Source organism: Engystomops pustulosus, chromosome 7 (assembly GCF_040894005.1).
Source record: "Engystomops pustulosus chromosome 7, aEngPut4.maternal, whole genome shotgun sequence".
In the NCBI taxonomy this organism is placed as follows: domain Eukaryota; kingdom Metazoa; phylum Chordata; class Amphibia; order Anura; family Leptodactylidae; genus Engystomops; species Engystomops pustulosus.
In genome coordinates this window covers 99,235,760-99,307,848 of record NC_092417.1, presented here as the reverse complement: position 1 = coordinate 99,307,848, position 72,089 = coordinate 99,235,760, and the positions used below count along the sequence as shown (strand labels likewise).

General features: G+C 41.8%; 1 protein-coding gene across 1 annotated transcript; it reads left to right on the top strand.

The window, feature by feature from the left end:
- Positions 1-13,711: 13,711 nt before the first annotated feature.
- LOC140070650 (cadherin-1-like) lies at positions 13,712-68,121 on the top strand. Its single transcript, XM_072117386.1, has 16 exons — positions 13,712-13,900; positions 14,545-14,653; positions 53,358-53,569; positions 53,658-53,783; positions 53,911-54,066; positions 54,148-54,292; positions 55,447-55,622; positions 56,738-56,866; positions 57,062-57,244; positions 57,401-57,645; positions 58,047-58,189; positions 58,499-58,723; positions 64,452-64,664; positions 64,981-65,111; positions 65,190-65,333; positions 66,014-68,121. Exons 1-16 carry the CDS (start codon positions 13,844-13,846, stop codon positions 66,218-66,220), a joined length of 2,601 nt encoding a protein of 866 aa, XP_071973487.1. The 5' UTR covers positions 13,712-13,843; the 3' UTR covers positions 66,221-68,121.
- The last annotated feature ends 3,968 nt before the right edge of the window (positions 68,122-72,089 follow it).

The following is a 72,089-nucleotide window of genomic DNA, read 5'->3' as shown; positions in this document are numbered from 1 at the left end:
AGACTGTTAGTTTTTCAGCCAAACAAGTTTTTGCATATACCTCTGTAATGTCCCCTCTAAATGCTACGGTAAGCACACCAAGTCTCAATGCACTTTTCCAGATATTGGGAGGAAGGAAGGCTTGTGTGTAATCCCTCCCTGTCACATTATCCTATGTGAGCTGATGAGAAAATATCGGTGAGATGTTAAACAATGTTTCCTTTCATCACCTTCTTACATATTTTGTTAAGATGTCACATGATAAAGAACTGGTTTTGGTGCAATATAATATTATCTTCAGTATGTCCTCTATGACATTCCTAGAACCTGATTATTGGTCAAAACTGAAGGCAGAAATGTTTATTTTTATAAGGGCTAGTGCACAGAACCTTTCCTTTATTTTTTTTTAATGAATCAGTGTCCATATTATACTTCTGCATTGCATCCACTCTGTGAGAGGTGTACATTATTTTCTCAGACCCTTAGAATGTGACACTGCTTTTTTAGTGCAAACCAGATTGAGACATACCCCAAAATTGGGAAGGGTGCAACAACTGTGGAAAACATCTTGTGTGATGACATTTCCAACATTTCACCCATCGGATCTTAACAGCTACAGACTGGTAGCATTAACATCCCATTTGATGAAGGCCTTGGGGAGGCCTCTAGTGAGCTCTTCTATGGATGCCCTACAGTTTGCTTATCGGCCAGGCATTGGTGTGATGCCATCATCCACCTTCTACATCAAACTTTCTCACCTGGAAAAAACGGGCAACAATGTGAGAATAATGTTCTTTGATTTTTCCAGTGCTTTCAATACTGGCTGGCTGGAGTGGACCACCATTGGAACGACAGGGAGTACAAAGAATTGATTCGGGGATTTGTGTTTAGGATTAATGCTGGGAAGACCAAGGAGATGGTGGTGGACTTCCGTAAGTACAGTCCTTCTTCTTAACCAGTGGTCATCCAGGGGATGGACATTGAGGCAGTGAAGTCCTATAAGTACTTGGGTGTCCTCCTCAACAATAAACTGGAGTGGGCAGAGAACATAAATGCAATTTACAGGAAGTCTCAGAGCAGGCCATACCTGCTGAGAAGACTGAAGGCATTTGGATTGGAAACTCTGTGCACTTCGTAAGACCTTCTTCATATCTATAGTGGCATCAGCCATCTTCTTTGGGGAACCAGCTAGGGAGAGGAGCAGACTGGACAAACTGTTCCGGGGGGCCCTCTTGACACAGTGCAGGTGGTAGCTGAGAGGAGGATACTGTGCAAGTTGAAATCTATTCTGGAGAATAGCTCCAATCCCATGCATGAGGCTGTGGTGGCATTGGGGAGCACCTTCAGTGATCAACTGCTTCACCACAAGTATGAAAGGTGTCAGGATTCAAGATCAGTGGATCCTCTTGACCACCGCGGGAGATGGTACTAGCCGACACCCGGGACGGAATCAAAGGGGCACCTGGTCTTCACCAAAGCCTGCCGCAAAGCGGGATGGTCAACCTGCTATGGGCTTCAATCAGGTCGTTCCACTGGTGCGACTAGCCCGTGGTGGCAGCCGAGGTCAAGGTACCTTAGCAGGAGATAGTCTCGTGGTCAGGTTCAGGCACAGGGTCATGGCAGGAGGCAGAGATGCAAGGTCAAATCCAATCTGGTGTCAACAACGGGAGGTCCAGGCAGATGGGAATGGCAATACAGGAACACAGGACACAGGAATGCAGGAATACTCCCGAATATTGCAGAGGAGCTTTCTCTAAGGCGTAGGCACAAAGATCCGTCAGGGTGTGATGGAAGAGGCGGGCTAAAATAGCCTCCTGGCAAAATGGCCAGCACCAATTAATGGAACACCTGTGACAAAAGGGAGCACTATCAGAAGTCATTCCTCCGAGCTGTGATCAGGCTGTTCAAAAAACAAGGCCCAAACAGAAGTAAGCTGTGCCCACCACCAAACCAGTCCCTGCAGGTCCCATCCACAGACTGATATCAAAACTGCTGATCACTGCTTGTCTTTTTATGTCTTTTTATCCCTTTTTTCTTTTTGTTCATTTGTTCCTAATATTATTGTTCTGTAATTGTTTGTACTGTACTCTATGTACTTTCTGCTGCTGTAACGCTGTGAATTTTCCTACTGTAGGACTAATAAAGGATTATCTTATCTTATATTAAATTTATCACAACAGATGCAAGGATTTTTTTTTTAATTAAGAGATGTGTGCTGTTAAATAGCTGGCACCAATGGATAATTAAAGGTGCATCTGATTGCAGGGGAAGTAGAGGCAGTAGAGGGATCAAAAAATACTGGGCTTTTTCTGACAGCTGTCCTACTTGTTTTCCTTTTCCCCATTGGGTGTTGGCATAATGGCTAAGTAAAAGTTGGCTATTGGGGGAAAGGTTCATTCATAATTGTTTTTGCATTTTTAAAGCTACACCTGAAACCTGCTCATTTAATATTATAAAATATACAGTTTCAACTTACATACAAATTGAACTTGAGAACAAACCTATGGAACCTATTTTGTGCGTAACCCCGGGACTGCAGGAACTTATAAATTAAATAAACCAGCTCACCGTCCTTGTTTTCTCCTGGGGCATGGAAAGCTCTGTTGGCGGATCTAGCTGCATAAATCCCAAAAGAAGTTTAATCCAGCCCGAAGATGTTTGTTGTAAATAGCCTTTATTAGAACATCACACGGATAAAGACTATTTCCACCAAACATCTCCGGGCTAGATTAAACTTCTTTTGGGATTAGCTAATACATCCATGTGGTCACAGGCAGCACACTAAAGATAAAAACAGTTGTATTCATGAATTCTAAGGGTTACATTGAAACTCAACTTAACAAACTTTACAAATTTTGCATTAATCAGTGGTTCACTTTGTATATGACAAAATGAACATTATATTATATTTTATGTTTGATTTTCTCTTCCCTGGGCTGCATAGAGATCTAGCTGCTGTGACTCAGCTCATCATCCCCCCTCCCTTCTCCATAGAGCTTTTATATAGTCACAGCATCTTAGAAAAGGTTTCATAGAAAGAGCCTGTTTACATCACCATTTTAGCTATTCTTGTTCTGCTCCATGGAAAAATTAGACCCCTGATGTGTGAAATAATGATTACTAGCAATGCAAAAATGGGGTCCAATGTGCTTCCTTTGGTTTGTCTTTTATTTCAGTGGACACTGACTTCTGATGGAGCCTCCAAAATAAAAGTGAACTAAGATAAAGTACTTTATCACAAATGAAAGCAGCATTTTGTATTACATCTAATATACTAATATTAAAATAAGAAGGTATGCTAACCGTTCTTTCAGCATCTAGAAGTTGTCCCTTCTATGGGCTCATGCCTACAAGTGACTGTCCGAGTCTTTTTCTATTGTCATCTGCACATGAGCGGCAGTCACTTGCATATGACAGGTAGGCCACAAATAACAGTGCATGGGACTGTTGTGTGCTAGCTCGAGCGACTGCACATATTGGGGCAGATTTATCTTAAGTGTTGTAAGGTAAGACAGTGCAGAATGAGACTAGACAGTTTTATGCTGCTCAAGGTTTATCACAGTGATAAATATGGAATACTGTAAGACTGTCTAGTTGCACCTCATATAAGTTCTCCTCTTGGTCTGTAAAGCATAATATAATGCTATATAAAGATTTATTCTAATAATTAGATGTTATTTGATAAGTTTGTATGACTTTAATAAAAACTTTACTGGTTGGCTGGGGAAGGGACATCTGTGAAATAAAATAAACGTATACTTGCCTCCCTCGGTGTTCCCAGTGTCCCGTGCCGCTGTCTGTCACTGCTGTGCCCCTGTTTATTTACAGTAAACAAACAGGGGCACAGCATCGGTGGACTGCAGCGCCGGCTGTGCCACACCTTGAGTCATCCCTCCGGACACTGAATTCAATCTCCAAGGGTTCCATTCTCCTGGGTTGCTTTCTTCCATAAGACATACGCTTGGGATGAAAAAAACAGCACTAGTGCACCACCATTTGTATATGGGTCAGTAAAAAAGTATTTATTATACTCACTAAATGTATAAAACTGTTTGAGAGAGTGAAAAAGAAGTTTTACATGTTTTAAAGTTTTATACGTTTTGTGAGTATAGTAAATACTTTTTTACTGACCCATATACAAATGGTGGTGTACTAGTGTTGTTTTTTTTTATCCTGAGCATGCATCTTAGGAGAGAGGAACCTTTTGGAGAATGAATTTAGTTTCCAATGGGTGGTGTGGCACAGCCGGCATGGGATACACTTGCTCTAGACAGAAAACACCAGTGTTTGATGCGGGAACTCGTACCTACTGTACTCCAACTTTCATTGTGGTAATAGGTACTGTTGTACATCATTGAATCATTTACTACCTACTAAGGATTTTATATTGATTTTGGAAACTGATATTTGGGACTTTCCTCATATTCAAACATTCCATCCACCTATCCGTAGATGTTTTGAGCAGGGATAATGAGTATGTTTAACTCTAAGGGATGATGGATGACCTCACTAAAAGCCATAGGCAGTTTTTGCTGCCTCCAGTAAAGATTCATTTGCATGATGTCATGCTCTCAGTAGCATTCACACTGGTATGTGTTTGTTGCATATTTACGACCCACATTATAAAAAATGCGTAGATAACTAGCAGTAGTTAAATGAGAGTCGTTGTCTTGTTCAAAACCAGGCCCAGCGGAATCTCTTATATTGGGAGGAGAAAGGAGACCTCCAACATAATAAATTTCAGCAATCCTCTATATTCTCCAGTTTTCTGAAGTAGAAGTAAGTAGGAAATCCCAAGCCATGGCAGTCACTGGAACAAAGTTCTGGTAAGCGACTGATATCTGTGTGTGTAACAGAGTGTACTACCTGTCCTCACATTTGACTTATTATTGAAATCCTAATATAATTGTATAGTCAGACCAATATGAGTACATGGTGCTACTTTTCCATCAGTCCCATGGATTGACTGTATTCAAGGAGGTCCTTTTTGAAACTGTTATTCTGATAACCAAATATACATTGACTCTCCTTACTCCTTTTAATTTTCACTGCAAAATAAGAAGCTGATAACACTTTTAGTAATAGGCTTTCACATAGCTGAAGGTTTCTTACACTGCATTAGCTCAGACTTCTGTATGCCAAACACACAGGTCAAATCTCCATCCTACATATGTTATACTCTAAGCTGATGGATAATGGTAACCTGCTGTTGTTTGAATAAAGCCAGGATAATTCTTGAAGATAATGAACTTTTCATATAATATTTTTTTATTTTATAATATTTTGATGCATCAAAGGAGAGAGGGAACACGCAAATATAATGAAATATGGTTATCACTACTGTCTGGGCATCTGTGCCCCTGGGCAAAACAACCAGGACACATGTCCATGGTGCCAAGTGCTGACAATGGAGTGTAAAGTAATATCGGATGTCTGTAGTAAGATGGAGCTAAATAGTAATCCATCACTGTGCACCAGTTAGACAATTTCATCTATGCTACCGCCAGCCCTAAAATCCTTGTTCCTCCTCCATGCACACAGCACTGGCTTAGAATATCTCCTGTTCCAGAAACAGTCTCTTATCAAACTATAGAGCAAAGTCCACTCCACAAACAGCAAGCAGTGTACACTAGAAGTGACTGCCAAGCGCAAACTAATAAAGTTTCCAGTTTAACTTTGGTTTCTCTGTCACATAGTATGAATGTTTATGGGGCTGGGTTTGGTACACAGTACCTGGTTATATTAGTAGAAGTACAATGGAGGAGTGGGTTAAATTGTCGGAAATTGTGTATTGCCAATATCAATTTATTGAAAGATTTGGTGATTGTAACTGCCCATTTGATCTGCATAGCTAACTATCAATACATACCTTCTGCTATCCAGTAATCTAAGGATTACTATGAAACTAGAGGGTTATCATTACAGATACATTCCAGCACATTATAGGGATGAACCCCTGCCCCTGGTGCTGGGTGGCAACAAGTAACTCTGTCCTGACCAAGGTGTCCAGAAGAAAACTAGGACAGTGAAAAGAATCCTTGCCTCAGGGGAAGGAAAGTCTAATTAGTAAGAGAGGGCCATGTGGTTTCCATTGAAAGTGCAATTCATGGATTAAAGTTCTCTTCTACTCAGTCATGCCCCTTGCGATAAGTTCACTAAAGTAAGCAGCTCCTAGCCCATTTTTAGCAGTGATAAACTGCTAGCTTTATCGTAACCCTCTGATAAAGCTAGCAGACACTGCCGTGTGGTAAAATAGGAACACCAGACCATGCTCAAAGCAGTCCAGTGTATTCATGAGGGGGCGGTCTGAGGTGCTGCTTCTTCCTCGGACTGCCCCTCCTACTCCATAGGCCGGCAGTGACTGTCGAGTTGGATGTGTCAATCACCACCTCCTCATGAATAAGCCCGACCGCTTTGAGCGCGGCCCAGCGTTCCTATTGCACTTCGCCGCAGAGTCTGCTAGCTTTATCAGAGAATTCCAATATAGCTACCAGTTTATCACTGTTAAAAATGGGCTAGCGCTAGGAGCTGCTTACTTTAGCAAGCAGCTCCTAGTGCCTTTATTATGGGTGACAGGTCCTCTTTAAGTCAGTGTTTTGCCTCAAAATTTGCACTAAAATATACCTCAAATCTACCTTCCATTGTTTTCAACAGGAGACAGAGATGGACAGTTTACTTATAGGTGCACTCAAAGAAAGAAGCACCATGCCCTACCATGCCACAATTTCTGTGGGGCAATTATCACTGAGACAGCAGTGGATGGCTGCACATCGGTAAGCCAAGGAGTGGGATTCAAATTTTTAACAACCGGCTCTGTACTTTGGGAACAAGAAGTCTGCCCAGTTATGCCGCACAAGAAAAATTGATACCTATTCTAATCAACAATTCCATTATTTAAAATGCACTTCATATTGATTTACTAATTAAATCTATATTTTTGTATCTAAAAGGAGTTAATTAATGCATTTACTCAAGAAAGCCCCTTTACAAACCATAAATACAAAAATGTTGCGTTAACTCCATAGATCTAGAAGGTAGAACGCATACAACACCAGAAACATGATAAATACAGCACCAGAGCCAAGATCATACTATAAATAAAGTTCTATACATAAATGCAGTACCATAACCAAGCCCAGGGCTTACAGCAAATACTGCACTAAAACCAAGTTTAGTAAAAAAAAAAAAAAAGCACAAAAACTGAGATTAGAAGAAAAAGTATCGGAATCCAAATAAAGATAGAACAAAGCACATTGTAAAATATATTGAGTACTGAGTATAGATTTGTGAGCTCATGTGGAATACCAGCACTTTCTGTAGATCCAATGTTGTCTGATTGGGGAAGACTCATCTTCTTCTTCTATCTTGACGCCATTTCAGATTCTTCTAGCCACGACTCAACTCAGATTTAGCAAAAATTATAGGTGACATTATAGTAACATTCCCCTCTCAGTAGCCATGATAGTAACAGTGTCCTGACACTCACCAAAATAGTAATGGTGCCTACACACAGTAGGCAATATAGTTAAAGGGCCCACCCACAATAGCTAAACTAGTCACAGTGGATGCAAATGATTCACAGTGCCCCCATACATAAGCCAGTAGTCACAGCATCAGCTCCACATTAGCCAATAGTAACACCAACAGCACCCGGCAGCCATTAGAGCAGTGGTTCCCAACCTGAGGGTCGAACGACCAAAACCGGGGGTCGCCTAAAGCCATCGGAGCCAAAATTTTACTGTGTGTTTACTGCGAGTTGCATGGTTTGGGGTCACCACAGCATGAGGAACTGTATTGCGGGGTCACAGCATTAGAAAGGTTGAGAACCACTGCATTAGAGTATCTGCCCCACAGTAGCCACTGTATTCACATTAGCCAATAGTCACAGGGATGCTCTCAGTAGCCATAAAAATGTCCCCAGTAGTCACAGTGATGCCCCACAGTACCTTGTTTCACTGCTTGGACTTTTATCTTCTCAATATCATACATTTGCCAGCAATAGGTCATAGGCCAAAGGACTTTTGACTTGGCGCAGGTGGACACGTCATCACATGGTGCCTGCACAGCATTCACGTTTACATGGGCTGCTCGGTGGCGGCCTGTGTGATGGAGAGCAGCGACAAAAGGGAGATGAAAGCTTTAGTACTCCGTTGCAGCAAGCAAAGCAGGCTCTCTGACCTGTATCACTCTTGCATGGTTAGGCGGTCATGAACTGGGACAAACTGGCGGGATGACACCCTTGGGTAAGCCCCATTTTTTTAAAGCTAATCTAATGTGCCCCAGAATTCATATCTTCATCTTTTGAAGCAGAATTTGAGGAGGAAGAACACTTGCAATTTATGCCCATAAAACTCTCTGGGGCACATTTACTTACACAGACCAGTCGTGATAACACGGCACATTGTCCGACGAGGATTCGGGTCTGCTGACATTCACTAAGATCATGCGCCCAATATCCAGCAGGTGTCACTGCTGCGCCGAGGTCCGTCGGAGTTCACCTTCTTCTTCCTGGTGCATATAAGTGCTTGATCTTGCGACACATTTCGTTTTTAAATTCCGCAGTTTTTCCAAAACCGTTGGGTTGTCCGACGGCCACGCCCCCGATTTCTGTCGCATGAAAGCCAGCGCCGATGCACCACAATCCGGTGGGAAATCTTTGGGAAATCCGATGAAAGTGTGGCTTTCGGACCCCTAGTAAATGAGCCTCTCTGTGTTAAATAGGTCCTATCAGCCCCAACTGTATACCCTTTCATAGTATTTTCTTTGACTGGTTCTGGTGGAGTTGGAATTATTATTCTAGTCCTCACATTTGTGAGTAATTTGTGTATATATTTTTATCTTTCTACTGTCAGCTGTCTACACCAACCCAGGGTCTCTCATCCAACAGTAGAGATTAATATAGTTTCAGGTTACAGTACCCAGTAAGACTCAGATGGGTGGTCCTATGGTAAAAAAATATGTCAGGATCAGAGGTGGTGGACCCAATGAGCCACTGTGAGCGATGATGTAAGTGTCACCCGGTGTTCACTGGTATTCGCAGGTGCCTTTGGACGCTCAAGGTAACAGGATCGACAAGTCGTCTTGTCAAGGGGAAATAAAGTGCCCTAGATAGCAGCCCAGAGTCTGATTGACTCTCTCCAAGCCAGAATCTGGAAATAAACTGGATCCCTCGGTCTTAGACAATGTGCACAGGAAGTGTAAGAAGCCGGAAGATGTGGAGAAAGAAGAAGGTGGCAAGACGAGGAGCTGATGGCAGACCAGACAGAGGAATAAAGTGGGGCATTTTAGAAAGCGGCCTGTGAGATTTTCTCCGCTGGACAAAAATGGATCAGGGAGTTGAAGAGAGAGAAAAAGAGGGACCAACAAGCATGTCATCGATTGAGGCATTGAGCGGGCTGGAGATACAGAGTCCATATAAGAAGCAGGAAGACCTACCAAGGGCTTGTAAGACACTGGAGAAAACAAGGTGGACACAGGATGAAGTGCCGCCAAACAGCATGACTGGCCTTCAGGTCCCCAATGAAGAACTTCCCCGATCTGCTAGATGAGCACAGGAGCGTGATGTCGCAACCACTGAAGACCCAGTAGAACAGAAGATGTAGATGCGGGTAGCACATAAAACGACAGTCTTTCTTTATGCAATACCCCATCTTGCAGCCTGCATGGCAATCTGCTGTGACTGCTGAGACACGATGGTGGTGAGGTCAGCTAGCTCAGGTAGAGGAACCTTGGCTGAACCACCGCGGGCGATGATGTAAGCCGACACCTGGGAGCAGAGTCTAAGTGGCACCAAGCGTCGCTGGGGTGCCACTATATGGGGCATATGGGTGCGCCTGCAACCCGAGACAGAATACAGTTTATCACTGCCCAACTGACTGCATAGATCCAAAAATAATGATAATGATTGCTTCCTGTTTACCGGCAGTAAAGGGAATTTTTTAATGTACTTTGGATGAGCATCAGCTAATGTTAGAGCAGTTGTAGCGGCACAAGAGCATTATAGGCTCCCTACTAACATGACAAATACATGACAAACATGAGGGAGCTACAACATGAGGGAACCAACTTCAGAAATAAGGGGGCAGCATCATCGGAACAAGCAAGACCTGACACAAAACAGTTAAAAAACTGTTGGAAATGATGTACAGTATTTATATGCACCTTGCATTTCCAGCTATGTCTTTAACTACCTCTTATCTTTAATCTGACACCAAAAGCATTTCTCTTGGTATTAAATAACTGAAGATAGCGTCATCTGAAGTGACACTCCCTTTGCAGCCTCTAAACTCCACTCGCAAAATATGACTCTTCTCAGGTTGTTTTCACATGAACTCGAAAGCAATTTTTATAGGTAAACAGGCAAGAGTACACATTAATTATGGTATTGCAGTTTGAACAGTTAGACATAATAACATGTACTAACTGCATTACAAGAAGGACTGGACACTTAACACTGCACATTTACCATTCCTTTTTTTTTTTTTTAACTCTGTTAACACAAAATATCGCTGCTTACCATTAGACTATGAGATCCAAATTGCTGTGTATTCCATTTTAAAAGCTTGTGTTCTTGTTTCTTCATTCCCACACCACCCTCCAGTAAACCATGACAGAAATGTGGTCTCTTCAGACCACATGACATAGGGGTCTTGGGAGACACTTATTCCTCAATAGACACTTTCTACTCAAATATTTTTGCTCCCCATAAAACAGACACATTTGAAGCTAGTGTGGTGGGAGACATCATGCAGAATTAGACAGGCAATTGGTGGTAAATAGGTCCCACTCTAAACCTGATATCCAGGGCAAAATGAGCCCCCTGTCCTAAAGGGGCCCCCAGCATGTGGACTTTTGTGGCAGTGGATGTATTGCTTAAATACCCCGCCTAGTTATCTATCTCCTATAATTTGTCTATTTCATATCTACACTCACCATCCACTTTATTAGGTACACCATGCTAGTAACGGGTTGGACCCCCTTTTGCCTTCAGAACTGCCTCAATTCTTCGTGGCATAGATTCAACAAGGTGCTGGAAGCATTCCTCAGAGATTTTGGTCCATATTGACATGATGGCATCACACAGTTACCGCAGATTTGTCGGCTGCACATCCATGATGCGAATCTCCCGTTCCACCACATCCCAAAGATGCTCTATTGGATTGAGATCTAGTGACTGTGGAGGCCATTTGAGTACAGTGAACTCATTGTCATGTTCAAGAAACCAGTGTGAGATGATTCCAGCTTTATGACATGGCGCATTATCCTGCTGAAAGTAGCCATCAGATGTTGGGTACATTGTGGTCATAAAGGGATGGACATGGTCAGCAACAATACTCTAGGCTGTGGCATTGCAACGATGCTCAATTGGTACCAAGGGGCCCAAAGAGTGCCAAGAAAATATTCCCCACACCATGACACCACCACCACCAGCCTGAACCGTTGATACAAGGCAGGATGGATCCATGCTTTCATGTTGTTGACGTCAAATTCTGACCCTACCATCCGAATGTCGCAGCAGAAATCGAGACTCATCAGACCAGGCAGCGTTTTTCCAATCTTCTACTGTCCAATTTTGAAGAGCTTGTGCAAATTGTAGCCTCAGTTTCCTGTTCTTAGCAGAAAGGAGTTATACCCGGTGTAGTCTTCTGCTGCTGTAGCCCATCTGCCTCAAAGTTCGACGTACTGTGCGTTCAGAGATGCTCTTCTGCCTACCTTGGTTGTAACGGGTGGCGATTTGAGTCACTGTTGCCTTTCTATCAGCTCGAACCAGTCTGCCCATTCTCCTCTGACCTCTGGCATCAACAAGGCATTTCCGCCCACAGAACTGACGCTCACTGGATGTTTTTTCTTTTTCAGACCATTCTCTGTAAACCCTAGAGATGGTTGTGCGTGAAAATCCCAGTAGATCAGCATTTTCTGAAATACTCAGACCAGCCCTTCTGACACCAACAACCATGCCACGTTCAAAGGCACTCAAATCACCTTTCTTCCCCATACTGATGCTCGGTTTGAACTGCAGGAGATTGTCTTGACCATGTCTACATGCCTAAATGCACTGAGTTGCCGCCATGTGATTGGCTGATTAGAAATTAAGTGTTAACGAGCAGTTGGACAGGTGTACCTAATAAAGTGGCCGGTGAGTGTATATATCTGTCTATCTAACCATTTATCTATCTAGCTTTTTGTCTATTTATATATGTATCTTCTATCTTCATGCTATCTCCTATCTATTATCTATCATATCTAGCTATCTATCTATCCATCCATCCATCTATCAATCAATCTTCTAAGTCTCTTCTACTGTATCTATCTATCATCTATCCAGCTATCTATACATAATCTACTTCATATTTATACATATATAATCTATCTATCAACTATCTATGAATCTATCATCTTTCATATATATCTTCTATCATCAATCATCCTACTAAATTCCCATATAACAGATGGTCCTACCAGACAACTGTTTGTAAACTACAAACTATAATTGTGCAGAGCTAAAGGAGCCTCTTACTGAATGTGACTGTAAATAAAATAGTTTGGTTTTTATTTGTATTTAGTATTGCCCACTTTTTCTAAACCCAGCCCTGCTGCCATCTTGAGCTAGTGGGAGAAATTGCATTGTAGCAGGAAATCCAAAATCTCCAATGACAATCCAGCAATGAGTTTAAGTCTCTTTATAATACCTGTGCTCTAAATGACCCCTGGCCACATCTGGCCCTCTAACTATCTCTGAGCGTCCAGCTTGAGATCATTTAAAAATTTGAGCTCCCATGCCTGACTACCCACCCTTGCACCCGAACACTGACCCGCTGAGGTATCGCTAGTTTAATGCAAGATAATTGTGATACCTGCCCAATGGTTTTTGTGTCCTAATCGTCCGGTCTTGGTCCACTCGTGCTGCATGTGGCGATGGAACTGATGTGCTGTGTTGATGCCTCAATGTGCTTTGTTCTTTATTAAGTAAAGGGATGCTAGTCTTTGAAAAATGTGCTTTTTTATGTCCGGGTGTGATGATAGTCTTTTAAACACTGCTAAAGTTTCAGAATCACAAGTTCATTTTGACCCATGGGAAAATGAATTGCCCACCCCTGCTCTACAGTGATGTGCATAAGTCTTTGGGGCAATTATTTGGTCTGCATTACATACCAAGTACAAAACATAGGTGTCTGCCCGTAAATTTACTTCATCTAGAATCCTAAAAGACCCTAGCCAAGACAGAGTTTCTTGATGTCACTTTCCACACCCCTAGCCTATCAAATTCTAAATGAGCTGCTCATACAAAGGAGTAAATAATACTTAGCGGGATGTCTGTCTGAGTGCATCCAAATGAGAGGACACAAAGAATATGTTCCTTCTGTGCAATATTCCGGCTTGTTTACAAATAGATGTCCTGTCATCAGAAACCTTCCTCGGTTACATTCATTAGTACTTAGACACTCCCTGCTTTTACCACTAATGGAGAAGTGAGAGGAGTAAGATAAGAAGCTCTTTAGACACTGTTCCTGCTCTAGAGACAAGATTTCCACCATTTCCCTGCAAATTATCATTACAACTCCTTTAGTTTCTAATACCTCCTCCATCTATGTGACTGAGACTTAACCATGACTAACCTGCAGTCACTGTCACTGATACTACGTTGTACCCTCCCTGAAACAAACTGGTGAAGTCACCACCCACTGAGTACTCTACCTGGCCACCCCCCAGGTGACCACACCTGAAGAAGCCCTGCCCAGCCCGGGAGAGCAGTGAGTAAGCACCAGGAGCAGTCAGACTGTAAGCAGAACTCCACAGGGGATACATTACCATCTGAGGACATCTGAGACACCTACTTGAAACTTTCTCTCAACCGGGGTCCCCAATGGGGATTAACAAGCGAAGCAACTGTGGACTTGTGCTGCTGTGTTTTCTCCTGCAGGTGAGTTATTCTCTCTCATGCATGAAAGTTATCACAAATAAGTCCTTCAATGACTGTTTATTACAGAGCAGGTTTGACTGCTCTGTTCACACAGAATGTTTGATGTTTATTGTCAATTAGAGTTGGTTTTCTAAGTATATTTTCTGAAAGTTATTTCCATGTATCCACAGCTCATAATGTTGGCTACTAATTTCTCCAACTCCCTTTTCCTCAGCTATCTAGGACCCCTTATTGTTACATTCAGTGTTTTAGATGATATTTACCAACATGTTAAGGATATTTGTTAAGGACATTCTTCTACAGTGCTTAGGTGACTCAGATCCGTATAGACCATATGCTGTACAGATTTATTATATAAATCTCTGTGTAGATTCGGACATATGTTAAACCATAAAAAAGATATCTCTCCTAACCAAAGCCACCTTAGAAGCCCAACCTCATCTACTAGGGCCTGAAATGTGACAACGGTTATGTAAGTTGTGTATCTATACTTAACTAAGGATTTCAAATTGCATTTCCTAGTGAACCACCAGGTTCATTCATTATCCATATACTGCATACATCTTTATTCTTACATCTTTATTTGTAAAAATAATAACACTTTCAGTACTAGATACTCATACCCATTTTGGATTCTGTGGCAGATTGCTGTAGGATTGGCAGAATGGGAGATATGTATATTTGGCTTCACGGATGAAGATTATCATTTCAATGTGAAAAGGACCTTGGAGGAAGGAACAGTAGTGGGCCAAGGTAAGAATGACCTTTCAGTGGTTGAATATTTGTTAAATTAACCAGTTGGTGTCCTAAAAAATTAATGATCCCATCTTGTATACTGAATTAGGGCATGCTTCATTAGCTTGTGATCCATTTTATCTAAATGTTCAGTTACATGAAAAGATAATATTCCTGTAACATGCTCTTTGTAGGTTTGGTATGATTTATGGGGTTCCAAGATTGATAAAGAAAACTTGGGCAAACAGTAACAAATTAAAACTCTAAAAGGGCACATGAAATATGTTGATGTAATGCATTCAAATGTATTCACATATATTCTTGACAGAGAAACAATTCTTGAAGCAGTCATTAGGCACCACCACATGGATACATTTGATTGACTGTGTACAGTAGTAACTAGCTAGAGACAGTTATCACCCGATCAGCAGGTTTGGAGGTCTTAGGACGCTTTTGAGATAAATACTGTCCCTTTTTACAAAACAAAAGTGTGTTTGTGTCTCATGTGTATGTTATCTGTCAACTGCCAGGTTCTTTTCACCTATGAGTCACTTAAAAATAGCTAAATACTCTCTAGAATCAAATTTATTGAACACTGAATATTCATGAGGAGATAAAGGCTGACATATGCACAGTGCTCTACCTTACAATCTGATTTACCTTTAGTAAATTTTGGGAGTTATCTATGGATATTAAAGCTTTCCTTAGCACAAGTACTCACTGCCACTCCTTCACTCCATCATTCCCTAGCCAGCATTCTCTAGCAATATCCACCACATCCAGCTTCCCTAATTCAGTTTGGGACAAAGGAAGAAAGCATTGCCGCTGTTCTACAGGTTTTCTCCAAGAGCCACTTTGATAGGAAAATGGCATGTAACAGTAGATTCTTCAAAAATAATATTGAAAAATTCTTGGTTGACATTTTTACTACATTCATCATTTTTAATGCTACTACCCAACAATAATACCAAACATGAACATGTTAATTTAGCCATACAGAGTTAGTAATGGCTTATAAAGTGCACCCAGGTCATTGCTATGGAATATTCTATTCATTGCTATGGAATATTCTATTCGCGGGCTGAGGCTGAATGACTGATTATCTATGGGCTTTTAGCAACTCTTATCTCTTTGGAGACAGTAACAATTATATTTCATTCAGTGTTTAAGACTGGTTACGGCTGGATGGACAGTATTGTAGAATGCCCCTGAATTCCTTCTGCCAACAGACATAACTGAGCATATTATTAATTTTGTACTGTTCTCTCAAAAGAACATTATTATAACTTCCTAGCATCACCCTACCCTGTACCTGGGAGGAGCTGTGCAATTGAACATAATTATATCATCCGGACATTGATGACACAGAGTGCAGCTGTAAAAAGCTTCATCACGTGGTTAACATGTATAATTCACGCAGACATTTTGTACCTTAGATACATTGTGTCTGTTTCTATTTCTATCATTAACCATTGCCAGAACTGATGTATGGAATACTCTATTATGTACAACCCTTGATGGTTGTGTTTAATGGTTTCGTTTCTCATCTCTTAGGGAGGGCAGCTAGAATAGATTCTATATTTTGGGTGCTGATACCAAGCTAATAGGCCACCTCAGCCTATAAGTAAATGTCAGGTTTGTATTAGTTTCTATCATTCTTTTCAAATCTCAAAATTAGACTTTCAGAGCAGAGTGCCATAAACATCCTATTTGCAATAATGGCTCAAGTAGGGTCCAGGTTTTCGAGATGTGATGAAGACACCATCAAGTATTTAGTGCTTAATTCACCCATGATACTAAATTTTGGAGTAGACACATACAGTTCCTAAAGAACCAGTCCACCTGTTCTGTATATAGACATGTTTATAGACAATCCATACGTAAATCCAGTGGCCATACCAGGTCCTTTATTCTACTGAAAACCTACCAGACAAACATATAGCATGTCTGTGTGGGACCCAACGGTCCTCCTTGCCCAGCAAGCCACATTATTTTCTAAAGCTTTAAAGGACATCTACCACCAGGATAAAGGATTGTAAACTGAGAAAACTGACATACTGGTGTGTTCCCCCTATGGCGGGATCTGCTCTTTTCTTAGCTTCTTATGGCCTGGTTTTTACAAAAAAGTGGGTTTTGAGATTATGCAAATGAGCTCCAGGCTTCATAGGTGTTAATGGAGGCAGGACCCCCACAGACTCATTTGCATAATTTGTAAAGCCTTTTCTAAAAACCAGGGCATAGAAAGCTTAAATAAGAGCAGATCCTGCCAGAGGGGGGCACACACCAGTATGTCAGTGTGCTTGCTTCACTATCCTTCATCCTGGTTAAGGAAATAGTTTCTATGTGATGATATCATTTCATGAAACTGGTGTCTTTTATAGTAAAACAGAATGATAGAAGGGGACTTTCCATGGAAACTTCTGTCTGATAGAAACAGAATTAATGATTTTATGTTCATTTTAGTTTCTTTCCTGTAAGTAATGTTGGGACATAGCTACCTGCCTCTCCACACCTTTTATTTCTCTAGACCTTTGTTTCTTGGTGTGCACAGTGACTTGTTATCACAAGCCCGCTGTGGTCATGGGTGTGTATTATGGGCTGTGCTACAACAATTGTAGAAAACCAGTTGTGTGACATTCTGTTTCCTGGGTGTCTGGAAATTAGGAGCGGATTCATTGCCTTGCCTTAATCCGTAGGCTACAGTTTCAGCAGAAAAAATAAGATTTTACAGATGTGTTTTTATTTTCATATTATCAACTTATTACAATTAACACAAGTTTATATTTTGTATTTTTATTTAGTATTTGTAACTCATCTTTTCTTTTCTTTAACCCTGAACAACAAAAAAGCCAGAGATGTTTACAGAATCCTAGAAAATTATTATCATTTTATAATTATCAAACCCTTTGGAAGATATTCGAGATGCCTCTGCAAATTTGTAATATGATATTTCTAAAGAGCTGGAACGCCATTATTATTTGCCTCTTTTGGGGTTTTTTTTGCCTCTTCTTTTTGGCATTTACATAGTTGCTTGTTTTCAGCGTCAGGAGGAGACACATTGTCAGTTTGTGAAGCTTAAAACTACAGACCTAAGCAAAATTTCTGTTCCACAAGCTTAATTTGGAATCATATAGAACTGGAAAGTGTTATTAAATTTCCATTAAATTTCCATTTGTGGGATCTAATCCAGAACAGACATGAAAGCAAGAACTGAAAAGCATATAACGTATATACTGGAGTAATCCTATTGACTCGAGTATAAGCCTAGGGTGGGAAATGCATTGGTCACAGCCTCCCCAGTATATAGCCAGCCCCCAGTGGTATAGAGCCAGCCAGTCCCCAGTAGTATATCACCAGCCAGCCCCCTTAAACATATAGCCAGCCAGTCCCCAGTAGTATACGGCCAGCCAGCCCCTAGTAGTATATAGCCAGCTAGACCCCAGTAGTATATAGCCAGCTCCCAGGAGAATATAGCCTGCCAGCCCCCAGTATGGCCAGCACATAAAAAATAAACTGAGTACTCACCATTACAACGCCCTGGGCAGCTCCTCTTCTTTCTTCATGTGCGCCGGTGGCTGACGTCATAGTTTGTATTCCCTGGCCGGGCCATGCGCGCAGACCTGTCGCTGACCTGGAGCCGACACACATGAAGTATAAGCTGAGTGGGGAATTTTCAGCACCAAAATTGTCCTGAAAAACTCGACTTATACTCGAGTATAAGCAGTATGTTCTTTTTAATGTTCCCTCAAACCCAATAAACAAATGAACCAGCAATAACTCACTCTTCCCAAAAATGCAATGCAAACATGACCAGTGAGAAATCCCATATAACAAAAATCAGTTTTTCATATGCAAAACAGAGGAACCACCATGAGGAATTAGATATTTAGCATCAGAGGTTTTTTTCATCTGAGAAATTTCTACAATAGACTAATATCCAACCATACTACACAGTTATTTGTAAAACTAGATCTATTATTGCAGCTAGAACCTTTAGTAAAACATACCATTATTATTTCTGTAGGAGAAAGAACTGTCACTGGGGCAATACATGCTTTAGGGTATCTCAATGATGATGTTACTGTGGTATAATCGAGGTCAAGTCACAGCCTTTGGGAGGATAAGCACAGGCTTGTTTCATTCAGGTATTTCTTGTAAATGGGAAATATCACTGTTCTTCCTGTTCGTAAAAAATTACCTAACTTTCTACATGAGCACCAAGAGGATGATACATGTTCTTACGAAATCAGTTCTTAAGTTTCACTTTTTCTTAGATTTAGCACTAGATTATTTTTGGGTGAAATATATAGACATGTACATAACTTTGGTGATCATGATGTAAAACAGTATAGTTTTCAGTCATGAACATAAGGATGACCATGGTTAGAGTAATTTGAGAAACCTGACAGCTATACAATGTGTATACAGTGTCGGACTGGCCCACCAGAGTACCAGAGGATCCTCCGGTGGGCCCTGGCTCAACCCAATATTGAACCCCAGAGGTCCATCAGAAAACACCACAATTTGGAGACAGCTAGAGTATATTTCCTGGGAAATAATGAAGAGTGGGCCCCCAAATTGATTTTCTCTGGTGGGCCTAAGGAACCCCAGTCCGACACTGTGTGTATATAGGTAGCTTTTGTACAATTCTAGGCTGTGACAATAGAGGTCTGGTCCCGGTAGCATGAAGCCAAAGTAAGTCTAAATGAGTCAAAGTGACCAATAGCCATGAATCACAAGTTAAATATTTCACACCTGCATTTCACTGTGTAAACAATGGATCACCTTTCTTCCAGTCCTGTGTTTCCTGTCACTCCAGTTACTGCAAGGCAGGGAATATCTAGCTGGTTCATCCTGACTGGTAACATGCAGGGACTTGAGATAGGTTTGCAGTATCCTGTCTAAGTTGGTATTGCAGAGGGTCAGGAAGTAAGAGTTCTCATTATGGATAGTTTGCCAATTAAGGCTCCTTGGTGTTGGAGTTATTTAAACCTGAATGCATATATTGACATTTTGGAATGTGTCTCCAAAAGGATCTTACTTTACAATTACAATTCAGGATTATGATTCTGTTCAATATGGACAGATTGTGCATAGCACAAGAAAGCTGCCAGCCATAAACACAGGATACCAACGTGCCTTCATTCAGTCATGCTTATTCTTTTCTAGTTTCCATTATTTTAATGGTGCTGTACATTCAATAAGGGGATCACATAAATTACATTAAGACGAGAACAACACAAAAAGACAATGGAAGTACAAAAAATAGAAAACCATTTTGAACTCGAAAAGGTGGAAAGGAAAATGAATGTGCTTATGAGGGCTCACAGTCTATATTGGATGGTAGGTGGTGACACTTGGTAAGAGTAAGGTGATCCTCAATCAGTAGGTTTTCAAGCTACATATGAAGGCTTTTGAAGGTGGAGGACAATATGACACATTTTGGTAGAAAATATTAGGGATGTATGTTAGAAGTCCTGGAGACGGTTGTGAGAAGAGTGTATAATAGGAGAGCAAATCACAAGGGTTTGTGAGGATGCAGGACAGTATTGTTCTTATGTAAAGGCAAGAAGTTTGGATAACCCATTCTCATTTTAATGTCATTTTGAACTTCTATTCTCATTGATGTTCAGAAAGGTATAGTTGAACCCATGAACCTTAAAAATTAAAAAAAGAAGATGATCTAAATGTACACTTTTGGTAAAATTCAATTTCTTTAGACAAACTATTATCACATTTGTGAGGCACATCCTCTGCGGAAGGAGAGAACGGGGGATTCTAACAGCATCACAAATTCCTGCTTAGAAAACAACATGTCTGTTCTTGCCATCTTCCTGCTCCTTCTTTGCTGGATAAATAACTTTAATATTGACATATAATGAACACAAAACATGTATATGTTGACAACCTTTATGGAGATATAGAATATGTGCTTAATCAGATGCCAATAATCTGCATGTGTGGAGTAAAATAATATCCATAAATTCTGAAAAAATGTCCATAATTTTTGCTTATTGAAAAGCAATTCAATATTCTGGCCTTACAAATAGAACCACCTCTAAGCCCCTAAGGCACTAGAAACTAGTTTCAATTTCAAATTCTGCCCCCTTCCTTACAGTTCCAGGTGGTATGGTTAAAGTTTTTTGTATTATCTTTTGTACTAAAAATCTAGTACAGATAAGGTGTAGCAGGGACTAAGAAACAACCAAAGATGTCCTAGGGCTGGAAATATGTCTCATTTCCTCTCTATGCAAAAAATGCATTTACTTTCTGATATTATACTCATTAGATTTTCTAAAAAAAAATCAAGTTACTCAAACTAGCCACAGGGTGCATGAAAAAATGTGGGAAAACACAGAATTGGCTTCTGTAGATATGATTGCACAATTTTCAAGTGAAAGCAGCAAATTTTTCAAAGCATTTTTTTTTTCAAAATTCTTGCAAAATGTTTTTTTTTCTGTTGCATAGCCTTGAACTATTGGGAATGTATTAAGAAAAATAATTCACAAACATAATTGATTCTAGTATTTGAGACTGTAAATTTTTTCCCTGGTATTAATTGAGGTATATTGAAAAAGAAAAGGAACGCGGTATGCAGCGGAATAACTCAACAGTGAGAATAATAAGCAAAATCCTTTTTATTACTCCTACATCAATGAGTCTAATCTTTGCAATGGGTCTTCAAATTTTCTATGTTACCAAACTGGTGAGAGGCTTATTCTGCAATGTTCCCAACCTTTTATGTGTTGAAACTAATGGGGTGCAACATTGGATGTGACCCCCTGCATTTTTTCAACTGTTAACTTACTTTGCTTACCTCTGTCTTGTTTTCCTCCACCTTCCTGTCCAGCCCATACCACCACACTACTGTAATTTTCAGGAACAGTGTACTTGTATATTATGACCCCAGCCAATCCTAGAAAACCCTTACTTATAAAATGCAATTCCTTCTGTAGGAAGGTTTCTAAGATACCTTGTTAGCTAGTTTCTGCAAATGTGTCCTGATTCTGCAAATGTATCCTGTTGGCTTTTTCCTTTATCTCTGACCCCAGCTTGTTGTGCAACTTTGTTTTTCGTACCCCACCCCGGAACTGCTTTCGTCCATTTATAACCTTCTTAGTGGTCATGGCTATGAATGTGTGCTGCCAGCCTTGCTCTGACCTAGTTTGACTCTTGACTTGTTATAAATCTGTCCTAAGCTTGTTCCCGATTACTGTACATCTGATTCTTTGTTCTTTGCATGGGCCAGCGGCCACATGTCCACGGAGCAAGCAACCCTGTCCTAGCAATGGCGATGGCGAACCTTTTAGAGACCGAGTGCCCAAACTACAACAAAGACCCGCTTATTTATCGCAAAGTGCCAGCACAGAAATTTAATTTGTGATTCATACTCCCTGCTCTGTCACAGTTTTCATTGATACCAGCACCCTGAGGACACCAATAAAGCAGAAAATAGTCCCAGGTATTCCTGTCACTTTAAAATAGCTCTGTGCACAGCAAGTCCTGGGCTGCCTGGGACTTCAGGAAGATACCTGGAGTCATCTCTGGTGATGGCCTGAGTTCCCATAGAAAGGGCTCTGAGTGCCACCTCTGGCACCCGTGCCATAGGTTAGCCATCACTGGCCTATAACATGGGTTACTATAACCATTGAATACAACATGATAACAATAGCACTTTTCAGTAGCATTAGACCACATACATGAGACGTATGGAGCAGAAGCCTCACAATGCCTTTTGATAAGATCAGATCATAAAGATACCTGCTTCACAGCAGCAACAAATTTTATTAGAATTAATTTACTTTTTCCGCTGCCAAGCTGATGCCAGCAAAGAATTCAATAGTGTAGTTAGCCTCTCTTCTTCTCTCATGTCTTCCACTCCAACATTCATGCGCTTACAACCCCCTGGCCTCCCAAACCAGTCAGTGGGCCACCAGCAACCTGCACATCGCTACATAAGCTTGCATTGTTTTCTGAAACTAGATGCATTTTCCCCCTTGTCACGGCGAGGACGCCGCCGCCTCGTCACGTGACGTGGGATGCAACTGTACGGGTTAATTTAGCCTACTCAAACTTGCGCTCACCTTTCACTCAGGACACAAATTGAGCATAAATAACACCTCATACAGATCCAGCACCAGAACCGCTGCCACCACTTATTGCATTTATACTGGGACCAATAAGTATCCCACTCTACATCAATTCTTGCTCTCAAGCAGTCACTTTGTCACACCACTAGACATGCACACTCAGCACTCCAGCAGTCACACAGTTAAACACACTTCACAAGGCTATGAGTTCGCAGAGCATACAGGGACCAAAATTAAAGTGAAAAGCTTTAATTACAAAAAGTTGATCAGTGCATAAAAAGATATTAAAAACAAAAGAATTATAAAATGACACACAACACGGCAAAACAGTTATAAAATAAAAAGGGAGAAAAATAACAGAAACTTACAACTTAAAGTAAATCCTGATCCCTGGAGGTGGGAGAAATGAGGGACACACTCAGCTTGTCAAGCAGCCCCCAAAATGTGAACGCCAATTCCTGGATTTCATATTGTTTTATATCTTTACAGTTTGGTTCAGATTTCAGAACCTCCCATTCATTAGTTAGTCCAGAGGGTCATTCACAATTGGGCAAAGTGTTAATGAGGGGGGAGAGTCCAGGAATATTTAAACAGTTCTTTGTTTCCAAATTCCTAGATGCAGGGGTGGGGGTAGGTGCAGAGGAGAGGTGACCAAATGGCTTTTGAGGTCACCAGAGAACATTCTGCAGGTCAGAGTTTATCAGGTTGTAAGGATCTCCAGGATGTTGTAAATGAGGCCTGGACGCTTCAATGGATGCCATATATTTCTACAAAGTTTGTAATTGCCCAATAGTTCAACAGATCTTACACATTCAAGAATAATATTTCCTTGACACCTCCCCTTTTTTGATTGTGCCTAGGAGGTTGGCTCACTTGCCATCTTCTTGGCGCACTTCTACCTCTGGCTCCCCCTGGCGAGAGAGGCCGTCTGCATTCCCATGCTCACTACCTTTCTTGTGTTGAATTGTGAAATCATATTGCTGCAAGACCAGGCTCCATCTGAGCAGTTTCCCATTGTCCCCAGCCACCCTATTAAGCCAGCTAAGTGGATTATGATCTGTGATCACAGTAAAGTTACGCCCATACAGATATGGCTGCAGTTTTTGCAGAGCCCACACAATTGCCAGACACTCTTTTTCAATTGTGGCATATGCAACCTCCCGGGGCAACAGTTTCCTACTTAGGTAAAGTATTGGGTGCTCTTCTCCTTTCGGGTTTACCTGACTAAGGACTGCACCTAGTCCGTATGTGCTGGCGTCAGTTTGTACCAAAAATCTGCGGGTGAAATCTGGGGCCTGGAGAACAGGTGAACTGGCCAATACAGTTTTCAAGGCTGAAAATGATTCCTCACACTGATTGGTCCATGCAACAATTTGGGGGAGTTTTTTCTTGGTTAAGTCTGTCAAGGGTTTAGCCAGCGCACTGTAGTTTGGCACAAATTTCCTATAATAGCCGGCTGTCCCTAGGAAAGACATGACTTGTTTCTTAGTTCTAGGGGTGGGCCATGTGGTTATGGCATCTACTTTCCCCGGTTCAGGCCGTAGCACCCCACCTCCGACACAGTGTCCCAGATATTGCACTTCTGACATTGCTATCTGACATTTCTCCGGTTTTACAGTCAAACCTGCCCTTTTGAGTCTTTCCAGCACCTGTGTCAGATGTTGCAGGTGTTCCCCCCATGAGTTGCTGAAAATGGCTATGTCATCAAGGTATGCAACTGCAAAGCTATCCAGTCCCTCCAGGAGTTGGTTGACCAACCTTTGGAAGGTGGCAGGGGCATTTTTCATACCAAATGGCATGACCAAAAATTCGTACAGCCCAAAGGGAGTTATGAAGGCAGACCTTTCCTGAGCGGCCTTTGTCATAGGGATTTGCCAGTACCCCCTACTTAGATCCATAATGGTAAGGTAGGAAGCACTAGCCAGCTGATCTAATAACTCATCTATTCTTGGCATGGGGTAAGCATCAAATGTGGTAATTAGGTTTAGCTTCCTGTAATCCACACAGAACCGTGTGGTTCTGTCCTTCTTTGGCACAAGGACTACAGGGGAGGCCCATGCACTCTGAGATTTTTGTATCACGCCCAGGGCCAACATCTCTTCTATTTGATCCTTCATATTAGATTTGACCTCAGTTGAAACCCGATAAGCAGATTGCCTTATTGGCAGGTGATTGCCAGTGTCCACCCCGTGAATAGCTAGATGAGTTCTCCCAGGCTTCTGGGTGAAGGTATCTGTGAAGGCATTGAGTACCTCCCTGAGCTCACACTTCTGAGTATGGGAGAGTTGGGGGTTGAATTGTGCAGTCTCAAGGGACCATTTGCTTTGTGGCTCAGACACAAGGTCTAATAGGGGATCCCCCTCCCCCTCCTCTGGCAAACTGCAAACAGGCATCACACAAGCTCCCCTGTCATGATGTGCTTTTAACATGTTAACATGAAATACCTTTTGGCGTTTGTTTGCCTCATCGAGGGCCACAACATAGTTAACATCATTTAATCGTTTGCATATAGTATAGGGGCCCTCCCATGCAGCCTGTAGTTTGTTTTGCAACATGGGAACCAGCACCCAGACCTTCTGACCTTCTTCATATATCCTCTGTCTGGCATTTCGGTCATACCAAAGTTTCTGATTGGTCTGGGTTATGGACATATTCTCATGCACTAAGTTACTCAAGGTCTGCATCTTCTCCCTGAGTCTCAGTACATATTCTACAACAGAGACTCCTTGTGTCCCTACGTTACCTTCCCAAGTGTCCTTAATCAGATCAAGAGGCCCCCTTACTCTTCTCCCATAAATAAGCTCAAATGGGGAGAAACCAGTGGATGCTTGTGGTACTTCCCGGTAAGCAAACAAGAGATGGGGGAGGTACCGCTCCCAGTCTCTCCCTACAGTCTCAATGAGCATTTTAAGCATTTGTTTCAGGGTCCCATTAAAACGTTCACACAAACCATTAGTCTGAGGGTGATAGGGGGTGGCTACCAAATGTTCTACCTGCATTTTCTTACAGAGGCTTTGCATCAAATTAGACATGAACTGTGTACCTTGATCCGTCAACATTTCCCTGGGAAACCCAACACGAGAGAAAACAGTCAATAATGCATCTGCTACCTTATCTGCACGTATGGAAGACAGGGCTACAGCTTCTGGGTATCTAGTGGCATAGTCCACTACTGTAAGAATAAATTTCTTTCCTGAGCTGCTAGGTATTTTAAGGGGTCCAATGATATCTACAGCCACCCGCTGGAAAGGCTCATCGATTACTGGTAAAGGAATCAGTGGAGCCTTATGAATATTCCCAGTTTTTCCCACCCTTTGGCAAACTGTGCAAGACCGACAATAATTGGCAATGTCAGTGCCCATCTTGGGCCAATAAAAATTGTGCGTCAAGCGAGCTTTGGTTTTTTGTATCCCTAGGTGCCCAGCTAGAGGGATTTCATGGGCAACCTTCAGCAATCTTTCTCTGAACTGATAGGGAACAACTAGGCGTTTCTCACAATCCCAGAAGTTTTGTTTATCAGTGGGAACACCCTCCATATAGAGCTTTCCTTCTTCCCAGAACACCCGTTCTTTGTCAGACTCAGTAGGAGGTTTACCTGCAAGAAGTTTTAACTTCTCCAATGTAGTATCTGTCTGCAGTGCCTGCATAAAGCTCTGACTATCAGTATGTAAGTCAAGGCCTGATGCAAGCGCTGGACCAGAGCTAGAGGCTTGATTCTCAGGGTATACTGGCTGAACCCCAGGTAGAAGGTTACACGATTCAACTTCCACTCCTGTGGACACCACAGTTTGGGAATTAAATTCACTTTGACTGCGAGTCACAGCTGCAACATATGAAGTTTCCCCAGCATCCTCTACAGGCAAGTCTAGTATATCAGTTTGAGGGGGATCTGATCTTAGCCCTCCCTTCACATCATTACATTTCTCAAATTCATTACGATCTACTTGAGGAGAGCAGTGCTCCTCAATTGTTATCAAGGGGTTAGTAGGAACATATTGAGATACCATTCTGCCAAGGTCAGTGCCTAATAACACATTAGTTGGAATAGTGTTGGATACGCCCACAGTCCTCAAACCCCTTCCTGCCCCCCAGTCTAGATACACATGGGCCATTGGTACAGCAGGGCTAGCTCCCCCAACCCCTGTTACAGACAATGTTTTTCCTGGAATAATGTCATTTGAGTCCACCATTTCTGGACGTACAAGGGTCACTTCTGCTCCAGTGTCTCTTAATCCAACGGTGACCCTATTGCCCACAGTAACAGACTGAAGATTATCATTGTTTTTCCCCACTTTCCCAGCCACAAATAAAACAGATGGTGATGATCCAGACAGTGTTCTGGGAGTATTCTTCCTGTTGGGACATGCAACACTAAGATGTCCCACTTGGTTACAGGTAAAACATTTGCGATTGTCAATAACAGTTTTAGTCCCTGGAGCACCAGAAAAAGGTCGCCCTGGTGGTTGGTTTGCAGAAAAAGGGGAATTCCCCACCGGCTTACCTCCATTCCAGCTGTTTGCAACAGCCTTTCGGGGTTCTGACATCCTGTTGGCGGCATAGGTGTCCGCAATCTGCGCAGCTTCATCCGCAGTTTTAGGCTCCCTGTCACAAACAAACTGTCGTACATCCACAGGACAAATGTGCAGAAATTGATCTTTTATCATGAGATCCTCCAGGTCCTCACGGCTGTTGACAGAAAGTCCTCGGGTCCACTGTAGAAAGGTAGTCCGTAAGTTGCTTACTGTATCAGCGTAGCTGTCAGTTGGTCCTCGCTTTACGCTCCGGAATTTCTTGCGGTACACCTCTGGAGTTAGGTTGTACTTTTTAATCAAAGCAGCTTTTATAGCATCATAGTCCTCATCAAGCTCAAGAGGAAGGTCAGCAAATACTTCCAGGGCTTTGCCTCTTAGCCCTGGGCTCAAATACTGTGCCCACTGCTCACGGGGCAGATGGTATTGTCTGCAGGTCTTCTCAAAAGATCGCAGAAAAATGTCCAAGTCCCCATCCTTGTCCAGTACTGGAAAACGTTCTTGACGAGGTCTTTTGGGGTCTACATCCTGGGATTGGGGTTGCACAGAATTGATACCCCTGTCAATACGCGCCATTTCCAGCCTGAATTCTCTATCAGCCTGGCGCTCACGCTCTGCAGCTGCTCTCTCCTCTCTCTCTGCGGCCGCTCTCTCCTTCTCTCTCTCTGCGGCCGCTCTCTCCTTCTCTCTCTCTGCGGCCGCTCTCTCCTTCTCTCTCTCTGCGGCCGCCTGATTAAATTGAAGGATAAGCTGCAGTCGCAGGCTAGGATCACATTCACCTAGCTGCTGTAGGGCCATTTGTAGAGACACATCCATGCCTTCCTGAGGGCTCCTGCTGTGGGTAGCCTCAGGGGAAACTCTTCCAGGATTAATGTCCATATCTTGGCTCCCTTGAGCCATGCCAGATCCTTGCTCTGCATCTTGCTCCATCAGAGCACAAACCAGCAGCTCTTTGGACTTGTCAGCCGGGTCGATACCTCTCTGCTCACAGAGGTGGACTAGAGCTTCCTTGCTCTGTCTCTTGTAGATGGTTGCCATCACTGAGTGCAACCTTTGCCAAATAAAAGATAGAAAAGAAAAACGGGGAAGGGAAACTGTTTGCACGTGTGTCTTAGAACAGCACTGATTTGGTCCGTGTAAAACTAGGGTACTCCTCGTAAGGATTCCACTAGTCCTTAAGTGCAGGGGTTAGTTGCTTAATCCCAACACTTAATGCTCTGACAAAAAATGAATTTATCCCACCGCTGCCACCAATTTGTCACGGCGAGGACGCCGCCGCCTCGTCACGTGACGTGGGATGCAACTGTACGGGTTAATTTAGCCTACTCAAACTTGCGCTCACCTTTCACTCAGGACACAAATTGAGCATAAATAACACCTCATACAGATCCAGCACCAGAACCGCTGCCACCACTTATTGCATTTATACTGGGACCAATAAGTATCCCACTCTACATCAATTCTTGCTCTCAAGCAGTCACTTTGTCACACCACTAGACATGCACACTCAGCACTCCAGCAGTCACACAGTTAAACACACTTCACAAGGCTATGAGTTCGCAGAGCATACAGGGACCAAAATTAAAGTGAAAAGCTTTAATTACAAAAAGTTGATCAGTGCATAAAAAGATATTAAAAACAAAAGAATTATAAAATGACACACAACACGGCAAAACAGTTATAAAATAAAAAGGGAGAAAAATAACAGAAACTTACAACTTAAAGTAAATCCTGATCCCTGGAGGTGGGAGAAATGAGGGACACACTCAGCTTGTCAAGCAGCCCCCAAAATGTGAACGCCAATTCCTGGATTTCATATTGTTTTATATCTTTACAGTTTGGTTCAGATTTCAGAACCTCCCATTCATTAGTTAGTCCAGAGGGTCATTCACAATTGGGCAAAGTGTTAATGAGGGGGGAGAGTCCAGGAATATTTAAACAGTTCTTTGTTTCCAAATTCCTAGATGCAGGGGTGGGGGTAGGTGCAGAGGAGAGGTGACCAAATGGCTTTTGAGGTCACCAGAGAACATTCTGCAGGTCAGAGTTTATCAGGTTGTAAGGATCTCCAGGATGTTGTAAATGAGGCCTGGACGCTTCAATGGATGCCATATATTTCTACAAAGTTTGTAATTGCCCAATAGTTCAACAGATCTTACACATTCAAGAATAATATTTCCTTGACACCCCTCTTTATAGAGCCATATAATAAATAGAATATTTCAGTCATAGGAACAGAAGAGCAAAAAGTAAACAGTAACAGAAACCAAAAGGTTCCATGGACTATAGTGTGTTCTGTCAGGCTTCATGAATGGCTTCTGTCATTTTGAGCATGTCCTTGGGCATACATTTGGTCAGTATTTTTGGCTGTTGCCATCCTCTCGACTAAATGTACTTTAAAAAGACACAAATCACTGTCACGGTAAGATGATACGTTAAAATGTTTTCTCAAGCCCATGCAAAGTGGCTGCTAGACACTACATATACATAATGTAAAGTCAGGCAGGAAGTGCATAGAATTTTTGGCATATTCAGACAGTAGAAACTATGTGAATAATGAGCGGTTTAGGGTTATGTAAGGCTGAAGAACTAGTAGCTTTCCCTCCAGATGTGGGCTGGATGACCTTCCAAATGATCACCTTCCAAAGCCCAACCATTTGGCCCAACACTGCCTGACACTAGTAGCCGCCCTCAATCCCTTATCTTATGGCTTCACAAGGCAGTGCAATTACACTATTTTAAGAAGCCACCTACATAGGAATTCTGCAATGTGATATTGCACAATTTCACAAAGCAGTTTTGCCTAAGGCATAGGGAGGATGCTGTGTTGGCCAAGCCCATGGGATATAATAGCAGCAGCTACAGCCAAAATGTCCCACTTCAAAGAGACTGTTGCTTTACTAATATAGTAATTGCTGTGTAAGCAAGAAATGTTCAAAGCTGCGGTGTAGTATCTATGTGGTAGATTTAATGATTACATGGTCATTTCATTGATCTGTATGATAGGAGTAACTTGATCTATGATCAAAAGAAATTTTTGTACTATCTCTGATACATTGTGGAGAAACACTTTTATTCCATAAAAAAAAAATTGACTTTTTAAAATATGTTAATTTGCACCGGGCGATGCAATTACATATATCCGCTACCATTCTGAATTACTTAACCCAAGGCGGGCTTTGTTCTGCAAGATGGTGCTTACATCAAAAAACATAGGGGCACATTACTTACCTGGTCCCTCGGAGTTCCTGAAAGTGCATTGTCCGTCCGGAATGAACTGTGCCCGATTCACTTAGATCATGTGCCTGATCTCCTGCATGTGTCGCTTTCCCGCTCGGGTCCGCCGGAGATCACCTTCTTCCTCCCAGTGTATGTCAGTGCTTGGCTTGTGACACAATTTTGAAGTTAAATTCCGCAGTTTGTTCGAAACCGTCGGATCGTCCGACGGCCCACCCCCCGATTTGAAAGCATGAAAGCCGACGTGATTGCGCCAAAATCTGACCGCGTGCGCCAAAAACCCCTTTTAAATCCCTGTCCCACCGGCGCAAATTAGAAATCGTCAGGATGTGCGACGAAAGTGCGGTCCGTGGGGCCCTTAGCAAATGAGCCCCATAGTGTCCACTAAAATGCATAATAGCAGCCTACATAGAACTGTGGTGTGCATGAGGCCTAAAACTGTATTAACACCATATTGCAAGCTGTAAAAGACAAGCAAATAATATGTTTTCAATTCAATATTTTTCATCCCTCTATCATAAATAATAATTTTCAGGCAGATGTTACATTTTCTGTTTCTCAGCAACTAAGTATGGTAGGATGCTGTAGGACTTCATTACCATTCACTCTGATGCTGGAAGGGGTATTTTCCACTCGCTGTTATACATGACTTTACAATGGGTAGTGTTCTGTTAGAGTCTGTGGACTTTACCCTCCTCTTTTCATAGGCTGATAAAGTCATGGCTGCTTTTGTCATGAGGCACACATATTTCTTTTATCCTCATTACTCATTAACCTCCAGTCATTGAAGTTTACAAAAAAAAACCTCTTTATCACTCCTCTAAGTCTGTGGTAAAGTCATTTTTCCAGGGTTAAATGCCTTTAACCCATTACGGGTCATTTACAATATTTATTTATTACAACCACAGCTGTGTAGTTGTAAATCTGTTCTACTGTCAGGGTTAATTATAGGAATGGGCAGCTTTAGAGCCCACTGTGATTAGCCCACTCATAACCACCTCTTGTGAATAACTGTAGGACTCTGCACACAGATTTGGATAAAGTGCTTTAATGTTAAAGCTTAATGTAAATCTTACCATATCTTTATTGTGAAAAATCTAAAATGAACAAAAGACAACCAAAGATGACCTAAGTTTGATTTTTAAAAAATCCTTCAATTTGCAGATTTGTCATAACAATAATAATAATAATAACAATAATAATTTAAGAAACATTTTCAATCCTATGATGCACTCTGCTTTTCACATGTACAAAGATATTTATGTGTTTACTCCAAACTGAACGTATTGCCTATTATTGCTTTCTTTTATCAGTCACTGCTGAGGAGAGGTTGACTTCACCGTCCTTCAATAGGAAGTTCCAATAAGGGAAATATTTTCACTTCTGATAAGTGCCTTATGACTGTCCCTGTTTTTCTATTTAAAAATATCAATTATTTGTGAGAAGTAATAGTGCTTATGAGAAATACATATTGCAGAATTTTATTGGAATCAATACAGTGCAATACATTACTGTTGTGTGCACTTAAGAGAGATGTCCTGTAAAACTCATCTTCTTATGGACAAGAATGAAAGTAGATCCCATTATAAGGTCAGCACATTAAGGATCATCACTTTTTTAAAGTTTTTATTTAGTAAATTTCCATTATATTCTGGATAGAAAAACATCTGTTGCTATCGTATTGGAAACCATCAATGGGCAGGCAAAGTACTTGCAATGAAGCAGCACTTATTCATTTATGAATGTCAATGTAGTCTAATACATACAATTAATATAGTATAAACTGATTTGTTAATGGGGGAGATTTATTAATGGGTCTAGTCTTTAGCACTAGACAGTTCTCTGCTGCACCAGATGAATCCCTGTGTCTGATGCTGGATAATTAATCTGGTGCACTGTAACACTGGTGTTTCGTACTTTGTACAATCTATTACCAGTAGTTAGTCTAGCTTTGTGTGCCAAAATAATACATTTTGTTTTAGCGCACTATTTTTTTGTTGCAATGAATCGCCTTCATTTTTTGTAGGAGGCAGAAAAGTGCTTTAATTTTTCTTAAAGGGGATTTCTCCTGAAATAAAGTTCTCACATTTTAATCCCCTAGTGATGTTCACACAATAAAGATCCATTTTAACCCCTTACTTTTCAATTTTACTCAGTTTTAATGTTTAGTTCCTATCACTCATTGTAAAATTCCAGGGTGTGGGCGGGGACTCTCTAAGTCCATCTAGTTCTGTGAGCTGACAATGTGTTTAGATTATCAAGGTGCAGGTTTATATAAATACACTTTCATTTAGCTTCTGAACATTCACTAGTATCTGGCACATAGAAGAAAGATGAGACAGGTAAGAGACAAGAGATCCATGAGATGCATATAACACACAATGACATTCCAGCTCTGCTATATCTCAGTCTCCTCACATTGTTGCTTGTTGGCATGAAGTGTCTGTGTATGAGCTTGTCTTGAAATGATGGGGGAGGGGCAGGAGGCAGAGAGACACTGCAGCGTGCAGACAAGAGAAGCTATTCATGAAAAGATTTACGGTTGGATCCTGGGGCAACCAAAATTGTATACACCAGGACTGACAGAGACAGGTTGGAATTATATCTGTGAAATGCTGTACTTATGTTAATAACAGTGAACTAGGGAATGTGTTATTTTGTTATGCTGAGTATATTTAAAAATCCTGTCTTCATGGGAATGCCCCTTTAAACCCTTAATAAATGGAGCATAATGTATTTCAGTTTTTACTACAGAATTCTGGTGCAGGCAGCTTGATAGATCTCCCCCAATGTGCAGTACATATACTGAAGAGAAGGAGCAATAGATTCTTCAACAGCATCTATAGCGTATGTTAGAAGAGTTTTACAACAAGAGGTTAAATAAAGATCTACAAGAAACATAGAATAGTATGGTTTTCTAGGAATTACTATTGAATGGGAACTATGCCTTTAGTTATGTTTTTCCGCTATATGTACATGAAACCAAATGATTCAGTTTAATAATAAGAAAAATAATCTTTATTTATATAGCGCCAACAAATTCCGCAGCGCTTTACAAATCATAGTTGACACATACAAATATAACATTACATTACAGAGTACAAACATTTATATGGAACAATAGGAGTGAGGGCCCTGCTCACCAGAGCTTACATTCTATGAGGATGAAGGAGGTGACACAGTAAGTATAAGTTCTAGTATAATGGTCCAGCCATTCTTTATAAGGGAACAGTATAAAACAATTTCATAAATATTCTGCTGCTAGAACCAGCCATCAGCCACCATCGTATATACATTTCCATGGTGAAAATGACCAAAGAAAACCATGAAACTTGGTATATAACTGGTGTTTGCCAGATAAGTAAAGAGAGAGTTGACATTTCATGCAGTTAACGCGTGTGATAGGCTTGCCTAAAGAGATGAGTATTATGAGCATGTTTGTAACTTTGGAGGTTGAGTGTTTGTCTGATAGCCCGGGGAAAGTAATTTCAGAGAATTGGTGCGGCTCAAGAGAAGTCCTGTAGACATGCATAAGAGGTTTGAATTAAGGTAGAGATTAATCTAATATCACTGGCAGATCCAAGAGCACGGATTGGGTAATAGACTGAGATGAGAGAAGAGAGATAGAGAGGTGCAGCATTATGCAGAGCTTTATGGATGAGGGTTACTATTTTAAACTGAATTCGGAATGAGTGGAGCGATTGGCACAAACTGGAGGCATCCGTGTTTGTGTGAATTCTGTTTATGCAGTGCCAAATAGCTGATGGGTGGTGAAGGAGGTCTGGGTGGATTTCAACTTTTAAGTGCAATGCAGTTCTAAACCCGGTCAATGAAAAATTGTATCTGAAAGCTACAGCAGAAACTGTCCATATTTTGGTTGGTTTATGCCACTCCTGGAATCGTTACCAAAATTATTTCACATGTCCAATAAGAATGGAGATCACAGAGCTTCATACCTATCTGAATGAATGGGGTGGTCTTCCAGCCACTCAGTGTTTGAGGGGAAGGGTGGGGGAAAGGTATGTTTATTGTTGTTATTGCTTGGGAATACTTCTGTACGGCATTTTCTACCGTAAGATGCAGCACAGGATGCACAGGTCACATAGTAAAATGAGCCAAAATGTAACACTAATACTTTGCTCCCAATGTCTCACAAGTATGAATCAATTATAAAACATGAAGGGTGTTAAGCCTCCCTAAGGAGGACTTCTGCACCATTCAGTGGTTATGTTGCTTCAGCAGATATAAACATATACTAGCTCTGAGAATATGTCAACCTCTTCTATTGTTCATCTTCAAGGTAAAACGCTATACAATGAACTGAGTCAGAGTGGACTATAAATATTTAATAGCCCACTGATTATGTAAGAGGGAAAAGGTGCGGCTACCACGCACAACTGCTAAACTGGTAAGGGTACAATTCAACCCACTCTGAAAACACCAGCATGAGGCAGGCACATGGTGCTCAACGTGCTGTGAAATGCAATTTAAGCAAATCATAGATATCTATATATAGATATCCCAATGCCACATATTACTTTATATATTTATTTCAGATGAATGGTTTTAAAGTTTAGGCTCAAATGTATCTATGGCCTACGGCCTGGCAAGTCTCTAGCAGGTGGTGTGTGCAAGAAATATGGAGGTAGAGGCTGATGCAATAGGTTCCTCCCTGGGGCAACCCCTGAGGTGCATTTAGGAGTCCCTGGATGATGGAAGGTGGGGAGCCTGTGATGGTGAAGCAGCATAATCCAGGGATTACATGGGGCATGTTGTGCAAATCAACCTACAGTTCTTTATTCAACCTCAAACAGCAGGCAACGGCTAAAAAAGTAGCAGCAGATTCAGCAAGTAGGAAAACTGTTGGCAGATAGCTGGTCGGCAGGAAGGATTGCACACGGTCTTGTAGTAACTTCAGATGGAGCCGAATTGAGATGGTGAACCTCTGCCCCGGGGCTTAGTCTCCGGACTTGCCCTAACGGTGTCACCTCTGAGGCACCTCTGGTATTAGGGCACTTGATGGTGCAGCTCTGCAGGAGCTGTACTCTCCTCTGCTTGCTGTGCTGAATTCTGCTCCAAGATGGAGTCTCACAGTTCTGACCATTTGCTCCCACTCACCAGGGGTTTTTATACTCCCATGGTCAGATGATAGTACCCGACAACCAGCTTCCAGCTTGCTTTGCAATAGTATAAAGATTCTTATTGGACAACAACATTTCACATTGTTAACTCTTACCTTACCAGGCAGTAGCTACAGTTGCGATTAGTAGGTTTACCCAGCAATAGGTTCTGGATGAGTTGCGCAGGCTCACCAGATCCTGGCATGGAGAGGGTGCTGTTTGCAACAACTACCTTGTCTAGATGTTTTTTGTTCATCTATATCTATAATGGAATAGAATAACACAAAAGGCTAGTGCCAGTGTGAACCCGGCCTCAGCATTATAATACAATTGTGTGTCTCAGGCCAAAAACAAGAGCCATCAGCCTGCTCAAAGAGGAATGCTTGGATTAATTATTAATGGTGTACCTAGCACTTTGTGGTGGTAGGATAAGCTCAGCACAGGTTATCAGTGAATGGGAACAAGTATACTTTAATTCACAACAATTTGGCTGCGTTCATACATGGTATTTACATTGACTTTCAAAATGCCATGTGTGAACGCAGCCTTTAAGAAATGCAGCCGAGCATTGATTAGTTGCTATGCCTACTGATAGATTTGGCCAGCTCACCAGGCATATATATACGGTGAGCGTTGTTTAGACTTGTTTTATAATGAGCAGCAGTGTTAGGGTTAAATGCTTTCTGCATACCTTGCTTTCTTATCAGTAAATTGCTAGGGTTTCAGTTCAGGGGGAGGGTGAGAAGAAATTCCTTTTTCCCCTGTCTCTTCCCCCTGGGGCTTGTGGTGATTCAGACCTGACTGTGAGTTGTAGGCGCTGATGTCATTGTTTCACCTGAACCAGTAACTGAGAAGTTTCAAATATGACAAAACAAACATCCTGGAACTCATGGTGAAACGCAGCAGGAACATCCATATAAGGATAGAGAATGTGTCAGGTGTGATTACCATTGCCGCAGTAACTACAATGAGACAATATAGGGAAATATAAGTTATATCTGCCACCGCCTTCCCTGCCCTAAACCTCCTCCCAAAATTATCAGATTAGTATTTTGGGCTCTTTATTCTATTGTCATTTGATCATTAGCATATTATGTAAACACTTTATATTAATTTTTACAAGTATGTATTATAGTCATTGTATAGCACAGTTATTTTGGTAAACAAAACTATAGCAAAATATCCACACAAAATACTGGCGCTAATGCTGTCCCAGGGTTGTTCCAAAGATCTCCCCCATAATTATTTATCAAGGACTGCTTGATATTAATTTTTGGGCACTATTACAGCTAATTGGCTTCTCTCCATATAATTGTGGGTCCCAACCCCATATCCTGTAGTTCTGAATTACATACAGAACTTTCCTTTAAAGCATTACAAAATGATCAATTATTATTGTTGCAAAAAAAAAAAATCAACACTTTTGTAAATATTTTTGTTTATTTTTACCTAATTCATATACCTTTCAACCATGTATATAACCTTTTAGAGCAGGGGTCTCAAACTCGCGGCCCGCGGGCCAACTGCGGCCCGCGGGACAATATTTTGTGGCCCCCACCTGGTCGCGCTGCATGGAGAGGGCTCAGCCGGTAAGTCTTTGCTGCATATTGCAGCAAAGGCTTACCGGCAGTGGCGTACCGATCGCGGTCGCAGGGGTCGCGACTGAGACCGGGCCCATGGTCAGTCAGAGGCCCGCACCTGACCCCTGCGCTGCGCTGATAACTCGGCGCAGCCCAGCGGGCAGATGTTTTAAATTGTGACAGCCGCGGGCCTTCCCGTTACAGCGCACGGACTGTTCTGTATCTGGTCCGTGCGCTGGATCAGGGAGGGCCCGGAGCTGTCCCAATTCAAAATAAGAACGGGCCCCCGATCCACCCACCGTCCCACCCACCTCAGCGACCGTTCCCACCCATCGCATCCATAGACGCCGACACGTCTGCCTGCGCCGGGTCTGCTGAGGTCCATGACCCGGCACCTGACCTGGCAGACGCGTCATCAGCCGTCGCCTGCGCCGATCTGCAGAAGAGAGAGCGCGAAGAGGAGCGGGATAACTAGGTAAGAGTTTTATTTTTTATCTTGCTTAAGTATATGGGGCCCTGTTTCTATTTGGGGGGGCATAGGTGAAAGTTAGGAAATGGCTATTTGGGGGGATATTACCTATGGGGGACATTAATCACGGCTACTGCTGGGGGGATATTAATTATGGCTACTGGAGGGGGGGGGGCATTAATCATGGATACTGCTGGGGGGGACATTAATTATGGCTACTGGAGGGGGGGGGCATTAATCATGGCTACTGCTGGGGGGGACATTAATTATGGCTACTGGAGGGGGGACATTAATTATAGCTACTGCTGGGGGGGACATTAATTATGGCTACGGCTGGGGGGGACATTAATTATGGCTACTGGAGGGGGGGGGGGCATTAATCATGGCTACTGCTGGGGGGGACATTAATTATGGCTACTGGAGGGGGGACATTAATTATAGCTACTGCTGGGGGGGACATTAATTATGGCTACTGCTGGGGGGGACATTAATTATGGCTACTGGTGGGGGGGACATTAATTATGGCTACTGCTGGAGGGGGGGACATTAATTATGGCTACTGGTGAGGGGGGACATTAATTATGGCTACTGGTGAGGGGGGACATTAATTATGGCTACTGGTGGGGGGGACATTAATTATGGCTACTGGTGGGGGGGACATTAATTATGGCTACTGGTGGGGGGGACATTAATTATGGTTACTGCTGGAGGGGGGGACATTAATTATGGCTACTGCTGGGGGGAACATTAATTATGGCTACTGCTGGGGGGGACATTAATTATAGCTACTGCTGGGGGGGACATTAATTATAGCTACTGCTGGGGGGGACATTAATTATGGCCACTGGTGAGGGGGGACATTAATTATAGCTACTGCTGGGGGGGACATTAATTATGGCTACTGGTGAGGGGGGACATTAATTATGGATACTGCTGGGGTGGGCATTAATTATGGCTACTGGTGGAGGGGGGGACATTAATTATGGCTACTGCTGGGGGGAACATTAATTATGGCTACTGGTGGAGGGGGGGCATTGATTATGGCTACTGGAGGGGGGGCATTAATTATGGCTACTGGAGGGGGGGCATTAATTATAGCTACTGCTGGGGGGGACTTTAATTATGGCTACTGGTGGGGGGGACATTGATTATGGCTACTGGTGAGGGGGGACATTAATTATGGCTACTGGTGGGGGGGCATTGATTATGGCTACTGGTGAGGGGGGACATTAATTATAGCTACTGCTGGGGGGGACATTAATTATGGCTACTGGTGGAGGGGGGGACATTAATTATGGCTACTGCTGGGGGGAACATTAATTATGGCTACTGGTGGAGGGGGGGCATTGATTATGGCTACTGGAGGGGGGGCATTAATTATGGCTACTGGAGGGGGGACATTAATTATAGCTACTGCTGGGGGGGACTTTAATTATGGCTACTGGTGGGGGGGACATTGATTATGGCTACTGGTGAGGGGGGACATTAATTATGGCTACTGGTGGGGGGGCATTGATTATGGCTACTGGTGAGGGGGGACATTAATTATGGCTACTGGTGAGGGGGGACTTTAATTATGGCTACTGGTGAGGGGGGACTTTAATTATGGCTTCTGGTGAGGCGGGACATTGATTATGGCTTCTGGTGGTGGGGGGGGACATTGATTATTGCTACTGGTGGATGGTGTTCAATGTTTTTATGCATACTGGAGGGGGGGGCCCTGTTGGGAATTTTGCCCTGGGGCCCAGAGGACTCTAGTTACGCCACTGCTTACCGGTAACACCCGCGATCAGTGCTAGCACCGATCGCGGGTGCTTTCACAGCGATGGCTGCCGGCAAATAAAAAAAATTATTTTTGTACAGGAGTTTTTAATTTTTGTAAATGTATGAAAACATTATAAAACCTATACAAATTTGGTATCCCCTTAATCGTACCGACCCAAAAAATAAAGTAGACATGTCATTTGGGGCGCTCAGTGAAAGACGTAATATCCAAGCCCACAAGAAAATGGCGCAAATGCATTTTCATTGCATTTGGAATTTTTTTCCCGCTTCCGAGTACATGGCATGGAATATTTAATACCATCACTATGAAGTGCAATTTGTTACGCAGAAAACAATCCATCACACAGCTCTTTACGTGTAAAAATAAAAAAGTTATAGATTTTTGAAGGTGGGGAGTGAAAAATGGACATGAAAAAACAGGAAAGGGCCCGTAACCGGTTAATCCCCTTCCCTCCGGTGCTTGAAGAAGATGAAGTCGCCGCTCTGAACGCACTTGGTGCAGGTCAGAGCGGCGACTTCATCTTCGATGGGAGGGACACGGGGAGGCAAGTACCGGGTGGGGGAGGGGGGGGGAATGGAGTGTCCCTGACTGGGCTCAGTGCGGTAGGAGCTTGGGACCCCTCGGTACACAGGACGCGTTCATAGAGAAAACACGTCTCCCAGCTTGGGGCTTTCCTTGCACTGGGAGACGCCATGACATTTGAATCTGAATAATGATATTTTGTAAGCGCATTTTGTGTGGAAAACTTGATGCGGCCCAGCCTTACCCAGAATCTACCTCCAACGGCCCCCAGGTAAATTGAGTTTGAGACCCCTGTTTTAGAGCCTTCATCCCTTGATAGTGGAAACTTCCTGAATATTGATACTTTTACATCATGTCTGGGTGTGCATGCCCCAGGCGTGTCTCTCTATTATCAGTAAAGGCTGGTTTCTGCCTCCTTGTTTGTATTGCTTGGCTTGTGTATCGGTGCGTGGGAGGGGGTGGACTGTGGACAGTCCTATAAGTGGAGGTAGCAGTCTACATTCGGAACAGTGCTTGCATATTCATGAAATTGTACAATACCATACTACGTTTACACTTCCTTTATTCCAACCCAAACACATTATAGAATAAAATGTACCGTTTTATAGATTTTCAGTAAAACAAATTTAATAAAATGATATATTTTTGGATGAATTGTATTTACTTGCATTTGTGCTTTATGACGAGGGCTCATTTTGTAGGTTTTGCTGGTATATTCAAGTATTAATAGTGCAGGATTGCTGTACTGTTTTTGGGGTTTATTTGTTGATTTAATAAATGCTGACTACACAGAGATGTCATCTGTGTGCCGTCCATTCTTTTTTCTTGCAGTCATAGGACTCCACAAGATTAGTCACCCAGTTTTTTTAAACCAAAATTCTATAGCTATTAAGTTACACGTGACCCCTGTTTAAGTTGCAAAACAGACAGCTTAAGACTAGTTTGACAATACTAGATACTTGTGTTTTGTTTTTTTTAGTAAACTTACATTTTCACTGCTCACACATGCATGTAGTCACGCAAAGGACTCTTGAAATCTTTCTACTGTCTCTCTACTAGTTGTTTATATATGGTATTCTTTGACCAATAATGCATTTTTCCAATAGGTAAGAGGACATTAACAGAGTTGTTTTAAAGGATTTTACAATTCTCACGATATGGAGTGACATTTTATATTTCAATAGTTTTTTTATTAAAGATATTTCAATAAACCAATATTACAATAGTTATTGAAGACCTGAAATCTGTCCATATTTGGAAAGGAGAGTAACATCATACAATCTTCTCTTTAAAACTTGCTAGAATAAATTAGGTTTAAACTGAGTTAAAATTAGATCATTTTCTAGTTAAGACGCAAAAGTAAGGATGCGTTCACACGTTGCAGTTAAAAATGCATTGCAATTAGTTTTGGGTTGGTTTTAGGTGGTATTACTTATTTTAACGAGTGAAAGACATCAAATCAACAGGTGAATGACATTTGTGGAACAGGTTTCTCCTTCAAAATCAAATTCTTCCATTCAGTTCACGTCTTTCACCTGTGAAATTGACAAAACTGCACCTAAAACCACCTCAAAACTAATTGTGATGCAGTTTTAACTGCAACGTGTGAACGCATCCTAAAACCCAAGATATTCTTTATATTGGTTGCTGGCACTCCATAATGTATGACAGTATGCAGTTTTAAGTGCATTATATCCTTTACACAACATGATACATTCTATCTGTTTTAAAAAACATGTTGTCCAGAAGAAATTCTTACTACACAATTGCTACAGTTTGCAGCTGACAATGTTCTCATTGTATCAGCACCAATTGCACAATGAGCCTCGGAACTCAAGAACAAATTGATGCCTATTGACCTCTAGACAGCCACAGTTAACCCTGTAATGATAAATCACAATACATGGAATGTATGAGGCTCCATTTCCAAAAATATATCCAGCCATAATAAATAAATCACCAGTACACAGCATCTCCACCAACAGTAAGTGGTTTGAATGATAAAAGAGATGTAATAAAGGCTAGAGCAAAGCAGAATGTAACTGTGAACATCTAGGTCTGTACAAGTTGTCAGCCTCTTGGTGTAAATTACAGATAAACCAAGAAAATGTGAATTAATTCTGGTTTAAAATGCACTAAAAATGGTTTAACATGATATGCACCACATTTTCTTAGACCACACTAACACTGCCAGCACACATTCTTAGAGACTGTTATGACTCGTATAAAAACAGGTCTTTTCAGGAAAGGGGTATGTAAAAGTGTTGCATTTTCATGTTGCATTAATGGCCTTTGGTGAGTTTACTGGTGTAAAAATAAGACAACTATAGGGAAATATAAAGGGAGCCTGCACAGTATAAAACCAGATTTTATATCCAGTATTATACAATTTAAAATATAAGTATGACTGTTTTGTCCAACTTTGAACTATTTAACTTTTTGCCAGTTTTAGTTTATCTCCACAAGCGGTTTTGTTCACTGACAGAAAGCAGGTGTCTTCTAAAGATTAAGGAATTCATATACAAACACAATGGAAACAGACAATCCCTTTACCAGGCCACGTCCTCATGAATAATGATGACTTCCTCTAATATAAACAGGTGACAGGTGTGCTATGGAGCATCACTGCCTACATTTAACAGGAAGATAAGATCTATTATGCTCAGCTTGTTTTTACACAATACACCGTCAATATTTTGTTACTTCCCATAACTCTGGATACAAGGGATTATTTGTGAGCCCCCAGAAACTTTCCTTGCCTGGATCTTATTTCTCTGGACTCTTGCAAACGTTGTTTGATGTCATTCATTGCAGGTTTCACAAAGCCAAGACAAGTGGCTTATTTTAGCTGAGAAGTGTCTTGTTACAATGCAGCTTTGGTTGGGGCATCAGTTTACAATGTGCAGATGATGGGACACAGTGATTGTGTTGTCATTGACACCGAGTGTGTTATCTGAACTAGGCACTCACTACTAGAAAACTTAGGAAAGAAAGGAACAAGAATAGTATTATAAGAGGCTTATTATTCCGGAAAGAGCCACAATATTAAATTCAATGCTTGCAGCTCTTATGTTCCAATGACAAGATTTCCTGTTTGGTGCTGTGGTTCAGACTTGTGGGTCCATTGGGGAGATGTGTTAATCTGTCTACTGGAGCAATTTGCACCTGAAATGCTGTGCGCCACATTTATTGGAGGATTGTCCGACAGAAAATTCAATATTGTGCTGAAGCAAACTAGACCAACTAATAGGAAGATGTGCAGAATACAACTCAACAGTACGAAGTTGCAACTAGATGGAGCGGCCATGTAATGTTAACATTAAACTGTCACTACTTAATAATTTTGTTATGAATCATGGTCACAATTACTTAATTGACATGGACGGCCACATCACAGCCGCATCTGAGGGTGCAGTCACACGTTGCAGTTAAACCTGCATCACAATCAGCTTTAAGGTGGTTTTTGTCAATTTAACATGTGAAAAACATGAACTGAATTTGATTTTGAAGGGAAAACCTGCTCCACAAATGTGATTCACCCATTCAGTTCATGTCTTTAACCTGTTCAATTGACAAAACTGCACCTAAAGCTACCTCAAAGCTGATTGCGATGCAGTTTTAACTGCAACGTGTGACCGTACACTTAGCAGCTTCGTGGCCATATCCTGGCCTATTCGTCTAGTTGCACCCTTAGGCTACATTCACATGAACGTATGGGAGACATATATACGGCCCCGTACACTTCTATGGCCTCACGGCGCCATGCGGCACCGTACCATTCTGTAGCCCGTAGAAGAGAGATTCCTATGGAGAGGGACGGGGTTAGCAGCGCTCATCCCCTGCTCCTCTCCCTGGCGCTGATGTATGCCCGCCGTACTATGGGATACAGCGGGCATACATCGTTTGAATGTAGCCGTATACTGTACCATATTAATCATCAAGGCTCAGCAGTAGACTTCTTTAGTTCTACTCTGCACCGGTCTAATAACCGACACATTAATACATTATGACATTATTATTAAAAGTTCCTGGAGAAAACATATTGAAGTGACTGACATCACCTATACATGACTGCAGTAGTGAATTATAATATAGGCAGCTTGGGCGGTAGGGGGAACATGACCACCCAAACCACTCACCAAATATTATACTCAGAAGGACCTTTACCCATGAAATCCTTGTACATCTGTTCCTGTTCCTGCAGGACATGTACACAGCAGCCATTTTAGGAACTTTCAAGGTCCTCCAAAGGTCCTGAAACCACAGATTGAAAGCAGGCAGAAGGTACATTCCTCCATTCCCCAAGAAGCTTGATTCCAGTAACTTATGTAGGAAATGAATTCTAGACTTGTAGGGGCTATAATATTCACACAGCCCAGGGCCCATAGCCTTAATCCACTCCTGCAGGGGTCTTAATCCACCCCTACATGACTGCATGCATATTTCTTCAATAGTATTGCAATTCTACTTATCAGTAAAATTCCATGTTGCTTGCACCCATTTGATCATACATTCATAGTTAATTCTAAGCTAACACCAAGGGACATTATCTGCAAACCCCTATTAGAAGGTGTAATAAAAGCATAGTAGCAATACTATGAAGCCCCTTTTATTTAAAGGAAATCTTCCACCAAGATCTAGGATTGTAAACCAAGCACACTGACATACTGGTGTGTGCCCCCTGTGGCAGAATCTGCTCTTCTTTTAGCTTATCATGCCCTTGTTTTTACAAAAAAAGGCTTAAACAATTATGCATATGAGCCTGAATGGCTCTGGGCTCAATTAACATCTATGAAGCTCAGAGTCCCTCAGGCTCATTTGCAAAATTTAAAATCTAAAAGAAGAGCTGGCCTGCCAGAGGGGGTGCACACCAGCATGTAAGTTAGTTGTATATTTCTTCTAAAGTATTGCTGATCAGTGATATATTTCAAGGAGCACCTCATTCTTGGGATTGGTAATCATCCTATGCTTCAGGGTTCATCATGATCATATTGCAAAGACATAGGGGGGCATTTTTGATACACCGTAATTCCTGCTCCAGTGTATGACAGGTCTCCACCCATTATTACATCCTTCTATGGACCCACTTTGCCACATTAAATATAAATGAATAGGATTACCAATAAGTGCAAAACACCCCCATCCAATGTAATCCACTGATTTTGAGAATAATCCTTCCATTTTAGGTGGACCAATTGAAATAATTATATCTTTCTCTATATGGGTTGTCTAATCTCCAAGCCTGTATTTACATCCCAGTCTTGAGGCAGAGACAACAATGCCAATTGTAATTAAATCCTCAGTGCGTTTGACTGGAAGAGATTCAGGCTAATTGTCACATATTATTTGATGTCTATTCTGCTTTTATATCAGCTCCAGAGAAAGCTAAGTGACCACTAATATGGCTGCTGTTCTCACTGTGAAAGGGGTTGTCAACCACAACTGTGAATTGTATCAAGAATTACCATATCACTGACTGCATTAGTCATTTGGTCATTTAGGCATATGAGAAAAATGTGCGATAAAAGTAGAAATATATTAGTTTATAGACATTGTAGGGGATCCCATACATTTTAATAGTAGCTATAGCCACAATTTTAAAATAATGAACCTATTGTGCTTGTTGGGAATTGTAGTTTCATAGCAGCCATAGCCTACATGATGGTGGCGGTAGTTGAAAAGAGGCTTATTGTCACCGGTTATGACTTGTATGATAAACAAAAAAGCACTTTGTATTGTATTAAGTATGTATTTATGTAAGTAAGTATGGTAAGCAACATTTCAGCATGTGATGTACAGCAACAAATACTTAGGTGGTGGTGGTTTTATGTGTACACACAATTTATTAATAGCATCCATAATTGCATTCCCTTGTTGATTGGTTATTAGAGATGAGCGAGCACTAAAATGCTCGGGTACTCGTTATTCGAGACAAACTTTTCCCGATGCTCGAGTGCTCGTCTCGAATAACGAGCCCCATTGAAGTCAATGGGAGACTCGAGCATTTTTCAAGGGGACCAAGGCTCTGCACAGGGAAGCTTGGCCAAACACCTGGGAACCTCAGAAAAGGATGGAAACACCACGGAAATGGACAGGAAACAGCAGGGGCAGCATGCATGGATGCCTCTGAGGCTGCTTAAACGCACCATTATGCCAAAATTATGGGCAACAGCATGGCCATGACAGAGTGACCGAATGAGGCTAGATAGCATCTAAAACATCCAATAATTGACCCTGACACTATAGGGGACGGCATGCAGAGGCAGCGGCAGCAGGCTAGAGAGTGTCATGGCGACATACCCTAAATGGACTCAGGCTTCAAACCAATGGGTGGCAGAGAGGAACCAAAGGAGGTGAGCAAGAAGCGCTCAAATAATATCGGTACATGATAAAAGTATGCCAGTATATTTTGTGGATTACACAGCAGGGTGGCGACAAAGTTAACATGGAAGCCATGAAAACAACCCAAAATTCTGCCTGACACAGCTCGTTTGATAAGGGGACCATGTATGGAGGCAGTGAACTAGTAGTAGATTAAAGGTGCTGCAGTTAAAACTATGTTAGTTGGATCTTGGCATGGAGCTGGCGCTCCGCTGCCAGGCGAGCTTTCGCCAATCCAAGCCCCTGTCTCTAGGCTACTCCCCAAACAGCACTTCTAAGAACCTTTTGTATAAGATTAAGTGTAGTAGCGTTCTTATAAGTTTGGGATATGGCGGGTGAGGGGAATGTAAACAGATGCGCAAGAAGCGCTGAAATAATATCGGTAAATGATAAAAGTTTGCCAGTATATTTTGGGGATTACACAGCAGGGTGGCGACAAAGTTAACAAGTTTGATGTGGAATGCCCTGTAATAGCTCTTGGGCGGTGTGCCTTTTATCGCCTAGGCTCAGCAGTTTGAGCACCGCCTGCTGTCGCTTAGCGACGGCACTGCTGCTGTGCCTAGAGCTACCGACTGATGGCGCCATGGCCACGGATGGTAATTCGGAGGAGGAGGAGGTGGAGGAGGGGTGGGAGGAGGAGGAGGTATAGTAGGCCTTTGAGACCTGGACCGAGGTAGGCCCCGCAATCCTCGGCGTCGGCAGTATATGACCAGCCCCAGGGTCAGACTCGGTCCCAGCCTGCACCAAGTTAAGTGTAGTAGCGTTCTTATAAGTTTGGGATATGGCGGATGAGGGGAATGTAAACAGATGTGCAAGAAGCGCTGAAATAATATCCCTAAATGGTAAAAGTTTGCCAGTATATTTTGTGGATAACACAGCAGGGTGGCGACAAAGTTAACAACTTTGATGTGGAATCCATGAAAACAACCCAAATTTGTGCCTGACACACCTCGTTTGATAAGGGGACGATGTATGGAGGCAGCTATATGGACGACTTTTGGAGGTAGCAATGGAGACAACGTGTGGAGGCTGCTATGGAGACAATTTAATTTGGATAGTGCCTGTATGTGGCAGTCCAAAAAAGTTTTCAAACCAGAGGAGCAGGTAGGTGGCCCTCCAGAAAAATGGAATAGATTGAGTGCCTGTATGTGGCAGTCCAAAAAAGTTTTCAAACCAGAGGAGCAGGTAGGTGGCCCTCCAGAAAAATGAAATAGATTGAGTGCCTGTATGTGGCAGTCCAAAAAAGTTTTCAAACCAGAGGAGCAGGTAGGTGGCCCTCCAGAAAAATGAAATAGATTGAGTGCCTGTATGTGGCAGTCCAAAAAAGTTTTCAAACCAGAGGAGCAGGTAGATGGCCCTCCAGAAAAATTGAATAGATTGAGTGCCTGTATGTGGCACTCCCAAAAATTGTTTAAAACAGAGGACCGGGTAGGTGGCCCTCCAGAAAAATTAAATGCATAAAGTACTATAGCTAGAGCCAGTGGGCCCTGTCAAAAAATAGCCAGTTTCCTCTGCTTTAGTGTACAAAGAGGAGGAGAAGGAGGAAAATGAGGAGGAGGAGGAGTGCATAAATTATTCAGGTTGAGCTTCCTTCACCTGGTGGAGATTGGAAATTATGAGAAATCCAGGCTTTATTCATCTTAATAAGCGTCAGCCTGTCAGCGCTGTCAGTCGACAGGCGTGTACGCTTATCGGTGATGATGCCACCAGCTGCACTGAAAACCCGCTCGGACAAGACGCTAGCGGCAGGGCAGGCAAGAACCTCCAAGGCGTACAGCGCCAGTTCGTGCCACATGTCCAGCTTTGAAACCCAGTAGTTGTAGGGAGCTGTGTGATCATTTAGGACGATGGTATGGTCAGCTACGTACTCCCTCACCATCTTTCTATAAAGATCAGCCCTACTCTGCCGAGACTGGGGACAGGTGACAGTGTCTTGCTGGGGTGACATAAAGCTGGCAAAAGCCTTTTAAAGCGTACCCTTGCCAGTGCTGGACAAGCTGCCTGCTCGCCTACTCTCCCTCGCTACTTGTCCCGCAGAACTACGCACTCTGCCGCTAGCGCTATCAGAAGGGAAATACTGTTTCAGCTTGTGCACCAGGGCCTGCTGGTATTCATGCATTCTCACACTCCTTTCCTCTGCAGGGATGAGAGTGGAAAGATTTTGCTTGTACCGTGGGTCCAGGAGAGTGAACACCCAGTAATCGGTGCTGGAATAAATTCTTTGAACGCGAGGGTCACGGGATAGGCAGCCTAGCATGAAATCTGCCATATGCGCCAGAGTCCCAACGCGCAAGAATTCACTCCCCTCACTGGCCTGACTGTCCATTTCCTCCTCCTCCAACTCCTCCAACTCCTCTTCTTCTGCCCATACATGCTGAACAGTGAAGGTCTGAGCAATGCTCCCCTCTTGTGTCTCGCCAACATTCTCCTCCTCTTCCTCCTCATCCTCCTCCACCTCCTCTGATATGCGCTGAGAAACAGACCTGAGGGTGCTTTGGCTATCAACAAGGGAATCTTCTTCCCCCGTCTCTTGTGACGAGCGCAAAGCTTCCGACTTCATGCTGATCAGAGAGTTTTTCAACAGGCCAAGCAGCGGGATGGTGAGGCTGATGATGGCGGCATCGCCACTGACCATCTGTGTTGACTCCTCAAAGTTACTCAGCACCTGACAGATATCAGACATCCACGTCCACTCCTCATTGTAGACTTGAGGAAGCTGACTGACCTGACTACCAGTTCTGGTGGAAGTTGACATCTGGCAGTCTACAATCGCTCTGCGCTGCTGGTAAACTCTGGATAACATGGTTAATGTCGAATTCCACCTCGTGGGCACGTCGCACAACAGTCGGTGAGCGGGCAGTTGGAGGCGGCGCTGCGCTGCCCTGAGAGTGGCAGCATCTGTGCTGGACTTCCTGAAATGCGCACAGATGCGGCGCACCTTCGTGAGCAAATCTGACAGATTGGGGTATGTCTTGAGGAAACGCTGAACTATCAGATTTAACACATGGGCCAGGCATGGCACATGTGTCAGTCTGCCGAGTTGCAGAGCCGCCACCAGGTTACGGCCGTTGTCACACACAACCATGCCTGGCTTCAGGTTCAGCGGTGCCAGCCACAGATCAGTCTGCGCCGTGATGCCCTGTAATAGTTCTTGGGCAGTGTGCCTTTTATCGCCTAGGCTCAGCAGTTTGAGCACCGCCTGCTGTCGCTTAGCGACGGCTCTGCTGCTGTGCCTAGAGCTAGCGACTGATGGCGCCATGCCCACGGATGGTAGTTCGGAGGAGGAGGTGGAGGAGGGGTGGGAGGAGGAGGAGGCATAGTAGGCCTTTGAGACCTGGACCGAGGTAGGCCCCGCAATCCTCGGCGTCGGCAGTATATGACCAGCCCCAGGGTCAGACTCGGTCCCAGCCTCCACCAAGTTAACCCAATGTGCCGTCAGCGATATATAGTGGCCCTGCCCGGCAGCACTCGTCCACGTGTCCGTGGTCAGGTGGACCTTGTCAGAAACGGCGTTGGTCAGGGCACGGATGATGTTGTCTGACACGTGCTGGTGCAGGGCTGGGACGGCACATCGGGAAAAGTAGTGGCGGCTGGGGACCGAATACCGAGGGGCGGCCGCCGCCATGAGGTTGCGAAAGGCCTCGGTCTCTACTAGCCTATAGGGCAGCATCTCCAGGCTAAGCAATCTGGAGATGTGGACATTAAGGGCTTGGGCGTGCGGGTGGGTTGCACTATATTTTCTTTTCCGCTCCAGCGTCTGGGGTATGGAAAGCTGAACGCTGGTGGATGCTGTGGAGGATCGTGGAGGCGACGATGGGGTTTTTGTGCCAGGGTCCTGGGCAGGGGGCTGACTATCAGCTGACACAGGGGAAGGAGCAGTGGTGTGCACGGCCGGAGGTGAACGGGCTTGGTGCCACTGATTCGGGTGTTTAGCATTCATATGCCTGCGCATACTGGTGGTAGTTAAGCTAGTAGTGGTGGAACCCCTGCTGATCCTGGTTTGGCAAAGGTTGCACACCACAGTCCGTCGATCATCCGGTGTTTCCTTAAAGAACCTCCAGACTTCTGAAAATCTAGCCCTCGCCGCGGGAGCCCTCGCCACGGGAGCTTCACTACGTGACACATTTGGCGCTGATGCACCTGCTCTGGCCCTGCCTCTCCGTCTGGCCCCACCACTGCCTCTTCCAACCTGTTCTGCTATAGGACTCTCCTCCGTCTCAGAAGCACTGTGTTCACCCGGCCTCTCAACCCAGCTTGGGTCTGTCACCTCATCATCCTCCGATCCCTCAGTCTGCTCCCCCCTCGGATTTCCTGCCCTGACAACAACTTCACCACTGTCTGACAACCGTGTCTCCTCATCGTCGGACACCTCTTTACACACTTCTTCCACTACGTCAAGAAGGTCATCATCACCCACAGACTGCGACTGGTGGAAAACCTGGGCATCGGAAAATTGCTCAGCAGCAACCGGACAAGTGGTTTGTGACTGTGGGAAGGGTCCAGAAAACAGTTCCTCAGAGTATGTCGGTTCAAATGCCAAATTTTCCTGGGAGGGGGCAGACTGGGGGGGAGGAGGCTGAGGTGCAGGAGCTGGAGGAGTGCCGATTTCGGTGACATGGGTGGACTGCGTGGAAGACTGACTGGTGGACAAATTGCTCGAAGCATTGTCGGCAATCCACGACATCACTTGTTCGCACTGTTCTGGCCTCAACAGTGCTCTACCACGAGTCCCAGTAACTTCAGACATGAACCTAGGGAGTGTAGCTCTGCGGCGTTCCCCTGCTCCCTCATCAGCAGGTGGTGTCTCACCCCGCCCAGGACCACGGCCTCTGACCCCTGCAGTAGTTGGACGCCCACGTCCCCGCCCTCGTCCTCTACCCCTAGCCCTCGGGTTAAACATTTTGAAAATGAAAGTTATAACTTTAATTTTTTTTTTACTTTTTTTTGTGTTTTTTTTTTTTTTGTGTTTTTTAGTTTTTAAAACCAAACGATGCTATCCTATTGCTATGGCTATTTTCTAGCCAACTATGAAAGCACACTGCTATGCCAGATGAGATGACGCTGAGTTATGAAAAAATAAACGTAAAATAAAAAGTAAATGGCAGACTGTGCCTAATTTCAATCAAACCCCTAATAAATTATCCCACTTCGGTCTTTGCGATGGATATGTGCGTCACTAAGCGCTAAACACAGCGGTCGCAAGTCTCACTCCAAATTCCTCACAATTGGCTAGTATATGCACTGCAGCAAGGACAGCCACCAGCAGATCAACCAGAAATAAAATATATATAACGCTATTGTAGGCGTAAGGAAGCCGTTTGGATTCTCCTTTGGCTATTTTCTAGCCAAGTATGAAAGCACACTGATGAGGTGACGCTGAGTTATGAAAAAATAAACATAAAATAAAAAGGAAATGGCAGACTGTGCCTAATTGAAATCCAACCCCTAATAAATTTTCCCACTTCGGTCTTTGCGATGGATATGTGCGTCACTAAGCGCTAAACACAGCGGTCGCAAGTCTCACTCCAAATTCCTCACAATTGGCTAGTATATGCACTGCAGCAAGGACAGCCACCAGCAGATCAACCAGAAATAAAATATATATAACGCTATTGTAGGCGTAAGTAAGCCGTTTGGATTCTCCTTTGGCTATTTTCTAGCCAAGTATGAAAGCACACTGATGAGATGACGCTGAGTTATGAAAAAATAAACGTAAAATAAAAAGAAACTGCCAGACTGTGCCTAATTGAAATCCAACCCCTAATAAATTATCCCACTTCGGTCTTTGCGATGGATATGTGCGTCACTAAGCACTAAACACAGCGGTCGCAAGTCTCACTCCAAATTCCTCACAATTGGCTAGTATATGCACTGCAGCAAGGACAGCCACCAGCAGATCAACCAGAAATAAAATATGTATAACGCTATTGTAGGCGTAAGTAAGCCGTTTGGATTCTCCTTTGGCTATTTTCTAGCCAAGTATGAAAGCACACTGATGAGATGACGCTGAGTTATGAAAAAATAAACGTAAAATAAAAAGAAACTGGCAGACTGTGCCTAATTGAAATCAAACCCCTAATAAATTTTCCCACTTTGGTGTTTGAGGTGGATATGTGTGTCACTAAGAGCTAAACACAACGGTAGCAAGTCCCCCTGCAAATTCCTCACAATATGGTACTAGCTGCACTACTAGGGCCAGCAAGCCCAGCCACAAGCAAACAAAAAAAAAAAAGTATAACGTTATTGTAGCCCTAAGAAGGGCTGTTGGGTTCTTGGAGAATCACTCCTGCCTAACAGTAATCTACCTGCACACTAACGCTAACCCTGACCAGCAGCAGCTCTCTCCCTAGCGGCATCCAGACACAGAATGATCCGAGCAGCGCGGGCAGCGGCTAGTCTATCTCAGGGTCACCTGATCTGGCCAGCCAACCACTGCTATCGACGTGTAAGGGTACCACGTCATGCTGGGTGGAGTGCAGAGTCTCCTGGCTTGTGATTGGCTCTGTTTCTGGCCGCCAAAAAGCAAAACGGCGGGAGCTGCCATTTTCTCGAGCGGGCGAAGTATTCGTCCGAGCAACGAGCAGTTTCGAGTACGCTAATGCTCGAACGAGCATCAAGCTCGGACGAGTATGTTCGCTCATCTCTATTGGTTATGTAGCTGCACATTGTGACATTGTGCAGTCAGGGATGACATTTGTTTCTGGTTGAATTGTACAAGCCATAATAGTATGAGCATGGGTAAATGAATGTACATTACTGTCAGGCTGATATTTTTGGCAATGATATGTGCCATTTAAGCCAATGCTGTTACTTCTGTAGGCATTAATAATCCTTGATGGGTGGTGCTATGTGCCTCTTGCAATATGGAAACATCTAGGGATATTAATAAGCCTGAGGAAACATGTTTGAAAAAGGACAAGCATCAGGTCGCCATGTGTGCCTGAGGCTTTATCCACGTGGCACTAGAGGATATCAGTCTAATTAAATTCTTTTTTTCTGTGTTTCATCCAGTTACCTTTGAGAAGTGTGATGCAAAGACAGTGATCAGCTATGTCTCAAAAGACCCAAACTTCGATATTCAAGCAGATGGTTCAGTCATCGTCAAAAATCACTTGAAACTTCATACCAAAAAAACATTCCAGGTCTTTGCTTTTGATGGGAAGAGTCTTCAGTCCTCCACCACTGTGACCCTGAACACACAAAAAGGTGAACCCCACAAAAAGGTGAGTTGGCTAAATTATGATTAAAATATATGTATACATTTCAATGATAAACCATTTACTATATTTCTCCTTCATTTGACCTTTCCAGTCTGAACATGGCCACAACCACAAAAACTCTGAGCAAGCACAAATAAGGAAGAAGAGAGACTGGATTATACCGCCAATATCTGTACAGGAAAATGAGAGGGGTCCATTTCCCAAAAGAATTATTCAGGTACCTACTGCAGGTGGAAAAATAAGTGTATAGATGCAACGTCTCTTGTGTATCATGGCTGTAAGTGAAACTCCTTAGGAACCTTATTATACCTATACTAAGAAATATGTCTTGTCTTTAATTGTAGATTAAATCCAGTAGAGATAAAGAGATGCAGGTATTCTACAGCATAACAGGACAGGGGGCTGATACTCCACCTGTGGGGGTTTTCATTATGGAAAGATCAAGTGGTTGGTTAAACGTCACCAAGCCACTGGACAGAGAAAATTTAGCAAGCTACCTTGTAAGTATTTTATAAAACATAACCTGGTGATCTGTAAATTGTTCATTGCCGGACATATCTGAAGTGTATTTATATTTGTAGATCCTTGTTCATGCCGTATCTATAAACGGAATAAAACTAGAGATACCGATAGAGATTGTTATCGCAGTCACGGATCAGAATGATAACCGTCCCGTCTTCATTGAGCAAATCTTTGAAGGCACAGTGGCTGAGGGCTCCAAACCAGGTAAGTTGTATCAGAGTCTCGGGAGGTTTGGACCATACTCTAAACTTTCAACCAATCCCATGAGTAAGGTTTTGTACCTATTGTACCACTGTAAACAATGTGTATTCCTGCTAGTATTGCTGTTGATACCTCAGTGATCAGCTATAACTTTTAGAACATTTAACTATGCTACTAAATGTTCAATTGTCCTGCAGCTCCACCACAAGGAAGTGTAATTGTTACAAATTGTCCTCCAGCTGAAAGAGATATCCATCTCTAAACTCTGGTCATATTTTAACAAGATGTACTATGGGTTCAACCTGCAGTATAGTTCTCTAATGTTATTTATAATGAAATTTGTAAAGGTAAAATTCAAAGCACTTAAAACTAGCTTTTTCCCAATTTCTGGCAAATTGATATAAATTAATAATTTTCACATATATGTATGTAAATATGGCACCAAACAAAATCAATTGCAAACAAAAATAGAATAATTAAATTAGTCTTTGCTTACACTTGTACAGTATATGAATTTTGATCCATACAGGAGCAGAACAATAAGGATAATAAAAGAAAGAGAAGAGTGACATATCAGGCATCAAGTGAAACCAAACAATCACATTGGTCCACACTTACTAAAAACCGTGTAGTCTGTACTATGTGCAGAGGCCGTCAGATTCAGGATTTGTGGCACACGTTCTTCATGAATCTGGCCCCCTTTGCACTGACCCCAGAGTGCACCAGCCTTTTTTTTTTTGGTGTACCTTTAACATGGGTCGTGCAACACACTTATGTCAGACTTTGCATGATTAATGTGGCGCTCGGTCTGACTGAACACTGTAACGCAGAATTTTGTGTTGCATCGGCTATAGTGCAGCCACGTCACAAAGTATTACGTGTGCCAGAACTGTGTCCCAGACACTTTTTAAGTATATGTGTAAGCAGTTTGCACTGAAAAGAACATGCAAAGTTCGCCAGAAAACTGGGGCAAAGCCTTTAGTAAATGTGGGCCATTGACTATGAAGTGGTCCATTTGCCTTCCATTAGGGGGTTTTTATTTTAACAAACTGCCCTTAGGTCATTTACATATGTGATATTAACAGAATCTACAACAACTTACATGAAAAACATTAGTCCACTGAATGTCCCATTCACTTTTATCCTCTTATTGTAAGGTACATCTGTGATGGTGGTATATGCAACAGATGAAGATGATGCCATTACTGTCAATAATGGGATCATTGCTTATGGCATATTGAGTCAAGAGCCACAATCTCCTTCCACAAATATGTTCGCCATCAATTCTGAAACTGGTGTGATTAGTGTTTTGCAAACAGGCCTCGATCGTGAGGTAAGTGATATATCTGGAAGCCTGCATTTCTTGGATGGCATAAATGTTTTACTGTGTTTCCTCAAAAATGTGATCTGAAAATAAGGTGTTACTTTTCTGACTTTTCAGAGTAGGGTTGAAATATGTTCTGTAAGCCCTAGTTACAAGGGACACATTTCAAACAGCTACACCCTTCAATGTATGGTTAATTTCAGACTATTTACCATCTGTTAGTCAATCTTCTGAACTATATCACCTAGAACAACATTTCAAGTGCCATTTTAAAAAGGAGAATCTAGGCGCCACACTACAGAACTTATAGCTGTTTGAAATGTGCCCCCATCCGGCCTGTCGGATATGGACAGCATGGAGAAGGATGAAGGGAGCTGACAGATGCAATGCACTACAAGTAGGCTAAATGGACAAGAGGGGCTCATTTAAGGAAAGTGATATTGCTAGGCATGAGAAATTGGGGCCAGGGATACTGAAGACAATAGAGTCTAAAGAAATTCACAATGGAATTCAGGGTTTGGAGAGTCGTAAAGAAGTTCCAAAAGATGAAGATGTGATTATTTTTTATGTTATTTTTTTGTCAAGAATACATGTAGATTTTTGTTCATGGAAAAAAATAAGACTTCCCCTAAAAATAAACCCTAACCCATTTTGGACCAGAAAAATAATATAAGACATATAAGAACCTTTCTTACGGTTTTATCTATTTATTTTATCTTTTTTTAAACACAAGTTTATAGCACCCCCTAGTGTTGTAAATGTCATAATGCATTTTAATCCCAAAACGGTGAACATTGTCCATTCTTAATACTATGGAAATGATTAACGCTGCAGGTTTTGTACCAGCAATAAGTCATTGCTGTGGATTCAAATTTGCATTTCAAAGATAGAAATCATTGCTTAAATCCATGGCAGGGATAGTTGTTGTTTTGGGGGAGGCGGACAAATTTTCTATGTGATCTATGCTGAAGACATTCCATAGTTTTTTGCACATGTATATATTCCTGGCATCGACACAATTCTGCTCTACATGCTGAAGTGGGACGCTGCAATTCAGACCATGAAATAAGGAATTTATACGAATGTATGATACAAAATATGTCATTTATTTACTACATTTACAGACAATCCCTAAATACACACTGATCGTCACAGCAACAGATCAAGAAGGTAAAGGCTTCTCGACTTCGGCTACAGCTGTGATTACTGTCACAGACACAAATGACAATCCTCCAATATTTGAACCAAAAACAGTAAGTAAAGAGAAACCCTTGTTAACATACATTCTCAGCTAAGATGTTTTTTTGATGTACATGGTGTGTACTTCACTGGCAATATTACCTTGTATATGTACTCCATTTTAACTTCAATAAAAAAATTTTGAATGTTAAAAATAACAATCAATTTTCTGGGGGACAGGGAGTTAATATGTCTTTTTACATTTTCAGTACAGCGTTGAGGTTCCTGAGAATAAAGTTGACTATGATGTTACCCTGCTTACAGTAACAGATGAGGATGCTTTCGAAACTGATGCATGGATTGCTGTATATCGGATCATTAAAGGCAATGAAGCCAATGTTTTTAGTGTATCAACTGTTGAAAACAACATGGGCCTTATAAAAACTGTAAAGGTAAAAAGAGTCCTGGAGCTGTTTTAAATAGTAAATGAGTTTACAAGTAATTGTAACACGCTTATCCTCCAATCATGTAGGAGGTTCCCAGCAGAAGATATTATTTTAGGACAGCAGATTGTTGTTACAGAAATAACATTTGTTGTTTTTTTTTAGGGTTTGGACTTTGAAAAGAAGAGGGAGTACATTCTGTCTGTGGTGGTTACAAATAAAGCTAACTTTTCGGTACCCCTGGTGACCTCCACAGCTACAGTGACTGTGATTGTTACGGATGTCAATGAAGCTCCAGTGTTTGATCCTCCAGAAAAAATTGTTTCCGTTCCAGAGGATCTACCCAGTGGCCAGGAGGTGGCATCCTACACCGCTCAGGATCCTGACAAGGCAATGAATCAAAAGATCACGTACGTTGATTAACATGCACCTCATAGACTAAATGTTTTAGTATAAATGCGCTAAAAGTAAAATTTAGGGGTTGTCTGTAAAGAAAATCATAGTTACTTTATTTTTAGAAACAATAACTTTCTTGTCAATATTGCAAATCAACTTCTTTGAAGACAATGTGAATGCAGAGTTGGGAATACCCTTTTAACTCAACATTCCTGAAATTCTAGGGGTGATGTATTAGAAACACTCATTGAAGTTCTCATGAGTTTACAATGCAGGAACCAATGGATGTGGCCAGACAGAAATCATATTTGGATATGACAGATATACTCTTTATTAGGACTCTGCAGTGTTGTAGAACTGCCTTCACTGTACTGGTCCTATTACAGGTCATTGAAGTGGTATATGTTCCCTGCAGGTATTTTATTGGCAATGACCCGGCTGGATGGCTGTCTGTGAACCGAGATAATGGCATTATCACTGGAGATGGCATGATGGATCGAGAGTCAATATTTGTCAAGAACAATACATATAAAGCCATCATCTTAGCTGTTGACAATGGTAACTAATGAATATTAATTAAAATGTATTTGTGTATATCTAGTGCTTGAAAATAGGATAATAAGTGACTGGATCATACAAAAAGTCCAATTGATTTATACATATATTAGCTTCATGAGGCAAGGCTAGGCATGAGATTGATCAGCACCAGACAAGACTCAACTTTTGTCACTTCTAACTGTGGGTTATTTTCTATTGAAAAGTTGCATAATTGTGAGATATATATATATATATATATATATATATATATATATATATATATATATATATTGGATGTTACTAACTCTCTGCTTATCCTTATCCTTTTAGGCAGTCCACCTGCTACCGGTACAGGGACCCTCCAACTTACTCTCATTGATGTAAATGATAATACTCCCTTTTTGGAAGATCAAGAAACTGTATTTTGTCTGAAGGACCCAAACCCTCTATTTATTAACATTATTGACAGGGATGAAAAGCCATTTACAGGCCCCTACACAGCAGAAATCAACCGTGAGGCCCGGGAAAACTGGACAACCACTGTGGTGAATGACCGTAAGTAGACAACAGATCCCTATTAGTGAATCCTTTTGAAAAGAGACCTTTAACATTTAATATGCAGGCTGTATTGTGGGCAGGAGGAGTTTTTAAAAAAAAGCTTTTAAAAAAATTGAGATGAAAAGATTCAGATCTACATTTACTTTTTAATTGATTGATTTATTTTATTTTTATTTATTATTATTAACTTATTTTATTTTATGACTTAGGCTTAATTGGATTTTCCAATTTATTCATACTGATGTCCTATCTGAAAGTAGAGACTCTAACAATCACATGGGTTCAGTGTTCGGTGTAGGGGCTGAGTTGGGTAATTGCATCTCTCATTTAAGTAAAGGATTTAAAGGGTCATCTTCTGGAGATAACCCCATTTAGGACATTCTATATAGGATGTCTATAGGGTGGTCCATAAAAGAAAGTAAAACCAAATGTGAATTACAGTCACATTTACAGTCACAGTGCATTTTTGCCTGTGTTAGTGTAGTCATTTCTCGATCATGCATATTCCACAGTACAGTGCACAGATATTCCACATATTCCACTGTGCATATATATTCCCCAGTACTGTGCATAGATATTCCTCATATTCCACTGTGCATACATATTCCACAGTACTGTGCATAGATATTCCACATATTCCACTGTGCATACATATTCCACAGTACTGTGCACAGATATTCCACATATTCCACTGTGCATATATATTCCCCAGTACTGTGCATAGATATTCCTCATATTCCACTGTGCATAGGTATTCCACAGTACAGTGCACAGATATTCCACATATTCCACTGTGCATACATATTCCCCAGTACTGTGCATAGATATTCCTCATATTCCACTGTGCATACATATTCCAAAGTACTGTGCACAGATATTCCACATATTCCACTGTGCATATATATTCCCCAGTACTGTGCATAGATATTCCTCATATTCCACTGTGCATACATATTCCACAGTACTGTGCACAGATATTCCACATATTCCACTGTGCATACATATTCCCCAGTACTGTGCATTGATATTCCTCATATTCCACTGTGCATACATATTCCACAGTACTGTGCATGGATATTCCTCATATTCCACTGTGCATACATATTCCCCAGTACTGTGCATGGATATTCCTCATACTCCACTGTGCATACATATTCCCCAGTACTGTGCATGGATATTCCTCATATTCCACTGTGCATACATATTCCCCAGTACTGTGCATGGATATTCCTCATATTCCACTGTGCATACATATTCCACAGTACTGTGCATAGATATTCCACATATTCCACTCTGCATACATATTCCCCAGTACTGTGCATGGATATTCCTCATATTCCACTGTGCATACATATTCCACAGTACAGTGCACAGATATTCCACATATTCCACTGTGCATACATATTCCACAGTACTGTGCACAGATATTCCACTGTGCATACATATTCCCCAGTACTGTGCATAGATATTCCTCATATTCCACTGTGCATATATATTCCACAGTACTGTGCATGGATATTCCTCATATTCCACTGTGCATACATATTCCACAGTACTGTGCACATATATTCCACATATTCCACTGTGCATATATATTCCCCAGTACTGTGCATAGATATTCCTCATATTCCACTGTGCATAGGTATTCCACAGTACAGTGCACAGATATTCCACATATTCCACTGTGCATACATATTCCCCAGTACTGTGCATAGATATTCCTCATATTCCACTGTGCATACATATTCCACAGTACTGTGCATGGATATTCCACATATTCCACTGTGCATATATATTCCCCAGTACAGTGCACAGATATTCTACATATTCCACTGTGCATATATATTCCCCAGTACTGTGCATAGATATTCCTCATATTCCACTGTGCATACATATTCCACAGTACTGTGCACAGATATTCCACATATTCCACTGTGCATACATATTCCCCAGTACTGTGCATAGATATTCCACATTTTCCACTGTGCATACATATTCCATAGTACTGTGCACAGATATTCCACATATTCCACTGTGCATATATATTCCACAGTACAGTGCACAGATATTCCACATATTCCACTGTGCATACATATTCCATAGTACTGTGCACAGATATTCCACATATTCCACTGTGCATATATATTCCAAAGTACAGTGCACAGATATTCCACATATTCCACTGTGCATATATATTCCAAAGTACAGTGCACAGATATTCCACATATTCCACTGTGCATATATATTCCAAAGTACAGTGCACAGATATTCCACATATTCCACTGTGCATATATATTCCCCAGTACTGTGCACAGATATTCCACATATTCCACTGTGCATACATATTCCACAGTACTGTGCATAGATATTCCACATATTCCACTGTGCATACATATTCCACAGTACTGTGCACAGATATTCCACATATTCCACTGTGCATACATATTCCCCAGTACTGTGCATAGATATTCCTCATATTCCACTGTGCATACATATTCCACAGTACAGTGCACAGATATTCCACATATTCCACTGTGCATACATATTCCATAGTACTGTGCACAGATATTCCACATATTCCACTGTGCATATATATTCCAAAGTACAGTGCACAGATATTCCACATATTCCACTGTGCATATATATTCCCCAGTACTGTGCACAGATATTCCACATATTCCACTGTGCATACATATTCCCCAGTACTGTGCATGGATATTCCTCATATTCCACTGTGCATACATATTCCACAGTACTGTGCATGGATATTCCTCATATTCCACTGTGCATACATATTCCACAGTACAGTGCACAGATATTCCACATATTTCACTGTGCATACATATTCCACAGTACTGTGCACAGATATTCCACTGTGCATATATATTCCACAGTACAGCGCACATATATTCCACTGTGCCTACATATTCCCCAGTACTGTGCATAGATATTCCTCATATTCCACTGTGCATATATATTCCACAGTACTGTGCATGGATATTCCTCATATTCCACTGTGCATAGGTATTCCACAGTACAGTGCACAGATATTCCACATATTCCACTGTGCATACATATTCACCAGTACTGTGCATAGATATTCCTCATAGTCCACTGTGCATACATATTCCCCAGTACAGTGCACAGATATTCTACATATTCCACTGTGCATATATATTCCCCAGTACTGTGCATAGATATTCCTCATATTCCACTGTGCATACATATTCCACAGTACTGTGCACAGATATTCCACATATTCCACTGTGCATACATATTCCCCAGTACTGTGCATAGATATTCCTCATATTCCACTGTGCATACATATTCCACAGTACAGTGCACAGATATTCCACATATTCCACTGTGCATACATATTCCACAGTACTGTGCATGGATATTCCTCATATTCCACTGTGCATACATATTCCCCAGTACTGTGCACAGATATTCCACATATTCCACTGTGCATATATATTCCACAGTACAGTGCACAGATATTCCACATATTCCACTGTGCATATATATTCCCCAGTACTGTGCATAGATATTCCACATATTCCACTGTGCATATATATTCCCCAGTACTGTGCATAGATATTCCTCATATTCCACTGTGCATACATATTCCACAGTACTGTGCACAGATATTCCACATATTCCACTGTGCATATATTTTCCCCAGTACTGTGCATAGATATTCCTCATATTCCACTGTGCATAGGTATTCCACAGTATAGTGCACAGATATTCCACATATTCCACTGTGCATATATATTCCCCAGTACTGTGCACAGATATTCCACATATTCCACTGTGCATACATATTCCACAGTACTGTGCATAGATATTCCACATATTCCACTGTGCACACATATTCCCCAGTACTGTGCATAGATATTCCTCATATTTCACTGTGCATACATATTCCACAGTACTGTGCATAGATATTCCTCATATTCCACTGTGCATATATATTCCACAGTACTGTGCATAGACATTCCTCATATTCCACTGTGCATACATATTCCACAGTACTGTGCACAGATATTCCACATATTCCACTGTGCATATATATTCCCCAGTACTGTGCACAGATATTCCACATATTCCACTGTGCATATATATTCCCCAGTACTGTGCATAGATATTCCACATATTCCACTGTGCATAGGTATTCCACAGTACAGTGCACAGATATTCCACATATTCCACTGTGCATATATATTCCCCAGTACAGTGCACAGATATTCCACATATTCCACTGTGCATATATATTCCAAAGTACTGTGCATAGATATTCCTCATATTCCACTGTGCATACATATTCCAAAGTACTGTGCACAGATATTCCACATATTCCACTGTGCATACATATTCCACAGTACTGTGCATAGATATTCCTCATATTCCACTGTGCATACATATTCCACAGTACTGTGCACAGATATGCCACATATTCCACTGTGCATATATATTCCACAGTACTGTGCAAAGATATTCCTCATATTCCACTGTGCATACATATTCCACAGTACTGTGCACAGATATTCCACATATTCCACTGTGCATACATATTCCACAGTACAGTGCACAGATATTCCACATATTCCACTGTGCATATATATTCCACAGTACAGTGCACAGATATTCCTCATATTCCACTGTGCATACATATTCCACAGTACTGTGCATAGGTATTCCTCATATTCCACTGTGCATACATATTCCACAGTACTGTGGATAGATATTCCTCATATTCCACTGTGCATACATATTCCACAGTACAGTGCACAGATATTCCACATATTCCACTGTGCATACATATTCCACAGTACTGTGGTGAGATATTCCACATATTCCACTGTGCATACATATTCCACAGTACTGTGGTGAGATATTCCACATATTCCACTGTGCATACATATTCCACAGTACTGTGGTGAGATATTCCACATATTCCACTGTGCATATATATTCCCCAGTACTGTGCATAGATATTCCACATATTCCACTGTGCACACATATTCCCCAGTACTGTGCATAGATATTCCTCATATTCCACTGTGCATACATATTCCACAGTACTGTGCATAGATATTCCTCATATTCCACTGTGCATACAAATTCCACAGTACTGTGCATAGATATTCCACATATTCCACTGTGCATATATATTCCACAGTACAGTGCACAGATATTCCACATATTCCACTGTGCATACATATTCCCCAGTACTGTGCATAGATATTCCTCATATTCCACTGTGCATACAAATTCCACAGTACTGTGCATAGATATTCCACATATTCCACTGTGCATATATATTCCCCAGTACTGTGCATAGATATTCCACATATTCCACTGTGCATACATATTCCCCAGTACTGTGCATAGATATTCCTCATATTCCACTGTGCTTACATATTCCACAGTACTGTGCACAGATATTCCACATATTCCACTGTGCATACGTATTCCACAGTACAGTGCACAGATATTCCACTGTGCATACGTATTCCACAGTACAGTGCACAGATATTCCATTGTCCATACATATCACACAGTACTGTGCACAGATATTCCACCACCCATACATATTCCCCAGTACTGTGCACAGATATTCCATTGTCCATACATATTCCACAGTACTGTGCACAGATATTCTACTGTGCACACATTGGCATTACCTTTTTATTAATGATAACCTTTTATTGTTTTACAGAATTTGAAATAAAACCAAAGAGGGATCTGGAAGCCGGCACATACACAATGACTGTCACCATGTTGGATTGCCAAGGACTAAAAAATACAAGCATTCTAAAGATAGAAGTATGTGAATGTGAGGGTACAACGTGCAGTGGACCAAAGGCAGTGGTTGCAGGGTTTGGTATCCCTGTGATACTTGGCATACTTGGAGGCGTTTTGGCACTGTTGAGTAAGTCTTTCAGTTTACACTTTGTAGTAATGTTACAGTATGCTATCAGACATTTTGGTTTTGAGACATTTGTACATAAAAGGATCATTTTATGATTTCTGTATGAAAGACTGAATGTAGAAGTTAAATTGGGGAGGACCCACTCTCATGTCTGCTAATAGCATATGGCCAGAAATAGCAGATGGCCAGAATAGACCAATATATAACGTAGAGGGGTAGCTGAATGAATTTTTACTAGATGTTACCTCATATAAAAACAGAAAAATAACTGACTTATAATCTTTATAGATTATAATATATACTATTTTTTTTGTAGTACTCTTGTTACTTCTCCTGCTGTTTGTGAGGAAAAGAAAGGTTGTCAAGGAGCCACTGCTACCTCCTGAAGATGAAACACGTGATAATGTGTATCATTATGATGAAGAAGGTGGAGGAGAGGAAGATCAGGTACTGCACCTTAAAGCTCTATTGTCACAAATAACAACTGACTGAACAACTGGTTATAACATCCACTTTCTCTTAAAGGATTTTGATCTGAGTCAACTGCACCGTGGTCTTGATGCCCGCCCAGATATCACTCGTAATGACGTTGCACCGACTCTGATGCCAGCTCCTCAGTACCGACCACGCCCAGCCAACCCTGATGAAATAGGAAATTTCATTGAAGAGGTAGGTGAACATTTAAATAGCTGAATTTTAAGGGATTTTTATCCTGCAATAATGCCACCCTAAGTAGAAGACAGAATGAATGGATACACATGATTTTGCAGAATGTTTTCTTTGGTAGGCCCAAACAATCTCTTAATAATGGCCAAGTCTAAAATCCACTACTTTAAATAGGCATGTTTGCATGTTTTTATTTAAAAAAAAAAAAGCTGTGCCTATGCTGAATTGAGTAATATGTATTCCTACACTTACAAAGACAAATATGGTATATTTTGATCTGCTTGTCATTGAATGGAATCCAATGTTGTAAACTTGTCCTTATCGATGCCAAAACATATGTACAACTACTTAATTCTAAAAACTGTGCTACACTGCGCTCACCCCTCCCATCTCCACCTGGCCGAAATGAGCTGCAAACTTCAACCTGTTTGCAGCACTTTTTAAGCACAAGGTTGTGTGAATTCGAACACTTCACCCATGTCAGTTAGGCATGATAAAAATTTTAGCTTTTAGAACTTTTGTATTTGTTAACCAATGAGCAGTGCTGTAAATAGTGAAGAATAGTGAAGAATTAAAGCACAAAATTTATTGAAAAATTGCATAATTTTCCACTTTTTACCCTAAGAATATAATGTTATGCAATGCATTTAAATCTAATAAATAGTATTTTACTCCATTATTAGAATCTGAATGCAGCGGACAATGACCCAACCGCCCCTCCATATGACTCCCTCCTCGTGTTTGATTATGAAGGCAGCGGATCAGAAGCTGCATCACTCAGCTCACTGAATTCCTCCAGTTCAGATGGTGACCAGGATTACAGCGCGTTGAATGACTGGGGTCCTCGCTTCACTAAACTGGCGGACATGTACGGAGGAGATGAGGACTAGAATGTGACTAAGGCTCATATCTGAGAATATTACTGGCAGAAATGTTTTTTTTTTAATTTCTTCGCACTGTACACTGGATGGGAGGCTGCTCAGTTCTACTTCAGTTTTACTGTAAACTCAGGTGTCATCACAGGACAGTGGTGGTCTTCTTTTGCATTACTACAAAAGTAAGGGATTTTTTAAAGAGAAGCCCTTGTAAATTGTTTAAAGTTTTATCATTTCTGTTGTCCTTTGTGCTCTTGTAAAGGTGTCTTTTAACCTGTGGCTCTCCAACTATTGCAAAGGTAAAACTACCAGCTCCGACATCCACAGGTTAGAGAACAGTATCTAAAAGCAATGCTGTTTGACAGATTGACAATTGTCTATGTTGTGAATTTATTCTTTTTTTTTATTTTATATAATGTGATTAAGTCTCTTCATATAATTTATCCTTAGAACATTCTAATTATGTAAATGAAGATTTACTAAAGTTCTATCCAGAGAATTATATTTTTATGCATAGCCAAAATAAGTGTTTTGTCTGGAGATTGTGTACTAAAAACACTGCTGTTGCCAGTGACCATGTAACCTTCACTTACAAGCCTAATTCTTTTGTTGTTGGATAAATAGAAGTATTGATTAGATTGGTTATTAGGCAATTCCCCTATTAGATTCAAAGTCTGTAACAGACAAATGACTGCACAAAAAGGCAGCCATGACATTTAAGGAATTTACCAGCTCCTAAATCACCCCACAAGTAAAACCAGCATTGATTCTAGAAATAAGTTTTCTAACTTTTTACAATTAGGTGCACTGATGCTGCCTCTGTCTTTTTTCTACACCTTATTTCTACAGGGGGTTACAGGGGTTGTCCACCTTTGGCGAATATTAGATATGGTTTGTATAGGGAAAAGTTATACAATTTTCCAATATACTTTCTGTATCAATTCCTCATGGTTTTCTAGATCTCTGCTTGCTGTCCTGCTTCTTTGTTTACATCCAGTGGATAGAAATCTGTCCATGTGATGTGATGGAGGTGCAGGTGCATGAGCCTTATTATCACACAACTACTATTACTCTCTGTGAACATAATGGCTCGTTCACCTGTATGTGCATCACATCACATGGACAGATTTTTTTCCACTGGATGTAAACATAGAAGCTTTCTATAGCAGGACAGCAAGCAGAGATCTAAAAAAAAAACCTTGAAATATTGATACAGAAAGTATATTGAAAAATTGGATAACTTTTCCTTACACAAACCATATCAAATATTTGCTGAAAGTGGACAACCCCTTTAAATGATTGAATACCGTGATACTGGGTAGCCCTAGGCAGCATTTAAAGAAGAAAACAGATGCACCAGTGATTATGGTTCCACCCCTAGGGCACCAAAAAGTTAATTTGCATAATGATAAAAACTGAATTTTCTGTAATGGTATTGCTCAGCATCCAAGAGCATAGACATTAGCAAAAATAGAAAAACAGAAAACAGCGGCACTCACCCGGAAAAGTGTTGTCTTCTTTATTTCATGCAGAATAAAAATACATGTGGCAGTTGTGCCAACACAGGGTAGAGAAGGGAGCAGGGGTACAGACAAAGGCGACAGCCGTTTCGCGCCGTCCGGCGCTTTCTCTAGCCTCTGGGGCCTCCAGAGTCTATCTATTGCAGAAGGAATAGATTACTATGGATGGAAAGCCTATAGAGTGTGCAAAATGTTGGTTTAACCTGTGGGGTAATTTAGGAGATGCAGAAGCGGAGATATGAAAAAAAGGGGCACTGTCGAGACTCTCCTGGTACAGTCGCTGATTCAGAGATGACTTAGTGAAAGACAATGAAATGGGTGGTGCTCAGCATCCAAGAGCATAGACATTAGCAAAAATAGAAAAACAGAAAACAGCGGCACTCACCCGGAAAAGTGTTGTCTTCTTTATTTCATGCAGAATAAAAATACATGTGGCAGTTGTGCCAACACAGGGTAGAGAGGGGAGCAGGGGTACAGACAAAGGCGACAGCCGTTTCGCGCCGTCCGGCGCTTTCTCTAGCCTCTGGGGCCTCCAGAGGCTAGAGAAAGCGCCGGACGGCGCGAAACGGCTGTCGCCTTTGTCTGTACCCCTGCTCCCCTCTCTACCCTGTGTTGGCACAACTGCCACATGTATTTTTATTCTGCATGAAATAAAGAAGACAACACTTTTCCGGGTGAGTGCCGCTGTTTTCTGTTTTTCTATTAATTTAGGAGATGGTAGACTCCCTTTAACTACAGCAAAATCCCTTTTAGACAGAATATTTCATTTTTATGGGATTAAGTTGGGTTTAGACTTTCAAATCAAATAGAATTTTTTTTCCTTTCTTGGAACCTTGCCTATTTACCCAAAAAGTGTGAATAAAATGCTTTTTTATGGCTCACTGCTTCCTAGAGGAACCTTCTATGTCCATGTCCAAATATGAAAAATCGCAAGGAAAACTCAAGATATTCATTGTTTATACCTGCCTATATATTTTTTTGTACAAAAATAAAATTGTTTATATAAAATTAATGTTTTACAGTGATCATTATGTTTCTATCACTATAATATTTAGTTGTAAAAATCCCACCTCATGGCAGATGCGGTCCTGCTTATTGGGAAAAGGGCCCAACCCCAACGCTAAGCCAACTTATTAGAGGTACGAAGTACGACTAGACAGTGTTAAACTACACCAGTTTTATCACCTAGCATTAGACAATTAAGGATAAATCTGGTGCAGCAAGTGCTCTGCTGTGTCTTACCTTGAGACACATGATAAATCTGCTCCTTTGCTATTTTCATGCCACCTCTTGGATACTTTACTGTAATCAAATATTTTGTTACTAACTTTTGCGAGACTGTGGTTAATTTATTCCTTAAAGGGAACCTGTCACCAGGGACCTCATCTTCACTAAAGACAGGTTGCAGAAGCGTATTACACCTGCAGTGCAAATATGTCTTTCTCTCTTTTTATAAGCATTTGCATTACAATAGAATTGTGTTATAACTTACCTTGCACCCTGACAAAATCTTGGGGTAGTCCCAGGTTCTGGACTTTGTTAAAAAAAACCAACAGGGCCAGTGTCATAAACCAAGCTCAATCATATATACATGAATAAAATCCAAATATTTATTGGTATGCATTAAAACCACATAAAAACTTGCACAACACCTTGTGCTAAACAGTAACACTGTACAAATGACAGATGAGATGATAATAAATTACCGCAACATACGCTGTCAGGTCTATATATTGGTGAAACAAGGGGTGAGGGACCACCGTGAATAAGATGAAAACCCTGTGATGAATGCCTGGAGGAGGAAAAAACGAATAGAATTTAAATCTGGTGAAGGAGGTGGAGGAGTTTTGAGTGTGTAAGAGAGACACTGGATACCACCAATGACAGGACCAAATGTCAATAGTGATGTGCAAGAAAGTGACTAAGTATGAATTCTATATGTTCCCAAGTGATTTTAACTAAAGCACCAATAAAGGGGAGAAGGGATGTGAAAGAAAAAGTGTGTTAATAAAGTCAAAATGTGATCCACGTATGCAAAAAAAAACTACTTACCTGATACTTACCATAGTGAACATAAAAAGAAAATGGCCACCATGGTCATCAATGTAAACCTCTTACCTCTGTTTGTAAAACCCTATAAATAATAAATCTTCATTTAACCCAAGGGGTGCCATAGACTGCATGGAAAAAATCCATCTTGATTCGCATCGCAGTAATTTTGGAACAACACTACCTCCCCTGATGTTGGAAAATATTCTCTCCAAACCCACAATTTGTACATCCTTGATCTTACCTTTATGATGTTGCAGGAAGTGGTTGGCTACCGATGTCAGATTCTTGTCATTTTCATAGTATCTTCGTTTTGTATTGATCGTGGAGAAGTGCTGTTGAATTCTTCTTTTAAGCGCCTGTGTCGTCTGTCCTACATAAATCTTGGGACAGGAGCAAATGATGGCATACGCCACATCTTTGGTTTTACAGTCGACATAATGTTTAAGCTGATATACTTTACCATCCAGTGGATCCTCAAAGACATCTCCTGAGTTCATGTGTTTACAGTTTTTTTTTTATACTGGTCATTTGATGCATCATCTTTCCTTTTCCAAGTTTTGCATGTGTTTACAGATGTTGCGATTGCCATAGGCATAAGTACCCTTTGATTGATGTCCTCCTGAAGTGCCGGCCTTTGGTCTAGTAAAATGACTGTGGCTTAATTGATCTTTGAGATTCTTTGCTCTTCTAGCTATTAGAGCTGCCTTGTCGGTAATGTGTTCTGTCAACTTGGGCTCACTTAACAGTACGTACCAATTTTTCTTCAAAATAGTATGTATGTCCCCCCATCGATTGTTGTATGAAGCAATCAGCCTCACCTTGTTGTTCGAATATCTTTTTCTTGGTTGCAAAATCTCTTTTCTTGTACTAGTTCTCGCTCTCATGTAAGCTTGAGAAATAATTTTCTTCGGATAGCCTCTTGCACGAAGTTGTATCTCCAATGGTGTCTGCCCATCTAGAGATAACTTGTGGTGCTTCCGCTAGATGTTTTTTTTACCACCGGATCTGATAACAAAATTGGCCAGAACCATTTAAAAATCATGTTCATCTCCCTCCATTGTGCATTATAAGGAGTGATAATCCTTACCTTATTCTCCAGTGAACGTTTCTGATTCTGGATGAATAAGGACCTTCATCAGTTGACTTTGCTTGTAGGTAATCCCTCTGTATATCAGAATCCCGGTATCCTCTTTGTTTGAAACGTGCCTTGAGGATCAGTGATTCATTCTCAAAGTTGCTTGATGTATCGCAAATTCGACGTGTCCTCAAGAACTGACCTGTTGGAATACATCGAACTGTATGTGACGGATGGAAAGACTTGGCATGTAGGAGGGCATTAACAGAAGTTTCTTTGTGGTATATAGTTGTATTGAGGCGAATCTGGATATCTAAAAACTCCATGTGTTCCTGGCTGATATTGTTTGTTAGCTGGATATTTAAATTGTTAGTACTGAGGTCCACCAAAAGCTGACCCAGACCTGTCCTTGAGCCTTGCCATATGAACAGGACATCATCAATGAATCGCATCCATGAGATGACCTGTCCAGATGCCCTGTCCATAGCCTCCTGGACCTCATTCCTTTCCCAAAGACCTAAGAAAAGATTCGCATACGAGGGGGCACACGTGGCCCCCATGGCCACCCCCTTGTCTGCATGTAGAATCTGTCCTTGAAAAATAATTGTGGTCCAATATGAACCTCATCAATACCTTCAGGAATGTTACCAAATCCTTGTCAAGCTTGCGGATACCCAAAAAGAATTTCACCGATGTGATGCCTAAATCATGAGCAATACATGTGCACAACCGTTCTACATCACATGAAACCAGAAACATATGTGGTTCAAGTATAACATCCTCCAATCGTTTCAAAACGTCAGTAGAGTCGCGAATATATGAGGGCAATTCCTCTACACATGGATGAAGATAAAAGTCTACAAATCGGCAAATGGGCTCACACAGACTTCTGCAGCCTGACACAATAGGACGGCCAGATGGTGTTTTGGCGTCCTTGTGAACTTTTGGTTGAAAACATTAGGTGGGTATAATAGGAAATTCCACCTCTAGGCCATTACGGATTCTGGGTGGTATGATCCGTCTGTCCAGTACTTTGTCCAAAATATGGGTCCCCACCATCTTGCCCCCCCAGGGGGCCCCCACCAGCTGAGCATTGTCTGACACTGACTGGGAGCGATGTCCAGCGGTGTTGCTGCAGAGCATCGCTCCCAGACAGGCAGGAAAAGTCAGCGCGCACAGAGCTCGCTCTGCAACCCTGCCCGAACTCTGCTGTGAGCTGACAGCCTCTGGATGGAGC

Excerpts from the sequence above, each read along its gene's own strand:
- LOC140070650 (XM_072117386.1), top strand. The coding sequence starts at position 13,844 with ATGGGGATTAACAAGCGAAGCAACTGTGGACTTGTGCTGCTGTGTTTT. Across the intron at positions 54,067-54,147 it reads AAAATTTAGCAAGCTACCTT|ATCCTTGTTCATGCCGTATC; the intron begins GTAAGTATTTTA and ends TTATATTTGTAG. Across the intron at positions 56,867-57,061 it reads CAATATTTGAACCAAAAACA|TACAGCGTTGAGGTTCCTGA; the intron begins GTAAGTAAAGAG and ends TTACATTTTCAG.